Genomic DNA, 72,089 nt, shown 5'->3' on the forward strand with positions numbered 1-72,089 from the left:
CATGTCCGACTCTTGTGACCCCATGAATCGCAGCATGCCAGGCCTCCCCTGTCCATCACTGGCTCCCGGAATTTACTCAGACTCATGCCCATCGAGTCAGTGATGCCATCCAGCCATCTCATCCTCTGTCATCCCCTCCTTCTCCTGCCCCGAATCCCTCCCAGCATCAGGGTCTTTTCCAATGAGTCAACTTTTCTCATGAGGTGGCCAAAGTTTTGGAGTTTCAGCTTCAGCATCAGTCCTTCCAATGAATATTCAGGACTGATCTCCTTTAGGATGGACTGGTTGGATCTCCTTGCAGTCCAAGGCATTCTCAAGAGTCTTCTCCAACACCACAGTTCAAAAGCATCAATTCTTCAGTGCTAAGCTTTCTTCACAGTCCAACTCTCACATCCATACATGATCACTGGAAAAACCATAGCCTTGACCAAACAGACCTTTATTGGCAAAGTAATGTCTCTGCTTTTTAATATGCTAGTGAAAGTCAATTGTTTTTCACATCTGTGGCACTCATTTGTTTTTCTTAATACATATAAATTTCATATTGCAATGACAGTCTCTTTCTTATTTCTCTCATTAGTTGCTAAATTCTGGTAATCATTATTGCATTTATTTTTAACCAGGCCCATACTTCAGTTTAAATTTAGTTTTTGATGATTTTGATCCCCAGAAGTCCTTTTCAATGTATAAAATAATATTTTATTTTATGATTTATTCTTGTGTTTGTAGGATTAAATAGGCGCCAAAAACAGAAAGTCACCTATGTCACCATTATTTCTAATTTTTTTGTTACATTTTTCTATTAAAGTGGAATTCCAAATCATTTAATACCTTTAAGAAATAACTTTTCCAAATAATCCTTTTGAAAATTTTATTTTTCTAATAATTTGAATTATAAAATATGATTTAAAGTTATATTGTTTACTGTAAATCAATGTGTTTCTAAATTTTATACTATCTCATAGGACCTGAAACTGATTATGACACAAAAAGAGAAGGATTTGGCTTGAAGGAAGTTTGAAACAATTTCTACATTGATTGTAATATTTTTCCACTCACCTATATGATTATGACTCTCATTTGTATGTCTCTGCATTAGACTATTGCTGAACTCTAACTCCATAAATTTTATTACCTAACATGTATCTGAAACCCTGATGACACTAAAGAATGAGAAAAAGCATCTTATTTTGCAAAATTGCTTTTCTCTATTTTCTATGACAATAAAAGGTACTACCAAAAGATTATTGCACATGCTACTGCATTCCTTTTTTCCAAGGTACAATTGATTCTTAATTCATTTTAATTTAGATTTTGAATATATTTTATATTCATTCCTTCAATCATATCCATACATACAGCAGCTATTTTAAAACCTCCTTCCTCAACTAAGTGATGACCTTTGTATTTTCATGTCCTAGTCCCAGCTCCATCCTCTGAGCAACACATTGTTGCCAAAGTGATATTTTTAGATACTCTTGTCAGTGTCTATAAATACATAATAAAATTTAAAGATCTGTTTGTGACTGTCTGCATGTTCCTCTTCACCTACAAAATAAAATATATGTATGCAGGTATCATTTTCTAGAACCTTCATAATTTAGATCTTTTGTTATACTTCAACAATAAGAAACTGCTATTGATCTTAAGAACAGTATTCTTTTTTTTTTGCCTTGTTGCCTTTATCAGAAGTCCCCAGTTGATTGCCAGCTTAGCATATTCATAGTTGTTGCTTAAGTCTCTGAAAAATATAACTCCTCCAAACAAACTCATTTATTCTTTCTCTTATGCTGGCTCTACAATTTTTAGAAACATCTGTTAATTCTTTTATTGTAGTTTTAATTTTTAATTTTTTTCTTAGGAATACATACTTGACAAGAACAAGAATAATGAATTTTTATCTTTAAATCTCTAACTCCTATGATAGTCCTGACTCATAGAAAGTACTCTACATATACATTTTTAAATGAATAGCTTGTGGGTATTTAAATCAAATTACAATTTCCCCCCAAGTAATGAGTATCAGTGGAAAGAGCTAAAATTTCATAATGCTATATTGTTTCCTCACATTTCACTCTCAAACTCACCGACTCTAGAAGTCAAGTAATTTTGCTCAGTTACAAACCATGGTAACTATAACTCTCCCAAGATTGAAGCATAATGGGATTTAATGACTGCGTGATATATTATCAGCTAATTTGTTCCATCATGAGCTATTAAAAGAGACAAACATTCTGAAATAAAAATATGTGCCCACACAAGAATTTGTACATAAATGTTTATAGCAGCATGATTCATAGCAGTCAATTCTGGGAAAGTTTCTTAGTTTTTGCAGAACTGTTTTTCAAAACACAAAGATTTAATTTTTATCAATTCCAATTTGCCTTTTTTTTTTAAACAGTCTATGCTTTTTTTATGTTTTTCAAAGAACACTTTTAGTCAGCTTTGTGTGTTGTATGTGATAGAAATTTGTATGCTTTAGTTATTTTTCTATCTGAAAATTCAGTTTTCCAAAAGACAGTTTTTACTCTATTGAATTGTCTTAGTTACATACTCTGATAATAGGGACAGTTTTAGATTTTAGTTTCAAATCTTAACTTTTTGTCTTTACTTGTTGCATTGGCTAAAATTTAAGTATAATATAGAACAACAGTTATGAGAGTGGTCATCTTCATGAGGAAAGTTGCATATTTCACAATTATGCATGATTTAGCTGTATCAGACAGGATATTCCATTCACTTTCTACTTTGCTGGGGCGACAGGAGTGGGAGTGAGGAATTATTGATTAGTGCTACATTTTGTCAATACTTTTAATGACTCTGTTGAAATGATCTCTTTATTTTCTTTCTTCTATAAAATGAATTTTACTAGCCTTTGCTCCCAGTTTCTGGGAGTTAACTTCCAAATTCTTAGAATTTCCCAAAGTGATCTGGGACCTCCCCAGAGCTCAATGTATGCATTTCTCCATTTGGTTGCTTTTAGTTTGTATCCTTTTGCTAAACAAGCCATAATCTGGCACTCTCATGAGTTTTTCAAGTAATTCTTGTGAGTATCAGACCTGAGAGAGGCTGATGGGTACTACCAACTTTGTAACTAGTTAGAAGTGAAGGTAGCCTGGGACCTCAACTTGCAGCTGCTATTTGAAATGAGTGAAGTCTGGAGAACTATGTCCTTAGCTGTGAGGTTCTCCTAGCTCTGGGATTCCCCTTTAACATGATAATAGGGCAAGTTACCTTGTTTGATTTTCAACTGCCAATTCACTCTCTTGTTTATCTGTTTCTGAAATAAACCTACTCCATGAGGTATTACTACTTTGAATATATTTTTGTACTGCATTTACTAAAATTTTGTTTTCTAAAATGTTCTTCAAATTCTGTTCACTTTTTTCATTTCCCCTCCTTTCACTTGTTAATTTATACTAATAAATATTCAAGTTTCCTGAATATTTGCTTTGTCATATTCAACCTGTGATTAAACCCGACCACTGTTTGTTTTCAGTTTATTATATATCAGTCTTAAAATTTCAGTTTGATTTATATTTATACTTTTATGTCTTTTGGTGATATTTCTTGTTACTTAATTTAAATGTGTTGTCATTTACATCATGAAGCATAGTTTAATAGTTGTTTTAAAGTTTTTTTTCTTAAAATTTCAGCATGTAAGTTACTTTGGTGTTGGCATGGACTTGTTTCAATGAAAACAGTTCGTATTTCTTAGTTCTTTGAATGCTGAGTAAAGTTGGGATGTTTCCTGAATGTTGAACTATTATACTGTATAAACTCTAGGTTCTGTTTTATTTCTCACAAAAATGGTAATGTTTTCATTTTGAATAAGCAGTCTGATTAGATTCAGACTATAATCTCTCTAACCTTGTGTATATACAGGCTGAAATATTAGTATTATTCCTTAGGAACGACTAAGTAGCTTTAGGTTTGTCTCAGAAATTCATAGTTCACCAGCCTGCCAGAGATTTAAGAAAAGATCAAACACAGAATTAAGAAGACCTATACTCTCAGGACTCTTGCCTGGAAAATCCCATGGATGGAGGAGCCTGGTAGGCTGAAGTCCATGGGGTCGCGAGGAGTCAGAGTCAGACATGACTTAGTGACTTCTCTTTCACTTTCCACTTTTATGCATTGGAGGAGGAAATGGCAACCCACTCCAGTGTTCTTGCCTGGAGAATCCAGGGATGAGGTCGCACAGAGTCAGACACAACTGAAGTGACTTAGCAGTAGCAGAATACTCTCATCTCTCTCTTGTGTAACGACTTCTTCACTCTCTGTAATTGAACTTGCACAGATTCCTTCCCCCGATGCCTTTAGCCAGGGAGATGGCAAGTTTTCAGATCTTTAGTCACTTGTAACTTGCTGACTTGAGGCTCTGAATAATCATTAGAGAAAAACCATGAAAAGGTGAAAACTTCCAAGTTTCAACTCCTTCCAACAATCTGCCTATATTTGTTTACTATTCTGAATTCTTATATGACTGTTTTCTATATTTTATTTTTAGCATATAGTTGTTATCAGTGGATGTGTTTTACTGTAGTGGACTGTGACAGACCAGAGGAAGAAACACTAAGCCTTGAGTTGATTGATTAAGAATTCATTAACTGGACTGAAAATTTAGTAGATGTATAATGCAATAAGCAAAAACTTTTCAAAGGCAATGAATGTCTTAATTAATGAAATCTTAACAACCTAGACAGCATATTAAAAAGCAGAGACATTACTTTGCCAACAAAGGTCCGTCTAGTCAAAGTTATGTTTTCTCCAGTGATAGTGTATGGATGTGAGAGTTGGACTGTAAAGAAAGGTAAGTGCTGAAGAATTGATGCTTTTGAACTGCGGTGTTGGAGAAGACTCTTGAGAGTCCCTTGGACTGCAAGGAGATCCAACCAGTCCATCCTAAAGGAGATCAGTCCTGAATATTCATTGGAAGGACTGATGCTGAAGCTGAAACTCCAATAGTTTGGTCACCTGATGTGAAGAACTGACTCACTAGAAAAAACCCTGATGCTGGGAAAGATTGAAGGCAGGAGGAGAAGGGGATGGCAGAGGATGAGATGGTTGGATGGCATCACCGACTCAATGGACATGAGTTTGAGTAAGGTCTGGGAGTTGGTGATGGACAGGGAAGCCTGGTGTGCTGCAGTCCATGGGGTCGCAAAGAATCGGACATGACTGAGCGACTGAACTGAACTAAAATGATATAAACTCAGTGTCTCTAGATGGTACACTTATGGATGTTACACCCAAATTTTCTTGATTACTATTAATATAGTCACCTCATTTGAAAACCCAGTGCCTAATAAATATATACTTGTTATTTCAGTGAGAATATCAATCATATCTTGTAATGAATTAAGCTGACAGAATTTTGAATAGTAGCTCCTTTATGGCACATTCTATTTTACTTTAGTAATCATGCCTGTAAGCATATTTATGGACCAGTATATAAAGCCAAAATTAATTTTTGTATTTAGCAGATAGTTAAGTTGTATTTGAGGTTCATATATACGATTTGTTTGTTGCTTTATCTATTAACTGCTATAGTATAGTCTATAAATGTTGTTCATGTGACCTAGAAACATATGGGGACTTCTTAGAATTTATTCCCTTGAGAGTGAAAAATTATGAAAATCACTTTGCTTCTTACAAGTATTGTGGCCTATAAAACTGCTGTTCTCTTGTTTATGTTTAATTTATTCTCAATACAGTAAGAGAAAGTGACTGTATGTTGAAGTAGATGTGTTACCCAAGTCTATCCATGTGGTTATCAAAAAATAAAAATAGTAAAGAAAGAATTACACAGTAAGTGTAAATACTGGTAATATGACAGCATTGTTTTCTTTTTCTAATTGTAAGTAATCAATTTGGGACATTCATTTATTGCTCCCATAGCACTCTATATATGAGGCTTTATTCTAGATGCTACAGATGAAAAGATATAAAGCTCATGTCACATAAATGAGCTAAAAGTATTCAAATTTAGTAATTTCTAGATGTTATTAAAATTATCATTGCTTTAAAATATGACATATTTATGCTATATTAGTATTTATAAAAAGTCTCCTCTTTATTTTGCTCTTCTCTGATAATCTATTCTATGATAATCAGTATACAAGACAATTTTACATGTTCATTTTTCATAGCTGAGCTATAATTTAAAATACATTCATTTTACTTTTGTCCTCAAATTGTTTACAAAACATTTGCAAAAAGTGTTAAAAGTATTCTTTTATCCTGTGAGACAAAAAGACATTAGAAGATGAAAATTCAAAATTTAAGCTGTTTTTCTAAAAATTTTGGAACAATTATGAAAAATAAGCAGAATGAACTTGCTGTTTCTATTTTATATTAAATATATGTTTTTTAAAAAATACACAATTTTGTAAAGTAATTAGCCTCCAACTAATAATAAATGAAAAAAATAATACATGATGTTAGGTTACCTAATGTGGTTTGAGGTATTAGGATATACTTGTTTGTAAATGATAGAAAGCTAATTAAAATCAGCCTAAAAAATAAAGAATATTTTGGCTCTCATAACCAACATGTCCTCTGAGCTTGGGGTACAGAAAGATCTATGAGGTCGAGTGAAAATATCAGACCATCTAAATCCCCCCTCTCTGTCTTTTTCTCCACTTCCCCTCTGCTCCTCTCCCCTATTTCTCTATAATTAGCTTCAACGTCAGCTTCTACACAATTTAATTTTCCATGTGATGGTCTCTGATAACCAAAAGCCCACAAAATTTTATGTAAACATCAACAAGGAATAAATTCCCTTTCAGTCCCAAAGTTCATCTAGCAAATTTCACAGGTGGACTCTGAATGATCATGAATGATGCAACCACTGTGATTGAGGGAACATCCTAGTATAACTGAAGCAGTGTCACTAGCTTTTACCCTTATTATATTTGAAGCATGCTGTGAGACACCAAGGCATGAAAAACTCAAGGAAAGGGGAATCATTGGATCTCCTGAGGGGGAAAAAATCTCTTAATAGTCAGGCAAATAACCAGATAGGAATTGGCAATTTGTGTGGATAAATTGTGATTAATTATTTGCTGAGACCTTAATTCTTCTTGATTTCTTAAAGAGTATTTGTTGATTAGAGCATTTCCTCTGTATTTATCAATGTCAGTGTCACTGTATTAGAGGACATGTATAAATTCTAGAAATTTTTATCTCAATAATGTTGGCAATAATAAGCAAGAGATAATTTCTCTTTCTCTACTTTTACTTATCCCTACTTTTACTTCTACAGTTGATTAAAATTTAAGGGTTGGTACATGGCTTATGTCCTAGTGCTGGCATGATAGAAACACTGTTTCTCAGGAAACCAGCATTGATAATCACTGTATTATTTCCTTGATCAACTTTATTGAGAAATAATTTACATAAATGCACTATTTAAAGTGTACAGATGAGTTTTGACAGTTGAATACATCTGTGAAACCAATGGCATAATCAAAGTTAATCAAAGTAAATGTTACATTTACCAACCCCTGAAATTCCTTATATTTCCTTTCATTACTCCCTTCACTCACTGATTTTTCAACAGGTCAGTCAGTGTTCTCCAGAGAAATCAATAGAACCAACAGAATATGCACCTATAAAAAATAAGAAGAAGAATATACACCTATATGTGTGCATGTGTTTGTGGGTGTGTGCGTATGTATATGAATGTCTCTATATGTGTGTGGGGGCTTCCCCTATGACTCAGGGATAAAGAATCCACCTTCAGTGCAGGAGTTGCAGGAGATGTGTTGATTAGTTCAATCCCTGAGTCAGGAAGACCCTCTGGAGGGAGGGTATGGCAACCCACTTCAGTATTTTTGCCTGGAGAATCCCCATGGACAGGGAACCTGGAGGGCTCCATAAGGTTGCAAAGAATTAGACATGACTGAGCAACTTAGCACACACATATGTATGTGTATATACATACACACATACATATGCATACATATATATATATATGTATATGTACATATATGTGTTTGTGAAATGGAGTATTTCCTGCCATATCAGCAAAGATAGATGTAACAGCCCAGCAATTTGGGGCCTCAAAATGTAAACTGCTGAGTACAGAGGATACCCAAAAGAGAGAACAATGCCTGTGATCTAGCAGCTGTCAGAGTGGAGTGAGGGAAATTCGTTCAGTTGTGTATGAATCTTTGAGACCTCATGGACTATACAGTCCATGGAATTCTCCAGGCCGGAATACTGGAGTGGGTTGCCATGCCCTCCTCCAGGGGATTTTCCCAACCCAGTGATCGAACCCAGGTCTCCTGCATTGCAGGTGGATTCTTTACCCACTGAGCCACCAAGGAAACCCAGTTATGCCTATAAATGACCTAAATGTTTACTATTCACAGGAGAGGACTAAAGAGTGTCTTTCTCCTTTCCTGCTATCTCAAGTAGCAGGGTTTAAGTTTACCTTGCCTGATTCGTTCTTCCCACAAGTGCTTTAAATAAATATGTGTGCATTTTTTTTTCACTTGGAGCTCAATAAGTGTGCTCTTGGGTCTGATTAAATGGACACATTTAAACATTTTAGCTAACTGAGAGTATAATCTGACAGCTTAGTTTTCCCTTGATGTTTCAGCTCATTTTGTGGTGGGAAGATAAATTTCTACTATGAGGCCCAATATAACTTAATGGAATTTTGCATTAGTGTTGGAGTTAAATTTCCACCTTATTATGAAGTTTTATGTGATTTTTATTTGACTGCTTTCTGAAAATGTATCTTTCTGGAATCTTACTTTTGGTAATGATTTGTAGAGAATTTAGGTAAATCTCAATTTCTGGTCAGTGAAGAAAAGTAGTATATTCATATAAAATCTTAAGAAAGTGAACTACATTCTACCTTAATAATTACTTCTTATTACATGATCTTAAATTTTTGTGCACAAACATGCAGGAAGCTGCAAATGTGCATTATTTTATATTTCAATTTAAAAATGAGAATCGGTAAGGAAGAGTGTATAGTTTTAAAAATTTCAAGACTAAGATTATCCAGAGAAATATTTCAACCAATTACTGTAGAAATTACATTTTTGTTTACAAGAATACCTTGCATCATTTTATCAGTTCTAGATACAACCAGGAACAGCAAGGTATCAACAGATGAGTTATGCCCTGACATCTAATGGTAGTAAGTGATAGGACATTAAATAGTCTTTTTCATGTCAATTGTCTCACTGCAACTGAATTGTAATGTGATCAGAAAATTCAACACAGACACCAAAAGGAAACATTAAAGCCATACAGAGAAATAGGCACATAGTAGAAGATTTATACAAATCATTGAATTTAATATTGAAGACATTTCTTGGTACTTTTAGAGGTCATTCAGTAGAAAACAAAACCAGGACAGTTGACTTACAAGATTCAGTAATTCTGAATCCAGAGTAAATATGAACTATGTGCATGGGGAAGGAATAAGTTAGTGAATATGCTTGTTGAAAATTTAGGTTATTAATTTATTTCCTAAAAAATATAATTACACACCTGCGGTTGACTTTTTTCTGACTCCATATTTCTTCCTCCTTCAGAGGCCTCACTTTTCTTAGGATCATATAACATTTTACTATTCTGTTATTTGTTTTAAAGACAGATTCCACTTTCAAGTGTCTGCAAAGCATTAAAATTATGACATGTTTGCTCTTGGGGATGTGTGCTAACTGAAGGAAAAGATCAAATATCCTTTCACACAGGGATAAAAAATCAAGTGATTTGTTACTAAAATTTTTATAACATTGTAATAACTCTTTCAGATTTTTAGTTATTTGATGGTCTTTCTAAAATATGATACTCAGTTAAGATTTTCATAGCCTGCTTAATATCCTGCTCATTTAAGTCACCAGGTATGGATAGCAATCTGTTCAAATTATCTGTGGTTGTCTTAAAAATACATAATTTTTGAACCCATCAGCAACTGAATCATTTTAATTCACTCTGCATTGCCCCTCAATGGACATTAATTTGTGAAAACTCTGGGAGACAGTGAACAACAGGGAAGCCGGCCATGCTGCAGTCCATGGGTTGCAGAGTCAGACACAACATTGAGACTGAACAACAAAACTGCCTCTCAAATATTGTGCTGTAGTGGTTACTGGAGGTTGTCTACACAGCACTGATTCTCCTCTTTCCCACATTAGAAAATGACTTAGTTCAGATATCTCACATTCTACTCTTCAGCCTTGTGCCTCAGGGGAAGTTCTAACCCAGTTTGAGCAGGGTTTCATTTGCTCAATAATATTTTCATTTGCTTTGACAGTAATTGGTTCAGAAATGGGCAGATAGTCAAGTTCTGACCAATGAGCTGCAAGAGAGTCTCCAAGAAAGAGAAGTTTTCTATTCTTCCTCTGAATATGTTGCCATTTCTGAAACTACTGTACCCATCTTGATATGAAGCTAGGACTTAAGATAGCAAAATGGAAAGAAAGAATGAAACTGGGTCCTAGATAACATTGTTGATCAGTTAAACCAGATAATCTGGGATACATCACTGAGCTTCCCTGGTGTCTACAGGTGGCACCAGCGTAATGGTAAAGAATCTGCCTACAGGGCAAGGAGACCTGGGTTCAATCCCTGCGAGCCATCATTATATGTATAATTATAAGTATATGATGATGAAAAACCATTTGGAGTTCGATTTTCTTTTATTTGTAGATACAAGTATCAAAATATCTGACCATCTGTTATGCATTTGTGCATTTGTAAAATCAGAGAAATGATATTGAAGCCAGTATTGCCTTTATCATAGTAAACTGTCCTGGATTCCATGTTCATTTAACTTTAAGCAGACAAGTTGTTAATATGAGGAAATTCTCATGAAAGTTGACTAATACACAAACATAAAGTTGAAGCCTTATTTAAAAAGCTTACAAGGGGAAAAAAATCCCTCTTTGAGGAGATCTGGGTTTTCAATCTTACTAGTCATAAAATTTACAGAATTTTGCTTTCTGCAAGAAGATGAAAGTAAAAAAATTTTAAGCCTGCAGATAAGTAAGATTTTATGCCTATAATGTCTAACATACTGTGCAAGATATAAATAGTAAATTGAACACATATGCAAACATATATATGTATGCATATACAACTTATGTATATATGAGTATATGCATATATGTTGCATATATATAATATATATCTTACACATACATATACTATAAATTAAAATAAATTCATAAAATTATAATTGTTATTCTAGTCTCCCTACTACTAGATAGCTTAAACTGAAAAGTAAATTTATTTCTTAAATCAGCAAAAAAGATACTATTACTGCCATGGATTTCATAAATTATGGAATTTTCTTCACAGTCACTAATTTATGGCAGACATTTCCAAAATACAGAGAGTACAACATAATGGAATAAAATTATGTCCATCAGTCTCTTAGTAAGTACTGTTTGAAATAACTAACTGACCTAATATGCAAAATATTTTCAATCTTCTAAAGAATCTTAAATTAGCATTTAGATATTTTAGTAAACAAAGCCCCTTTATTAGCCAGGATAAAGCTGAACTCAGGATATCCTGAACACCCCCTTGCATTCTCAAAAATATTTGCATATTGGGTCAGGACAGTTTTTTTTTTTTTTAATGTATTGCTCTTTAAGAGATAAGTTCTTCAAACTTTCTTCTTTACAGTTTCTCCTTAGTTATTATTTTTGGGAAAACACTATTCTCTGACATGTAAATTTCTCCCTATGAATAGCTTCTATAATTAAAAAGGAATGTATGCAGGGAGAAGTATAACATGAAAATACTTATTTACCATAGGCATTTTATAAGAAAAGTCAAGAAATCATAAAGAGATATTCATATGTCTCAGTTAATTTTAAGATAACCAGGTCAATATTTAACATAATACAGGAAGAAAATAAATATAGGTTAAATGATGCAGGATATCAATTAGACTTACTGCATGATCTGAATTATATGCAAATTGTTATTAAAATGCATTTCAATTAAACTGCTTACACTAAGCAGAAAAGGACTAATCTTTTATAACTAAGATTAAAAATATTAACATATTTTATCATTCTCTATCAGTCATATTTTAACTAAACTATTAATTTCTTCTTTGTTGGGATATAGTCAGTTTAGATGCTGTGTTTCAGATGTACAGCAAAGTGAATCAGTTATACATATATCCACCTTTTTAAAAGATTTTTTTTACCATATGAGTCATTACAGAGTATTGGGTAGAGTTATTTGTGCTATATAGTAGGTTCTTATGTTACCTATTTTATATATAGTAGTGTGTATAATGTCAATGTCAAATTCCCAATTATTCCTCCTCCTTCCTTTCTCCCCTGGTAACGACAGGTTTGTTTTTACATCTGTGACTCTATTTTTCTTTCATAAGTAAATTCATTTGTACCATTTTTTTTAGATTTTATATGCAATTTAATATGGTATTTGCTTTTCCCTTTATGACTTATATATCACTCAGTATGACTATCTCTGTGTCCATCCATGTTGCTCCAAATGGCATTAATCTGTTTTTTTATGGCTGAGTAATATTTCATAGTATACATATACCATATCTTTATTCCTCTGTCGATGGACATTTAGGTTGCTTCCACGCTTTGGCTATTGTAAATAAGGCTGCAATGAGTGTTGGGGTGCATGTATAATTCCATATTATGATTTTCTCTGGGTATATCCCCAGGCATGAGATTGCTGAATCATACTGTAGTTCTATATTTAGTTTTTTAAGGAACTTTCATACTGTTCTCCATTTCTTCATAGTGACTGTACCAATTTACATTCCCACCAGCAGTGTAGAAGACTTCTTTTTTCTCCACACCCTATTCAGCATTTATCATTTGTAGATTTTTGGATGATGACCATTCTATCATGAGGTATGAAGTGATGTCTCATTGTAGTTTTGATTTGCATTTCTCTAATAATTAGTGATATTGAGCATCTTTTCATGTATTTTTGGCAATCTATATGTTTTCTTTGGAGAAATGTTTATTTAGATTTTCCATTCATTTTTTGATTGGTTTGTTTGTTTGTGTTCTTTTTTTGACACCGAGCTGCATGAACTGTGTGTGTTTTGATTAATTCTGATTAATTTTTTGAGTGATTTTGATTAATCACTATTGGTCGCTTCATTTGTGAATATTTTCTCCTGTTCTGTGAGCTGTCATTTCATTTTGCTTATGGTTTCCTTTGCTGTAAAAAAAAATAAAAGTTTTAAGTTTAATTAGGTTCAATCTGGGTTATTCTGTTTTTATTTTCATTACCCTAGAAGGTGGATCAAAAAAGATACTGCTGTGATTCATGGGAGAAATGTTCTGAGAGTGTTCTGCCTATGCTTTCCTCTATGAGTTTTATAGTATTTGGTCTTATATTTAGGTCTCTAATCCATTTTGAGTTTATTTTTGTGTATGGTATTAGAGAGTGTTCTAATTTTTTTCTTCTACATGTGGTTGTACAGTTTTCTTACCACTATTAAAGAGACTGCCTTTTCTCATTGCATATTCCTGCCTCCTTTGTCATAAGTTAGTAGACCGTAAGTGGGTGGGTTTATATCTGAACTTTCTATCCACTTCCATTGATCTATGTTTCTATTTTTGTGCCAGTATCATACTGTTTTGATTACTATAGCTTTGTAATATTAAACTATTGATTTTTCAGTGGACATTTACAACATAGTTCAAAGTTAACATTTTAGCCTAGTCCCTATTTGATAATCAAAAATTTATCAAAGAGGTGATATTCAATTGTTTCAAATTATATATTTAACATATAGGATACATTTTTATTAATATAGGTAGAAAATAATATTGTCACTACTTGGCTCTATTAATCAGTAAGTTTATATCTGTTGATCTGGTGTTTGACTTATGTTATACTTTTTTTCTTTCTTTAATACCCCACTGACCTTTCTGAATAATGTCTTTGCCAAGAGGATATTCCTACCACGTAGAAAAGAACCATATCTGATAAAAATCATGTATAAGCTAAGTTTTCCTGATCAGTGCCATCTGGTGAAAAATACACTGTGTAGCTATTTCATTTTCATGTTACAAGTTCTGAACTTACAGTATATTCTAGACTACATAAAGATTCAAATCATCAGTTAAGAAGATGGACATTACCTTCTGTAGATATATCATTTTTACTTTAAAAATGTACCCAAAAGAAGCCTGTTCTCCAAAATGCTAGTGAAAAAGGCAAATCTGAGTCTAAATCATTGACTATTGTTTTCCAATCAAATGATTTTTAACAAAATCACCAGAGTCTTGAAAAATATACCACACCCTTTTGCTAAGTTTTTAGTTAATACAGTGGACAGCTCTATATTTAAATTTTGCATCTCACTAGGTAAGTAGGTATGGAAGTAGGCAGAAAGAAAATTAAAATGCTAAATTATTTTTTTCTTGTAACGTTAACTACATGCACATCATTTCCTCCATGACGTCTTATGAGATCTTGTAAGGAAACAGCAATTTATTCATCCTCTGAATTATCTTATACTTAATTAACAATAATTTGCCATAATAATCCTTTCTAATGTATATTTTAGTTATTTATGTTAATAACTGAGCAATGTACATTTAGTTCTATTAAATATGAAAATTTTTAACCTTTATTGTTAATGTTCTCAGTATCTCACAAAGAGAGGAAGCATTGAGCTTGATATTTAATGAGTTTCAATCTGTTACAGTCTAACTTATCTGAATTGTATATAAAGTGTATAAAATGAATAAATCTGCTCTTGGAAAAAATACTCAATAGAGAGATTAACTGACATTGTTGAAAATCTTTCTCACTAAGGACTAATTACAAAGAAATCTTTAAAATTACATACCTGAATCACTTGCATCTCTTTCAGTATATTTTTGCTGCTTGGAACTGTGGGGAAACAAAACATCCTTGTATCATAGTGTTATATTGTTATCAATAAGTTAATTAATATTCCATTTGATCAAAAATGGTGACAGTTAATGCAGTTGAATAAAAGTTTAAAATTGACTGAATTTCTATTTGATTTCATTTTCATTGGCATTAAGAATTCTATTTTCAATATGAATCATTATGGTTTCAGTGCTGAATATTAAAGTACATTTCATAGATTAAGAAGCAGTTGTAAAAGGAGAAAAAATGTTAGGTCATATTTCTTAATGATAAAACAAAAGACCATGTAACTAAATTAAAAAAACACTACAGACATTTCAGGTCAATGTTAAAAGCCAAGGAAATCAGTTCTTAGGTTATGTTTTATAAAGTGTTCTAGTATACTGTTTGGAGTAGGAAATGGCAACACTCTCCAATATTCTTGCCCAGAAAATTCCACAGACAGAGGAGCATGGCCAGCTGTAGACTATAAGATCACAAAGAGTCAGACACAATTGAGTCTGCATGCCTTATTATACTATTATGATAACAAACGCTATGTTAGCTATTTGAATTAAAAAAAAATAAGTCCACAGGACTTTTATGAAATCACCTCAAGAATGAAAAAGATCAAGTAAACCTGAAATCAAAATTTCCAGTATTTCAGAGGCATGTTTTCCCTTAAAAGATGAGAACACATTTTATGTTAACTCAGTGTAAACACTTAAAATTCTGAAGCAGAATTCCCCAATTACAACTCCCGATTACTACTAACGTTCTCAAAATGATAATCTTACAACAGGTCAAGGGTAGAGAAAGAGTTAATGGCCAAATGAATTGAAGGAAATTCTCTATAAAATACCACATTCTGAAGATATACATTAAACACTAGCATATAAATTACTCATAGTGGACTAGCTTTTACAAAGCAAGCTATTTTTGTTCCAACCAACACTTTAGAAATACTTAAATCACAAGAATTTTTAAAAAATGATTTAAATTCTATTTTTGTTCCCCAGCTTCAGTGTTTCACAGCACATCAGTTTGGGTAACATGCTTAAAGGCAATTTAATTGAAGAAAAATAATCAGCTATTAAAATGTTACTATGTCTCCAGAGAAAGTTCTATTCATGTCAATACTTAAGCAACATCTATTATACTGTCCAAAAATACTAATAAAAATAACTGATAGTTAGGACTATGCATCAGCTGTTGTGCAAAATATATGTGACATCAATTATATTTCCCTGACCCTGCTCTGTTGCATGCTCCACACTGCTAACATCATTATCTCCAACACAGCTTTACATTTTAACAACATTATTTCAGTGATTTTGATCATTTATCATTGAACCTAAAGTAATATTTAAGATTCCTTAGATGAATATGCAAGGCACCTCATAATTTATTTGTATTACATTAATTTTATCCGCTTATTTTTTTCCTAGTTAATATGTCTGTGTGTTCGTTTGCTCAGTTGTGTCTGATTCCTTATGTTCCCATGGACTATAACCCACTAGTCTCCTTTTGTCTACAGAATTTTCCAGGTCAGAGTCCTGGAGTGGGTTGCTCTTTCCTACTCCAGGAATTCTTCCTGACCCAGGGATTGAACCCATGTCTCTTGCATTTCCTGCATTGCCAGGCAGATTCTTCATCACTAAGTCACCTGGGAAGTGCACTTTATAGACTAAACTGTGGTGATTTTTAAAATGATTAGAGGTCTAGAACTTAAGTTAGATGAGAGCCCTCCTCCCATATTATAATAAATGACTAAGTTAGTTTAAAATAGATGGAAGTGCTCTAAAAGTAATACATTAAGACAATGTGATGGAAATCAAAGTTTCTTTAGATAAGGTGATTAGGAAAGACCCCTCTCAAGAACTGATCATTGAGACTTGAATGATGATAAGAAATTGGCCCCAAATCCTAGTGGTCAAAACAGACAAAACAAAAAGTTCGGGGACCTCCCTGTTGGTCCAGTGGTTAAGACTCAGCAATGGAGGGGGCTTGGGTTCCATCCCTGGTCAGGGAACTAGATCCCACATGTGGTGTGGCAAAAAAAAAAAAAAAGAAAAAAGAAATAAGAAGTAAGGTGCAGAGGCTTTGAAATAAAAGGAAAAAGATGTTTATTTATTGAGAGAATGTAAATCAGGCCTAGGCCAAAGCACAGAGAATCAAATGCTATGAAGTTTATAACCAAAACCCCTTCCCACCAGCACTCTAAAATCATCAAGGACCAGCTTAACCCAATAATTTCAAGTTCTTGACTTTCTCTCAAGGCTCTGTACTTTGAATGTGCTAGTCACTTGTCAGGACATTTTATCTGCTGCCTCCTTAATCCGTTTTACCTTATATAGTCTTCTATATCAATTCTTTACAACTCCATGGGCTGCCAGGCTCCTCTGCCCATGGGGTTTCCTAGGCAAGAATGGAGTGGGCTGCCATTTCCTTCTCCAGGGGATCTTCCTGACCCAGGGATCGGACCCACATCTCATGTGTTTCCTGCATTGGCAGGCGAATTCTTACTACTAGCGGCACCTGGGAAGTCTAATATTGTCTTCAGTAGTCTTATATTAAAAAATGCAGCTGGAGTTCTGAATCAACTCTTTCTAAATAATTTATTTTAAATATAGCTTAGTTATTTTCCCAAAGATTCTGTAATTGTTATGTTTATCAGTTTCAAAGTATTTTTTTTGCATTTCATTAATCCAATGTAAGCCTTAGTTTCCATTTATATAAAAATAGAAATATCACTTTGTATATTTAATATGGAATAAATTGCCATATATCTTATAGAAGCTAGACTTTTGGGGCAAACAAATGTTGGATTAAGGGCTAATAAATTCCATTTTTAAAGAGATACTCCTCTAGGAGTAATAGCTAAAAGTTTATTAGAAACATAAGTGGGGGAAAATGAACAATTCTCTGGTGTTTTAAGTATTGCTCAAAAAAGTTTTTTATTCAAAGTAAGTGGAGGCAATATGTTTCAATTCTTTTTATGAAACTACTATCACTCTGATGCAAAAATTTGACCAAAAGAAATACTCTTTAATATCATATGCCTTTAGAACAGAAAAATCCTTAACCGTTATTAGCAAATATAATTCAGCAATATATAAAAATAATTCCCCAGTATTATAATAATTATATAATTGGGATTTATTCCAAGTCTGTGAGACTGGTCAAATATTTTAAAATCAACCAATGTAATCCACTGTATTAAAAATCAAAATAAGAAAAAGCACACAATCACGTCAACTGATGAAGAGGTATTTTCCAAAATTCAGCACTCACTCATGATAAAATCATAAGCAGGCTAGGTACAGAGAGAACTTTCTTAACTTGATAACATCCAGAAAAAAACTCCATAGCTAATATTATATTGATACTTAAGGATGAGAGACTGAAGGCTTCCCCACTAACAACAGAAACAAGATGTCCACTCTCAATCACTCTATTCCACATGGTACTAGAGTGAAAGAAAAGGAGAAAGTGATATAAGAAGTATACAGATTATAAGGGAAGAAATAAATGAGTGTATTTGTTGAAATTATATTTTATGTAGAAAATCTCATTATTTATCTTAAAATTCCTAAAATAATAAGTGTTTAATAAGATCTCAGGGGACAAGATCAACATACATTCATTCAAACATCACTATCATTCAAGGGGAAAAAATACTCCATTGTAAATCTAAGAGAATATATGTGGTACTTGCATGGCATCACTTACTTGATGGACACGAGTTTGAGCAAGTTCCGGGAGTTGGTGATGGCCAGGGAAGCCTGGTGTGCTGAGTCCATGGGGTCTCAAAGAATGGGACATGACTGGGCTACTGAACTGAACTGCATGCTGAACCAAAACGTTCTGATAAAAGAAATCAAAGGAAATGTAATAAATGAAGAAACAGACTATGTTCAAGGATTGGAAATTTCAACATAGTAAATTTATCACTTCTCTCCAAGTTCACACATAAGTTTCCTATAACTACCGTTAGAATCCCAGTCAGATACTTTGTAGATAAGGCAAGATCACTCTAACATTTATATTGAGAATAAAGGAAGTAGAATAACTAAAACAATTTTGAAACAGAAAAATAAAGTGAATGGAATCAGTCTCCTGCTTTTTGAGGAGGCAGAGAGATGACAAATAACATAAAGAGATGTTCAGCATCATTAGCCACTAGAAAAAATGCAAATCAAAGATGCATTCCTATAGTACTACAAACCAATCAGAATGGCTTACATGAAATTTTAAAAAGTAGTGACAAATCAAGCACTGGTGAGAATATTGAGAACCTGGATCACTTTTATATTATTCATAATGCAATCAAGTTATTCTGGAAAAGAGGTAGGCAGCTTATTACTCACCTAAACTTGCAACTACTATATGAACCCAGAATAGATCTCCTGAGCATTTCTCTCAGAGACATAATGATTTATGTTCACATATATAATTGTAGAGAAGTTTTCACAGCTACTTTATTCATAATATCCCCAAACTTGAAACAAACAAGATGTCGTTAAATGGGTAAGTTCATAAACAGAATGAGTTTTGTCTATACTATGAAATACTACTCAGCAGTAAAAAAAAAAAAGGAAAGTATTGATAGACACAAAAACTTGATGAATCTCCTGAATTATGATGAGTATAATGAATATTACAATAAGATTATAATAAGATAATATATAAAACAATCTGATTATAACAGAGTACATACTGTATGCTTCCATTCATATAGTATTCTTGAAATGATAAAATTATAAAACTATTGAACTGGAAACAGATTAATGAATGCAAGAGTATGTTAGGCTTCTCAGAAAAAAAACATATGTATGCATGGACATATACATATATGTATTAGTATACATATGAAATTTGTATAAATAAACTTTTGTGACCCCCATGGGCTATGAACTGCTAAGCTCCTCTGTCCATGGAATTCTGCAGGCAATACTGTTAGAGTCTGTAGCCATTCCCTTCTCCAGGGGATCTTCCCAGTTCAGGGAGGAAACCTGGGTCTCCTGCATTGCAGGTGTATTCTTTACTGTCTGAGCCATCAAGTATTCTTATAAATATATAATAGGCTATATAAAATGTATGTATGTTATAGATTATATGTTATGTCATAGTTGTAACATAATTTTAACTATAACTATACAAATAATCATAATGTATAATATATGTATATAGATATAATACTGCTACTGCTGCTGCTAAGTTGCTTCAGTCGTGTCCGACTCTGTGCGACCCCATAGATGGCAGCCCATCAGGTTCGCCAGTCCGTGGGATTCTCCAGGCAACAACACTGGGGTGGGTTGCCATTTCCTCCTCAATGCATGAAAGTGAAAAGTGAAAGTGAAGTCGCTCAGTCCTGTCCAACTTGTAGCCACCCCACGGACTGCAGCATACTAGGCTCCTCCGTCCATGGGATTTTCTGGGCAAGAGTACTGGAGTGGGGTGCCATTGCCTTATCCATATAGATATAATACGAGATCTATATCTATCTATACATCTATGTATATAGATATCTTGAGAGAGAGTGGGTAAGTGGATTAGAAGTGAGTTTTAGTTTAAGGAATTAGCTCATGCAGTTGTAGGGATAAGTTGAAAATCTGTGGGCCAGGTTGGCAAGCCTAAAATCCAGATGGGCTTGATGTTCCAGCATTGAATTTAAAATTATAAGGTCAGCTAGCCTGGAAGCTGAGACAGAATTTCTTCTCTTGGAAACCTCAGGTTTTGCTCTTAAGGTTTTCAACTGATTCCATGAGACTTACATTATCACATTATCAAAATACATTAAATAATAATACTATGAGCTACTCAAGCTGACACATAATGCTATCACACTATAATACTATACTGAATCCTGGTTACATTTTACGTTAGGGATAGTAACAGCAAGCGCCGTTAGTACTTGCATTGCAAACTTTTTAAAAGGGCAAACATATTGATCACCTGCAATTTGGCATGAAATAGTGTAAATTGTTATGGAAAAAATCCATATCTTCCAAAAGGGTCCTATGAAGAACTGTTTAAATAGTGAACTTTCTTAATACACTTAATATGTAGTTTAATTTGTAAAATTACATCAGGTTAAAAATATTAAAACTCAAAGCTTTATAAAGTAGTCCTAGAGAACAATCAAAGAGTTTCAGATCTTCACAAAATTGAACTTCAGAAGGCCTCCTGCTGTTAAGCAATAATAAACTAATTGTGACTTCCAAGTAGAAAACCACAGGGAAGACAGCACATCCAAGAGAAATTTAATCTGAAGTTAGAATCTAGCTCCTTATTATAGCTATTATCCTTCACTCAGTTAACATTTTTGTCACTTAATAAGGCCATCTGGAATCTATTATGACTCAAACATAGATTTCGCTTGTCCTAATTTGTGTCCAGGAATGCTCAAAAATTAAATTATATGGTTTAAAATTACTTTTACTAAACTATATATAATATTAATATGAAAATGGTTGCAGTAAGCATACAGGTTTTTGTTGTTTTTAATTTTGACTTTTGAATAAGTTTGTGACAAATATGCTGTCATATTACTTATGTGGGTTCTGACTTTTACATTTTGAAAGTGATAGGTGATTACATCAAAGTATTTTATTTTCACAACTTTATATACAATTTAAATTTTTTATCTCTCATTTTATTTATGACATCATATATTTGATGATAAGAAGTGTCTATATCAAGGTAATAATTTAAATATACGGCAAAAAATAAATGCAGTGTGCCCAAATGGGAATTTTTTCTGACTTCATTATTATTTATGGTATTTAAAGTATTTTCTTCAAATAAAATCTCATATATGATGACAATAAAGAATCTGCATGAGATGTGAGAGTCCCGACTTCGATCCCTGGCTCGGGAAGATCCTCTGGAGAAGGGAATGGCAACCCTGTCCAGTGTTCTTACCTGAAGAATTTCATGGACAGGGGAGCTGATGTCCATAGGGTCACAAAGAGTTGGATACAGCTGAGCAACTAACACTTTCACTTTTCAAATGTTAACTAAATATCTGTCGTGCTAACCATAGAAATATATTTTCAATGGACAATGAAACAAATTTGACTATCTGACTATGACTTGATATGAATTGTGGTAATACAATGGTAATTTCAGTAAAATTCATATTTCTTGAAGGATTACTACTTCTTTTATTTTTGTTTATACTTCCTAATACAGTCTCTGATATATATCTTTTTGATTTTTAAAGTTTCTAAACCTGTCAAAAATTTGCAAATATTTTCTCCCATTCCATAGGTTCTCTTTTCATTTTGTCAATGGTTTTTCTTGCTGGGCCAAAGTTTTTAAGTTTAATTAGATCCTATTTGTTTATTTTTGCTTTTATTTCCTTTGCATTAGGAGACAGATCCAAAAATTATTGGGGTGACTAATGTCAAAGGGTGTTCTGCATATATTTTCCTCTAGAAGTTTCTGGTTTCTGGTCTCACTTTTAGGTCTTTAATCCACCCATTTAAAGTTTATTTTTGTACATGGTATTAGAGAATGTTCTGATTTTATTGTTTTACATGTAGCTGTCCAGTTTTCCCAGAACAACTTATTGAAGAGGCCATCTTTTCTCCATTGTATATTCTTGCCTCATGTGTCATAGATTAAATGACCATAAGTGTTTATTTCTGGGCTCTTTATTCTGTTCTACTGATCTGTGGATCTATTTTTTTTGCCAGGATCATACGGCTTTAATTACCATAGCTTTGCAGTATAATCTGAAGTCAGAATTGTGATTACTCCAGTTCTGACCTTCTTTCTCATGAATCTCTTGGGGTCTTTACTATACAAATTTTAAAATTGTTTTTTCTAGTTCTTTGAAGAGTACTGCTGATATATTGATAGGGACTACACTGAATCTGTAGATTGCTTTGGGTAGTATGGCCATTTTAACAATATAATTCTTTCAGTTCAAGAATTTGATATCTCTTTTCATCTCTTTATATTGTCTTCAATTTCTCTCATCAATGTTTTATAGTTGCTGAATACCAGTCTTTTACCTCCTTAGGCTGGTTTATCCTAAGTATTTTATTCTTTTTGATGCAATGGTAATCGTCATTGTTTCATTCATTTTCCTTTCTGATGGTTTGTTTTTACTTTATAGAAATGCAACAGCTCTATCTGCATTAATTTTCTATCCCACTCCTTTACCAAATTCATTGACGAGCTCATACATTTTTATAAGTATCATGTTTTATAAGTGCCTTATAGTATCATGTAATCTTCTGACAGTAAGTTTCATGCCTTCCTTTGCAATTTGGATTCCTTTATCTCCTTTCCTTTTCTGATTGCTGGGGCTAGGACTTCCAAAATTATCTTGAATAAAAGTGGAAAAAGTGAACATCCTTGTCTGTTCCAGATCTTAGAGGAGATGCTTTTAGCTCTTCACCATTGAATAGTATATTAGATGTGGGTTTGTCATAAAAGGACCCTATTGTGCTGAAGTATGTTCCCTGTATCATCACTTTCTTGACAGTTTGTTTGTTTTTTTTAATCACAAATATATGCTGAATTTTGTAAAAAACTTTTTCTGCACCTGTTGAGATGATCATATGTATTTTACTCTTCAATTTGTTAATGTGGTATTATCATATTTATTGATTTACAGACATTGAAAAAAAATTGCCTCTGTGGGCTAAATCCCACTTGATCACAGTGTATATACTTTTCAATGTATTGTTGGATTTGGGGTGCCAAAATTTTGTTGAAGATTTTTGTATCTATGTCCATCAGTGATATTGTCCTATAATTTATTTTGTATTGCATCTTTATCTGGTTTTGGTATCATAGTAATGTTGGCCTCAAAGGGTAAGTTCAGAAATGTCCCTCCTCTGCAATTTTTTGGAATAGTTTGAGGAGAATAGGGGTTAACTCTCCCCTGAATGTTTGGTAGAATTCATCTGTGAAGGCTTCTGGTCCTGAACTTTTGTTTATTCAGAGTTTCTAAATTACTGATTCAATTTCATTACTGATAATTTGTCTATTCCTATTTTCTATTTCTTCCTGGTTCAGTCTTTGGTGGTAGTACTTTCCTAAGAATTGACCTATTTTTTTCTATGTTGTACATTTTGGCGGCATATAGTTTTCATAGTAGTCTTTTATGATCTTTTGTATTTCTTATGGTTGTAACTTCCCTTTTTCATTCATGACTTTACTGATTCTGGCCCTCTCCCTTTTTTTCTTGATGAGTTTAGGTAAAGGTTTATCAGTTTTGTTTACCATTTCAGACAACCAACTTTTAGTTTCATTGATCATTTCCATTTTTTTTTAGTCTTCATTTTATTTATTTCTGCTCTGATCTTTGTTTCTTTCCTTCTACTAACTTTGGGTTTTATTTGTTCTTCTTTCTTTAGTTCCTTTAAGAGTAAGGTTAGGTTGTTTGTTTTAATAAAATTTGATTAAGTTTTACAATTTTAATAAAATTATTGAAACATCTGAAAAAGATTTATTTCAATATTTCACTTTTTACTTATAAGCTATAAATTAGTAATTTTCTCTAATTTTGTTAATATATAACTACACAAATTGCAAGTCATAATATTATTTAGACATTTTTTGGCAAAATAATTGTATCTGAGATCTATAGAAAGTTCTGATTCTATATGAAATGCTTGCTACCTCTGTCAATCAATAGGATTATATTATTAAAACAAATGTAGAAACATATATTACTACATTAATAAGAAGCTTTTGATTTTTTTTTATCATTCCCTTCCATAGGAATCAGTTTTTGTCATTAAGATAATACTTCCCTCAGTAAAAGAATAAAACCAAATTCCAAGCTACTGATACAATATTATTTTATTTTGTGAAAATAAAACAAGTACAAATGGATATTTAAAATACTCCAAAACTCTTTCCAAGGTATTCAGATAATATTGTTACATGTAATGTATATCTAATTACCATCTGAGCTACAGAAATTAATATTTTAATTAACATATTAAAGTGTTGGTGTATTATGAAAGAGATGAATACTCTTAAACACAGGAAAATTGACAAGGGGAAACATGAGATAAAAATTAGCAGATAGAAGGTCAATGTGGTTAAAGTATAAAAAAGTAGTCAAACACTACAGGATAAGATGGTTTTCAGGAAGGGAGCAAGTAATCAAGATCTTATGAACTGGAAAACCATTGAAGATTTATAACTTGGTTTTTAGCAGATTCCTGTCATTTTTCTCTGTAGAAAATAGACTATAGGTTTGTTCATTGCAAGAGCAGGCAGAGGGGATAAGTTAACAAATCAGTTCAGTTCAGTCGCTCAGTCATGTCTGACTCTCCGTAACCCCGTGGACTACAGCCCACCAGGCTTCCCTGTCCGTCACCAACTCCCGGAGCTTGCTCAAACTCATGGCCATCAAGTTGGTGATGCCATCCAACCACCTCATCTTCTGTTATCCCCTTCTCCTCCCTCCTTCAATCTTTTCCAGCATCAGGGTCTTTTCCAATGAGTCAGTTCTTTACATCAGGTGGCCAAAGTATTGGAGTTTCAGCTTCAGCATCAGTTCTTCCAATGAATATTCAGGACTGATTTCTTTTAGGATTGACTGATTGGATCTCCTTGCAGTCGAAGGGACTGTCAGGAGTCTTCTCCAATACCACATTCAAAAGCATCAATTCTTTGGCACTCAGATTTCTTTATAGTCCAACTCTTACATCCATACATGGCTACTGGAAAAACCATAGCTTTGACTAGATGGACATTTGTTGTTAAAGTAATGTCTCTGTTTTTTAATATGCTATCTAGGTTGGTCATAACTTTTCTTCCAAGGAGCAAATGTCTTTTAATTTCATGGCTGCAGTCACCATCTGTGGTGATTTTGGAGCCCCCCAAAAAAATAGTCTCTCACTATTTACATTGTTTCCCCATCTATTTCCCATGAAGTGATGGGACCAGATGCCATGATCTTAGTTTTCTGAATGTTGAGTTTTAAGATTTACTGAGCATGGCCCCACCCATCAGAACAAGACCCAGTTCCCCCCTCAGTCAGTCTCTCCCATCAGGAAGCTTCCATAAGTCTCTTATCCTTACTAATCTGAATGCAGACAGAATGAAAACCACAATCACAGAAAACTAACAAAACTGATCACGGACCACAGCCTTGTCTTACTCAATGAAACTATGAGCCATGCCATGTAGAGCCACCCGAGACAGATAGATCATGGTGGAGAGTTCTGACAAAATGTGGTCCACTGGAGATGGGAATGGCAAACCACTTCAGTATTCTTGCCTTGAGAATCTCGATGAATAGATTGAAAAGTTAACAAATAATAGGTTCAATAACAAATAATGCCCATTGTTGTTTTAGAAGTTCTGCAAATCTTTCCTGCCTATATATGCTTTTCTAGGAAATCTACCCTTGTCTATCTGCCATAACTTTACTGTTTTATGGGCTTCCCAGGTGGTTCAGTGGTAAAGAATTGCCTACCATTCAGGAGACATGGGTTCAGTCTCTGGGTCAGGAAGATCCCTTGGAGAAGGAAATTGGCAACCCACTCCTCTGTTCTTGCCTGGGAGATCCCATGGACAGAGGAACCTGGTGGGCTACAGTCCATGGAGTTGCAAGAGTCACACATGACTTCACAAAACAAAATGTTTTTTATAGAATATTGAAATTAAACTTAAAATAGAAACAATGTTGATAAGTGTACTTTTCCGAGATTTGGATATATCTTTTTTACTAATGCAAATGAAAAGGCCATTATATATTAAAAAATGAATAGTTCATAAGTTATTTCATATGTTTCATATTAAATTTTCATATGTTTCAATTCATATGTAAACTCCAAGGGTTGGAGATGGATGGGAGGCCGGATGTGTTCCAGTCCCTGGGGTTGCAGAGTCAGACACGACTGAACGACTGAACTGAACTGATTGTTGTTCAGTCACTCAGCCGTGTCTGACTCTCTCAGACCCCATGGACTGTAGCGTACCAAGCTTCCCTGTACTTCACTATCCCTCAGAGTTTTCTCAAATTCATGTCTATTGAGTCAGTGATGGTATCTAGCCACCTCATTCTCTGCCACCCTCTTCTCCTTTTACATTCAATTTTTCCCAACATCAGGGTCTTTTTCAATGAGTTGTCACTTTGCATCATAAAAGGGAAAATTAATTGAAGACTATGACTCATTATGACAATAGAGGATGATATGGTTAGACAGCATCACTGACTCAACAGCCAGTGATGGACATGAATTTGAGCAAACTCCAGGAGATATTGAAGGACAGGGAAGCTTGGTGTGCTGTAAAGTCCATGATATCAGAAAGAGTTGGACATGACTTAGTGACTGAGCAGCAACAGCTTATTACTTAATATTGTTTTTGTATATTAATTGGCTCCTAGTCCTAAATTAAGGAAGATTGCTTCTTATAGTTGTTTTGTCTAAGTCATTTTAGAAATTACCACCTCACTATAACAAACAATCTTATGCTTTCCATAACACAGTAAGAAACAAATGCAAACAGCCACTGAAGATTTAATCTTAACAAGACATTCAGGGAACTCATGGGGATTCTTCCTTTTATTGGAAATTGAATGACAAACTCTAAACATCTTATTTCCCCCAAAGCTCTGCTATCCTAGTCTACTGGTGAGAGATGAAATTTTCTGTTAGAAATGCTAGTTTCAGTTTAAATATTTCAACATATTCTTTTTTTTTGGGGGGGGGCAATCTGATAGACAACTGACAATAAGCTGTTTAAGACAAAATTAATTTTGTCAGTTGAATTTTGACAAAATTCAACACTCATTTATGATTAAAACTCTCCAGAAAGCAGGAATAGAAGGAACATACCTCAACATAATAAAAGCTATATATGACAAACCCACAGCAAGCATCACCCTCAATGGTGAAAAATTGAAAGCATTTCCTCTGAAATCAGGAACAAGACAAGGGTGCCCACTCTCACCACTACTATTCAACATAGTGTTGGAAGTTTTGGCCACAGCAATCAGAGCAGAAAAAGACATAAAAGTAATCCAGATAGGAAAAGAAGAAGTGAAACTCTCGCTGTTTGCAGATGACATGATCCTCTACATAGAAAACCCTAAAGACTCTTCCAGAAAATTACTAGAGCTAATTAATGAATATAGTAAAGTTGCAGGATATAAAATTAACACACAGAAATCCCTTGCATTCCTATACACTAACAATGAAAAAACAGAAAGAGAAATTAAAGAAACAATACCATTCACCATTGCAACAAAAAGAATAAAATACTTAGGAGTATATCTACCTAAAGAAACAAAAGACCTATACATAGAAAACTATAAAACACTGATGAAAGAAATCAAAGAGGACAAAAACAGATGGAGAAACATACCGTGTTCATGGATTGGAAGAATCAATATTGTCAAAATGGCTATTCTACCCAAAGCAATCTATAGATTCAATGCAATCCCTATCAAGCTACCAACGGTAATTTTCACAGAACTAGAACAAATAATTTCACAATTTGTATGGAAATACAAAAAACCTCGACTAGCCAAAGTAATCTTGAGAAAGAAGAATGGAACTGGAGGAATCAACCTGCCTGACTTCAGACTCTACTACAAAGCCACAGTCATCAAGACAGTATGGTACTGGCACAAAGACAGAAATATAGATCAATGGAACAGAATAGAAAGCCCAGAGATAAATCCACGAACCTATGGACACCTCATCTTTGACAAAGGAGGCAAGGATATACAATGGAAAAAAGACAATCTCTTTAACAAGTGGTGCTGGGAAAACTGCTCAACCACTTGTAAAAGAATGAAACTAGAACACTTCCTAACACCATACACATAAATAAACTCAAAATGGATTAAAGATCTAAATGTAAGACCAGAAAGTATAAAACTCCTAGAGGAGAACATAGGCAAAACACTCTCCGACATAAATCACAGCAAGATCTTCTATGACCCACCTCCCAGAATATTGGAAATAAAAGCAAAAATAAACAAATGGGACCTAATGAAAATTAAAAGCTTTTGCACAACAAAGGAAACTATAAGTAAGGTGAAAAGACAGCCCTCAGATTGGGAGGAAATAATAACAAATGAGGAAACAGACAAAGGATTAATCTCAAAAGTATACAAGCAACTCCTGAAGCTCAATTCCAGAAAAATAAACGACCCAATCAAAAAATGGGCCAAAGAACTAAACAGACATTTCTCCAAAGAAGACATACAGATGGCTAACAAACACATGAAAAGATGCTCAACATCACTCATCATCAGAGAAATGCAAATCAAATCCACAATGAGGTACCATTACACGCCAGTCAGGATGGCTGCTATCCAAAAGTCTACAAGCAATAAATGCTGGAGAGGGTGTGGAGAAAAGGGAACCCTCTTACACTGTTGGTGGGAATGCAAACTAGTACAGCCACTATGGAAAACAGTGTGGAGATTTCTTAAAAAACTGGAAATAGAACTGCCATATGACCCAGCAATACCACTTCTGGGCATACACACTGAGGAATCCAGATCTGAAAGAGACACGTGCACCCCAATGTTCATCACAGCACTGTTTATAATAGCCAGGACATGGAAGCAACCCAGATGCCCATCAGCAGATGAATGGATAAGGAAGCTGTGGTGCATATACACCATGGAATATTATTCAGCCGTTAAAAAGAATTCATTTGAATCAGTTCTAATGAGATGGATGAAACTGGAGCCCATTATACAGAGTGAAGTAAGCCAGAAAGATAAAGAACATTACAGTATACTAACACATATATACGGAATTTAGATAGATGGTGGCGATAACCCTATATGCAAAACAGAAAAAGAGACACAGAAGTACAGAAGACTTTTGAACTCTGGGGGAGAACGTGAGGGTGGGATGTTTTGAAAGAACAGCATGTATATTATCTGTGGTGAAACAGACCACCAGCCCAGGTGGGATGCATGAGTCAAGTGCTCGGGCCTGGTGCACTGGGAGGACCCTGAGGAGTCGGGTGGAGAGGGAGGTGGGAGGGGGGATCGGGATGGGGAATACGTGTAACTATATGGCTGATTCATGTCAATGTATGACAAAACCCACTGAAATGTTGTGAAGTAATTGGCCTCCAACTAATAAAATAATATTTTTAAAAAAAAATAAATTAAAAAAAAAAAAGACAAAGTTAAAAAGTCTGTTTTATTGAAATTGCAACTTAAATTAACCAAACCAAAGAATAAGTCAGATTAGTGGGAATGAAACTCTGCTAAGTAATGCAACACCCTTTCTTTGTTTAGAATTAAACTTAATTTCTATTATTAGCATCCATTTGGCTAGGTAGCAGGAAACATAATATCAGAACATTGTTTTCCATAATTAGTATTCCCACTGCAAGTCAGGCCATGGGGGCTCGAAGATCTTGTCTTGTCTTCTCAACAGGTTCTACTTGGAATCATGGTACAGCTTGTCTTTGTCAAGTCAGTTATTAATAGTTCCTGTTAATGATATAATATTATTGTTGTTGTTCAGTTGTCCAGTCATGTCCAACTCTTTGTGACCCCATGGACTGTAGCATGCCAGGCCTCCCTGTCCCTCACCATCTCTCAAAGTTTGTCCAAATCTATGTCTATTACATTGGCAGAGCCATCCAGCCATCTCATCTTCTGATGTCCTCTTCTCCTGCTCTCAATGTTTCCCAGCATTAGTGACTTTTCCAACGAGTCAGCTGTTCACATCAGATGACCAAATACTGGAGTTTCAACATCAGCCTCAGTCCTTCCATTAAGTATTCAGGATTGATTTCCCTTAAGATTGACTGGTTTGATCTCTGATGTAATACTTAACAATAAATTTAGTGGCTTAAAACAATACACATTTCTTCTCTTACAGTTCTGGAGATCAGAAATCCAAAACCAACATGTTAGCAGGGCCGAGTTCTTTTTAGAAGTCTCAGAGGAGAACCCATATTGTTGCTTTTTCCAGCCTCTTAGTGATGACCATCATTCTTTGGCTTATAACTCATTCCTTAAATCATTCTAACCTCCTTATATTCATTGTCCTATCTATTGGTACTGACTCTGATCCTCATCCTTCCCTCCTAGGAGGACCATTGTGTTTACATTTGGCCCATCAAGATAATCCAAGATTATAACCCTTTGTCAAGATCCTTAATCACATCTGCAGTGCTCCTTTTCAGTGTAAAATAATGCATTCACAGGCTCTAGGGATTAGAATGTGGACATCTTTGGGGAGTAAATTAATCTGCCTACCTTACCAAACTATCTGGGATTTTCTCTCTTCAGAAATTTAGTCCAGTCCTCACAGGGTAGCTACCAATAGGGGGAATCTTTCTCAGAGATATACTTTCTTGCTGTATTTACATATGCTAATTCCTAACACCTGATTATGTCCCCCCTGCCCCTGCCCCGGGATTGAATTAATCTTGTTTTTTCTTTTCATTCAGAAATGAATGAATTCATAAATTTCATTTTAAATGTCCAAGAATTGATTTCTCTATATTCTTTAGTCTCCTATGTTATATACCCTCAGAGTCATTTGTACAGAAAATCCTATTAATGTCCTCAATAGCAGATATTATTATGAAATAAAAATTTGTACAGAAAAATGTTCCTGCTGATACCTTAAAATATTAACCTTATGTATCAGATTTTTCTGTAGCAGGAGAAAGAAAAAAAAAATCCTTGCTTAAAGAAGATACTTACTACATTTCCAAGGTAGCAGCTACTGTTTCATTCAATATAAAATGGTGTCTCCCTTTGTAGTTACATTCACTTTTTACAGAAACAGGTTAAACTTCCAGGGATCTTTGAATAAGAATAAAAGTCTTGAAAAGTATAAAACATACCTTGGGGAAAATTATGCATGGTATTACCTGAGAGAGAATTCTAACCACATAAAATTGTCACCATTTTCCAGAATACTATGTATTGCATGTAGTCTTAAAATTATGGGCAAATGGTGCTTTCTAGGCCAAGATTAAATTATGAGAAAGCAAAAGCTCTTTGGTGCAAAATATGAACTATAAAAAGGCCAATTCAGTTGAATTGTACTTAACTCTCTTTCTCCTGAAATATATGAAGCTAGACAATCAATAATTTAATGAGAATAAATTTGACTGTGCTGTCCAGGAGATTAATTCTAGAGTCTTCTGGACCTGAAAACAATCAAGCTTTACATAGGCAAATGTGATCATCAAGACTGTAATAAAGACTTAATTATAATAGGTCTATAAATATATGAGCAAAATTGGTTACATGATAATTAAAATATATATTTTTTAAATTATAGCCATCCTTGTATGTGTATTTCTGTGAGCAAAATGTTTCCTTGTGGTTTCAATATGCACTTCGCTAATAATTAATAATGTTGAAAAACTTGTTACATTTTTAGTTCTCATATATTTTTCATGTTAAATATTTACTTGTCCATTTAAATTTATCTTATTTCTGAGTTTTAAAGATTTTTACATATTCTGCATATACATTTAAGATATATGTGATTTGCAAATATTTTCCCCAATTCAATGGTTTGTCCTTTTTTAAAATGTTGAGGTAAAGAAATATCATTTTAATGATAAAAATGTATTTCACTTATCAGTTCAGTCCAGTTCAGTTACTCAGCTGTGTCCAACTCTTTGCGACCTCATGAACTGCAGCACGCCAGGCCTCCCTGTCCATCACCAACTGCAGGAGTCCACCCAAACCCATGTCCATTGAATCGGTGATGCCATCCAACCAACTCATCCTCTGTTGTCCCGTTCTCCTCCTGCCCTCAATCTATTGCAGCATCAGAGTCTTTTCAAATGAGTCAGCTCTTCGCATCCGGTGGTCAAAGTTTTGGAGTTTCAGCTTCAACATTAGTCCTACCAATGAACACTCAGGACTGATCTCCTTTAGGATGGACTACTTGGATCTCCTTGCAGTCCAAGGAACTCTCAAGAGTCTTCTCCAATACCACAGTTCAAAAGCATCAATTTTTCAGTGCTCAGCTTTCTTTATAGTCCAACTCTTTCACTTATAGGCTAAAACAATTGTGAACTTATATACCTAACAACACCTGTAATGAAATATATAAGGCAAAGTGAAAAAAATAAAAGCACACTGATATAAATTATGTCAGGAAGATGTCAGTCTCTTTTAAGGAGATCAAAAATATGCATATGCATATAAACATGAACTTCCCTAGTGGTCCAGTGGTTGAGACTGTGCTTCCATTGAACTTGACATGGGTTTGATTCAAGGTTGGGGAACTAAGGTCCAGTGTGTCAATAGAGTAGCCAAAAAAGGTATATACACAATTTAAAAAATATAAATAATCATATGTATGTATATACACAAGAAACATTACATTCTTTATAAGATGGGATCACTTATAAGAGTCCGAGTGAGTGATGGTAATCAGTCATGTCTGACTCTGTGACCCTATAGACTGCAGCCTTCCAGGCTCATCTGTCCATGGAATTCTCCAGGCAAGAAAACTGTAGGTGTTGCCATTTCCATCTCTCTATATGTATATGGATTTAGCATCAGTTCTGTTCAGTTCAATCTCTCAGGAGTGTCCAACTCTTTGCAATCCCATGGACTCCAGCAGGCTGAGCTTCAATGTCCATCACCAACTCCTGAAGTTTACTCAAACTCAAGTCCATCGAGTCGGTGATGCCATCCAACCATCTCATCCTCTGTCGTCCCCTTCTCCTCTTGCCTTCAATTTTTCCCAGCAACATGGTCTTTTCCAATAAGTCAGTTCTTCTCATCAGGGGACCAAAGTATTGGAGTTTCAGCTTCAGCATCAGTTCTCCAATGAATATTCAGGACTGATTTCCTTTAGGATGGATTAGATCTCCTTACAGTCCAAGGGACTCTCAAGAGTCTTCTCCAGCACCACAGTTCAAAAGCATCAATTCTTCGGTGCTCAGCTTTCCTTATGGTCCAACTCTCACATCCATACATGACTACTGGAGAAGCAGTAGCCTTGACTAGATGAACCTTTGTCAGCAAAGAATGTCACTGCTTTTTAATAGGCTGTCTAGGTTGATCATATATTTTCTTCCAAGGAGTAAGTGTCTTTTAATTTCATGGCTGCAGTGACCATCTGCTGTGATTTTGAAACCCCCCAAAATAAAGTCTCTCACTGTTTCCATTGTCTCCCCATCTATTTGCCATGATTGATGGGACCAGATGCCATGATCTTAGTTTTTTGAATGTTGAGTTTTAAGCCAACTCTTTCACTCTGCTCTTTCACTTTCATCAAGAGGCTCTTTAGTTCTTCTTTGCTTTCTGCCATAAGGGTGGTGTCATCTGCATTTCTGAGATTATTAATATTTCTCCTGGCAATCTTGATTCCAGCTTGTGTCTCATCCAGCCTGGCATTTTGCATGATGCATTCTGCATGTAAGTTATGGACTGGCAAACCACTTCAGTATTCTTGCCTTGAGAACCCCATGAACAGTATGAAAATGGTCTAGCATAATTATAAAAATTGAGAAAGAGACTTTGCTTAAACCAGGTGAATATTTGTATTCTTATGAAAATATTATATATTCTTTTCTGTTTGTGAATAAGTGTATTATGTCACAAATAATATTTTTGTCTTAATCCTTTGGGCTTGTGTAACAAAATGCCATAGATTGATTGGCTCATTTAATCACACAGACATTTATTTCTCACAATTCTGGTTGGGGAACTCTATGATCAAGCCACCTGAAATTACTTTTCTGGAGTGGGCACGTCCAATGGCTTAATGTAGGCAGCCCATCAAGTGCCTTTGTCTAAGAGCTGGATAACTCTAGGGGGCAGCCTAGGCCCAGCCTACTCCTCCTGCAGTAGCACAAACTTCCCTCTGCCCATTCTTGTTGATCCTAAGAGTACTTTATTGTAAACATCAGTCATGCTAATCTGTCTCAGAAAGAGAAACCAATCTGCAAAAACTACACATTGTATGATCCCAACTCTGTGACATTCTAGAAAAGGCAAACCTGGGAAGACAGTAAACGGATCAGTGGTTGCCAAGAATGAGGATGGTGGGAGGGATGAATAGGCAGAGCATAGCGGATTTTTAGGGCAGTGAAACTACTCTGTATGATTCCTTAGTGATGGACACATGCCATTATACATTTGCCCAAATCCATTGAAAGCACATCACCCAAAATGAACAGTAAGGTAAACTGTGGACTTTGAGAATTGATAATGTGTCAATAAAAGGTTGCTAACTATCACAAATGTGTCATTTTCACGGGTGACCTTATCAGGAAGGCCATGCATACAATGTGGCAGGGAGTACATAGAATATTTCTGTAACTTAGTCTCAACTTTTCTGTAAACTTAAAACTGCTCTAAAAAATAAGCTTTAAAAGTTGGCTCATTTTAAGCTTATAGTTTAATAAGTTTTGTACATCTATATAGTCATGTATACACTAGACAGTCATGTTACATGATATTTCCATCATAACAAAAATTTCCCTAAGCTGCTTTGCATTCAGCCCTCAGTTCTAGAACCTGGCAACTGCTGATCTACTTTATGTATTTACAGTTTTTCTTTTCATTTTTTGGAACTTGGTAAATGAAATCATAATGTATGTAATATGAGTCTGACTTATTTCCCTTAGTTTATCTTTTAGAGATTCATTATAGTGTTTATATATATATATATATATATATATATATATATATATATATATATATAGCTTATGTATTTTACTGCTGAAAATTATTCCATTGAAAATATTTACCATATATAAATATAAATATATTTTAATTTTTGTCAAATCCTTCTGTTAGGTAGTTAGAATAAGAAACAGGAGTCCAGAATGGCAGTGGCTAAAAGACAAGGAAGGGAAAAGCCCGTGAAAATAGAACAAAGGAAGACCCGAGGGCTGGAGTGAGGACCTCAGGTAGAAGAAAAAGCACTTCTGGCTAGACCAATTTACATAGGGTAGGCCAAGGGGGAGGAAAAAACATACAAAAAGAGGAGCCAAAGGGCTGGGGCTCTTTTCTCTTCTCTTAGTGTCTTTGGGTTGGCATGCCCTCATACCTTGAGGATGTATTTTCCTGCTATTTTCTAAATAAAATTGAGTTGTAATGCAGAGCTGTAACACTGATCTGTCTAAGAGCTATACACAGTCTGTTCAAGACCCGAGAGCTATAACATGGTCTGTCTGAGAGCTATGACACGCCAAAGGCTCTAATGTCAGTTGCTTCAAAAAAATTTGTTGAGACGAGACAGAACCGAGGAGAATACACTCTCTTGACACTTCCAATCAGAAGTTGGCAGACACTTGGGAATGATTCTAGCTTGGAGCTATTTTGAACATTCATATACAGCACCTTGTGTGGATATGCTTCCATTTTTATGGGATAATCACCTAGAAGTAGAATTGCTGGGTCTTCAATAAATTTATGTTTATCTTTATAAGAAACTACTAAATTACTTTCCAAAGTTAATGTATTGTTTTGCTTTCCCACAAGCAAAGTATGAGTTCTTTAGTACTCCAGATCCTCTCAAATACTTGGCATTTTCAAAATTTTTAAACTTGGCCTTTTTAGAAGTGCTTATTGGTGTGTCCTTGCAGTTTTAAAATTTTTTATTGAAGTATAGTTGATTTACACTAGTATATTAGTCTTAGTTGTAGAGCATAGTGATTCAGTATTTTAAAGTATATTTTTCTTTGTAGTAAATTATGTGAATTGTATCTTATGCTTATTTGGCAGTCATATTTCTTCTTCAGTAAAGTGCTTGTTCATTTCTCTATTGGATTTTTGTGTTTTTTTATTTTTGAATTGTATAATATTAATTTTTTATATACTCTGGATTATATATTAGGGTTCTCCAGAGACACAGAACCAGTAAAACGTGTGTATAGATGTCTTACTGGTTATATATATATATATGAAAGTGAAAGTGTTAGTTGCTCAGTCACATCTGACTCTTTGCAATCCCATGGACTGTGGCTAACCAGCTTCCTCTATAGTATTCTCCAGGCAAGAATTCTGGAATAGGTAACCATTCTCTTCAGGTGATCTTCCCATCACCAGAGATCTAACCTGGTTTCCTGCATTGCAGGTGGATTCTTTACCATCTGAGCCATAAGGGAAGTCCCATGTGTGCGCGTGCATGCACGCACACACACACACACACACACACACACACACACACGATAGACTTAGTATAGGAATTGGCTCCATGTTAATGGAGACAAAAAAAAGTCCCACGGTCTGCTATTCAAAACTGGAGAATCAGGGATGAGTGGTACAAATCAGTCCAACTCAGGGACTTCCCTGGTGATCCAGTGGTTAAGAATCTGCATTTCCTCTGCAGGGAGGGATGGGTTTGATTCCCGGTTGGGGAACTGAGATCCTGCATGCTGTGAGATACAGCTGAAAAATAAAGAAACAGGAAACAATCCTACTCAGAAGGTCTGAGGGATAGAAATCAGGTGAACTGCTGGTCTAACTTCCAGATCAAGGCTGGAATTCCTAAGAACTGGGGAGTTGCTTCTCTAAATCTGGAGTTGAAGATCCATAAAGTAAGTGCTCTGGTGTCTGAGGGCAGGGAAAGATGCACATCTCAGTTCCATAAGAAAAAGAGAAATCCTCCTTTCTCCACCTTTTTGTTCTATTCAGGCCCTCAAGGGTGCTTGCTCCCATTGTTTAAGGGGAAATCATCTTTACTCAGTCTATGGATTCATATGCTAATCTCTCCTGGAAACAGCTTCATAGACACACCCTTAGCCCAGTCAAATTGACCCAAACAATTAGTCATCACATGGATGCAAATCTATTATCATATATGTGGTTTGCAAGTATATTCTCCCAGTGACTGGTTTGTCATTTCCTAAGAATATCTTTGAAGCAACAGATGTGAATTTTGATGAAGGGTATGTTATTATTTTTATATGTCTTTGATTTTTGGACTTATATGAGAAATCTTTCAACAAAAATCTATGTAAGTTCAAGTAGATAGTCTATATTTTCTCCTTAATGTTGTATATTTTCATCACTTATGATTAGGTCTACAATCCATTTTGAGTTATTTTGAACATCAATTAATAATTAAGAGTTATTTTTTAATATGGATATTACTTGTAATCAGCACCATTTGATAAAAGAACTAGAATTTCCACACTAAATACACTAAATCCCCTTGGTATCTTTGTCAAAAATCATCTGGCCATGAGTGGGTGTGTGCTAAGTCACTTCAGTCATGTTTGACTCTTTGCGACCCTATGGACTGTAACCTGCTAAGCTCCTCTGTCCATGGACTTGCCTGGATTCTCCAGGCAAGGATACTGCAGTCGGTTGCCGAGTCGTCCTTCAGGGGATCTTCTGGTCCCAGGGATCAACCCGCATCTCCTGTGGCTCTTGCACTTCAAGCAGATTCTTTACTGCTGAGTCACTGGGAAAGCCACATTGGCCATATATAGAGTCAAGACTGTATTCAGACTTGCTATTCTGCTCCATTTGGGGTTTTTATTTGTTTTTAATTTTTTTAAATTTGTAAGCCAATACCCCATTGTCTTGATTTCTGCAGCTTTTTAGTGGTTCCTGAAATCTAGGAGTGTAAGTATAGTCCTTTTTGCTTTTCTTTTCCAAACTCTTTTGGAAAAACAATTAACTTTAACAGAAAACTTTAACTTCCGTGTATGTTTTATAGTAATGTCATTTTTTTGTCAAAATGTTGTCAGTTTTTACCCCCCACAATTTAAAACCTATGAGACTTTCTTTTTGCATTGAGTACATGGATCTCTGTAAAGAGAACTGATCACTTAATATCAATTTTGGCAGTTTCTATTGTTAGACTTAAATCCCCATTATGGATCATATTTTTCAACCTCTTTGCATCCCTGGTAATTTTGTTGATTTTACTGCAGTTATTGTGGATTTAATATTCTTGGGTGCTAAATAATTTTGTATTCTATTAAACAATGCTATGGTTTGTTCCAGAATGCAATTAAGTTATTTGCAGATTTGCTAAATAATTTTGTATTCTATTAAACAATGCTAAGGTTTGTTCCAGAATGTGATTAAGTTATTTGCAGATTTGATAAATAATTTTGTATTCTATTAAACAATGCTAAGGTTTGTTCCAGAATGCAATTAAGTTATTTGCAGATTTGCTTGATCTTTTCGAGATCTGTTTAAGCTTTGTTTTGGCTCCATTCAAAAACTTTTTTTTTTTTTTTTTTTACTTTTTATTTTATATTGGAGTATAGCCAATGAATAATGTTATGACAGTTTCAAGTGGACAGCAAAGGGACTCAGCCAAACATATATATGTATCTATTCTCCCCCCAAGTCCTTCCCATTCATGCTTCCACATAACATTGGGCAGAGTTCCCTGTGCTACAAGTAGGTCCTTTTTGATTATCCATTTTAAATATAGTAGTGTGTACATGTCTATCCCAGATTCCCTAACTATCCCTTGCCTTCATTCTTCCCCCTTGGCAACCATAAAGTTCATTCTCTAAGTCTATGAATCTGTTTCTATTTTGTAATTATGTTCATTTGTAGCTTTTCTTTTTAGATTTCACATATAAGGGATATCAAGCTATATTTCTCCTTCTCTTGTCCAACTAACTTCTCTCAGTATGACAATCTCTAGGTCCATCAGTGTTGCTGCAAATGACCCTATTTCATGAGTAATATATGTACCACATCTTCTTATCCATTCCTCTGTTGACGCACATTTAGGTAGCTTCCATGTCTTGGCTATTGTAAACAGATTTGCAATGAAAACAGGTGTACGTATCCTTCAGACCATATTTTTGTTTTTTGAAATCTCTAGGTGGAGTGAGCATGAAACATATCCCATGCTTTGTGACATCTTGGAAGCCCAATTTTATTTTGACCAGACTCAGGATATTTCCTCCTATCTATTAATATCCACAGATCAGGACACAAACAAACTGAATGTTCTCTCTCTTTCCCTTTTCTCTCCCTTTCCTTCCCTTCCCTTTTTCTTCTCCCTTCCCTTTTTCTTCTTCTCTCCTCATTCTTCTTCCTCCTCCTCTCGTATTCTTCCTACTTCTACTTTTTTTTTTTCCTTCCTCTGTCTGTGTCTCTGTGTGTGTCTCTCTCTCTTTCTCCCTTCTTTCCTCCCTTCTGCCCCCTCTGTGCAACTCCTCCTACTCAGTATTATCACTTATAAATTCTATCTGACTTGACTTTCCCAAGATCTGATCTTGATCTCCTTAATCCCATACTCTGTGGCCTGAAAACTGACTCCAGTGATTAAGCAGTGGCTATCCTAGGATTTGAAGTCAAGTGGGCCTTAGAAAGCATCACTACGAACAAAGCTAGTGGAGGTGATGGAATTCCGGTTGAGCTATTTCAAATCCTGAAAGCTGATGCTCTGAAAGTGCTGCACTCAATATGCCAGCAAATTTGGAAAACTCAGCAGCGGCCACAGGACTGGAAAAGGTCCATTTTCATTCCAATCCCTAAGAAAGGCAATGCCAAAGAATGCTCAAACTACCGCACAATTGCACTCATCACACGCTAGTAAGGTAATGCTCAAAATTCTCCAAGTCAGGCTTCAGTAATACATGAACCTAGAACTTCCAGATGTTCAAGATGGTTTTAGAAAAGGTGGAGGAACCAGAGATCAAATTGCCAATATCCACTGGATCATCGAAAAAGCAAGAGAGTTCCAGAAAAACATCTATGTCTGCTTTATTGACTATGCCAAAGCCTTTGACTGTGTGGATCACAATAAACTGTGGAAAATTCTGAAGGATATGGGAATACCAGACCACCTGACCTGCTTCTTGAGAAACCTGTATGCAGGTCAAGAAGTAACAGTTAGAACAGGACATGGACCAAAAGACTGGTTCCAAATAGGAAAAGGAGTACATCAAGACTGTATATTGTCACCCAGCTGTTTAACTATATGCAGAGTACATCATGAGAAACGCCAGGCTGGAAGAAGCACAAGCTGGAATCAAGATTGCTGGGGAAAATATCAATAACCTCAGATATGCATATGACACCACCCTTATGGCAGAAAGTGAGGATGAACTAAAGAGCCTCTTGATGAAAGTGAAAGAGGAGAGTGAAAAAGTTGGCTTAAAGCTTAACATTCAGAAAACTAAGATCATGGCATCTGGTCCCATCACCTCATGGGAAATAGATGGGGAGACAGTGGAAACAGTATCAGACTTTATTTTTTGGGGCTCCAAAATCACTGCAGATGGTGACTGCAGCCATGAAATTAAAAGGCACTTACTCCTTGGAAGGAAAGTGATGACCAACCTAGATAGCATATTAAAAAGCAGAGACATTAGTGTGTCAACAAAGGTCTGTCTGGTCAAGGCTATGGTTTTTCCAGTGGTCATGTATGGATGTGAGAGTTGGACTGTGAAGAAAGTTGAGCATCAGAGAATTGCTGCTATTGAACTGTGGTGTTGGAGGAGACTCTTGAGAGTCCCTTGAACTGCAAGGAGATCCAACCAGTCCATCCTAAAGGAGATCAGTCCTGGGTGTTCATTGCAAGGACTGATGCTGAAGCTGAAACTCCAATACTTTGGCCACCTCATGCGAAGAGTTGACTCGTTGGAAAAGACCCTGATGCTGGGAGGAATTGGGGGCAGGAGGAGAAGGGGACGGCAGAGGATGAGATGGCTGGATGGCTTCACTGACTCCACAGGCATGAATTTGAGTAAACTCTGGTAGTTGGTGATGAACAGGGAGGCCTGGCGTGCTGCGATTCATGGGGTCGCAAAGAGTCGGTCACAACTGAGCGACTGAACTGAACTGAACTTAATCCTAGGATTTACTTCATTTTTTTTTTAATCCTTTAAAGAGGCAAAAGGATCCTTTGATGCTTGTAGTCCAATGTCTGAAAATTCTTGTTTCCTGTAAATCCTGTTTCTTACTGTGAACAGCAGGAGAGTAAGTCTAATAGCAATTAATCCTTTATTTGAGGGAATTACAAATCATACATTTGACTAGCCTTGTAGTTGACCTGTTTTACTCAACTTTAATAACAGCTATGAATTGATATAATATAAAGTTGATATAAATGTCTATCATTTTTATGAAACATATTCATATACCAGTGAGGTGACATAGATTTATCAAAAGTACAAAATTAGAATATCCTGCCAGCCTCTCTCTTGTCCTTTCCCCCTCAACTGGAAGAGATAGTATTAATTTGAAGCTGATAATTATATGTGAAAAGTCTTATGACCATTCTGAAAAGAATACACTTTAAAGAATTTTACTCACTGACATCCCATAAGTGAAAATTTACTGATTTTAAACAGAGAAACAAATATTTTCCCATTTGAGGTAAAAATAACCTATCACTTACTACATTTCATCTTGGATATGTGACTCCATTCAGTTCAGTCCACACCAACAACCTTTTCTATTGCCTGTTTTGTACTAATGTATCATAACTTTTCAAGGACATTCTCAATTTCTGACTTGAATCCTGATTTCAGACATTTTGTTAATACTTTTGTTTGAGTCTCTCTAATCATAAGGACTTACAGGAATTTTTTTTTCCATTAACACACTTTAATATAAAGTCCTTTACATCTTTTTTGTTATATATCACTGGGTGAATTTCTGGTTGAATTTTTATAGATCTTTAGTAATTTTTGATTCACAAAATAAAAATTTTAATTAATGTTTCAGCATCCTTGATTTTTAACTATTGTATTTCTAAATGAAAGTATTTGTTATATATTACCCTGCATCCAAATGATCAATAGAAATCATGATATATGCCTTATACTATGAATATGGTGAGAAGAGACCCTGAAAAAAAGAATTGTTTAATTCAAAGATTTCTAAACTTACTTAAGCATGAAACAATTTTGTTCATAGCACATGTAGTCACATCCTGCAGAAACATGTTCTGTGGAACCTCACATTGGGAATGCTGATTAATATAAATATCATAAAGCTACTAGATTTGGATTAGATAAAAAAGAATAAAAATCTACCAATTTTAAATAGACTAGAAACAAAACATTTGCAATAATCATCTATCTTCTTTTAAAAGTATTTCTTGTATTTGAATTATGGATAATTATATTTTTTCAGAGATTTCAGAGTAAGGAGTTGACTAGAAAAGTCTGCAAGAGGGAATTATTTGGGACAATAGAATAATTCTACATCTAGTCTGTGGTGGTGGTGTAACATAACTCTATAGGTATTTATTAGAATTTATAGAACTATAAACCAATAGGAATAAATTTTATGGTTTATAAATTATGGATAGATACATAGATGAACGTAATTCTGTTTTAGGGAGAAAACACTGCCTTTGAATTGCATTTACTTGTGGAAGTAAGTCCATAGCTATTTTCATGTCTCATTCATATAACCCCCTAGCTATATTTTCCATGAACAGGAAAGGCAGTGTTTAAAGTGTTTAGAGATTTCTTGCATACAAAATAGCCTGAAGATATTGGGGAAGAGTAGCAATTATTCCCAATATGCATAATATTACTTAGATAAAGAAAACATGTAAATTTCTGTTTTTTTCACCTCAAATATATAATCTCATATTTGGAAAACAAGTGGGGGGCAAACAAAGGCTAAATTATTAGCATTTTATTTGTGTAATAGCATTAGAAGAAATGTTGTTAGTTTAAATTAAAGCACAGCAAGGCACTTCTGCATAATTCAAGCAAACAAATTAACGGATAAACTCCAGCCTTCTTATTACTGCTTCCTAAATTGCCGGGCAGCTTAAAGATGATGAGAAAACTATTTTATAATGAAGGGTGATCATAAGAGGACAGAGGTGAAGATGCAGGAAAACTCACTTTCTAGATGATAGATAGAAGATGCAGCCAAATGTCTAATTCTTTGGAAGAATTTTAAGCACTGTTAATTATAGAATGAAATGCAAAAATATATTTCTTAAGAGAAATTTGTTTGAAAGAAAGGTCTTTCTGAACTCTTTTATTTCCATTGTGTTCTTTGTTAATGCTTCAGGTAAGCAAAATAATCAACCACAGAAATGTGATGTTAACAGAATACATGGGCCAATTATAAAAACCTGCTGTTAGGGCTGTACTTGCAATGAGCATGCAGAAAACAATTGTCTATGCAGCAGAAGACAGACTGTTTATTTAAATATCCTTATACCTGCATGAGGAAATTTTTTCTATGAGCTTTTACAATAAATTGAATTGGCAGAAGACTGTATATGGATCTCTCCTCTTTCCTGAATTCCTAAAGGTACTACAAAGCACTTAAATAGTAATGAGAACTAACATTTATGTTAGGTGTTTGCATCTTTCTCCAATTCTCACTAAATTGAATGTGCATAGGACAAAATTGAGGATATTGAAAATGATTTAATTATCTAAGATATGAATTTTGTGAAACATATAATAGGTTTTTATACCTAGATTATATGATATAAAAGCCTGTTCTTTTATTTATTGATGGAATTATTAAACAAATATTTATTGATTGCCATTCTTACTCCAAGCATTTTACAGGTATCAAAACATTGTCCCTGTGTCCATTTAGAACACACTGGGAAAGGAAAGAAAAACACTGAAAAAATATAAAAATCATTTTGCTGTTATATTTATGATTGCTGATATGAAGAAGACATAAACAGTGTTTTGAGAATGTATTACAAAAAGTTGGAATCTAGTGGGTGATGGTGAAGGAGGGCTATCTAGACAGACTAATGTGAAAATATATATGATCCTAGTGTTCCAGAGAGTAACATTTTAAATTTTGAGCTGGTTTAGGGAGCCACTACATTATTTGAAGTGACTTTAAAAATTGATGTTGTTATTTTTTTAAAAACACATAATAAGCATTTTGTATCAGCCATTATCCTATTGATAATTATTTTAGAAGTTCTTTCACCCAAGCTTTTCTCCAAACTTGCTGCCAGTGTAATTTAAGGTACCAATGAATAAATTTTCATACTCCCATTACACTGATTGAATAATAAATATAAGGAGATAGGCAATTCAGTCCAAAGTCAACTCTTCTTTTGGGGTCCAAGTGAAATGCTATCCCCTTTGTCATGTTTTGCTTAAGTAATCTTTCCATCTGATTTTTCTAATAGGTCTCAGTTATTCTTGCAATGATGTTGTGAAACAAATCACCCCATATTCTGTGACTTTTAACCATTGATGCTTATTTCTTATTCCTAAATCTCTAGGGCTTGTCTGATCCAGACTGTGGATCTAGTTTAGTTGTGCTTTGTCAATCCACATTCTCCTTGAATTAGCGGAAATCTGAGACACATCCTTTTTGTGGCAGGTATAGTACCAAAAAGTAGTTTTGCAGAAAGATATAATACTTCTCGGGGGACTTTGGCGGTGGCTCAGAAGATGAGCAGGAGACCCGAGCTTAATCCCTGGTTTGGAAAGATCCCCTGGAGAAGGGAAAGACAACCCACTCCAGTATTATTTACTGGAAAATTCCATGGACAAAGGAGCCTGGTGAGCTACAGTCCATGGGTTCTCAAAGAGTCAGACATGAATGTACAACTAACACATATAAAACCTCATTTTTAAAAATTTTGCTATATCATTTTTAAATATTTATTTTTAATTGATGATTGTTTTACAATATTGGTTTGATTTCTGTCATACATGAACATGAATGAGCCATAAGTATACATATATCCCCTCTTGAGTCTCCCTCCCACCTCCTGCCCATTCATTACAGAGCCCAAGTTTGAGTTTCGTGAGTCAAACAGCAAATTCCCATTGGCTATCTATTTATATATGCTAGTGTCTATGCTTTCACGCCTCTTATGACTTTGACTCAGAACTAATATACTTTCACTTCTTTTCACATCCTTATGGCCAAAGCAAATCATGACCAAGGTCAGAATCAATAGTTCAAGGAAATGGGCCCATCCTCTGTCATAGGTAGAAAAGATTGAATAATAAAAATCAATAACATAAGCTAACATGCAATAGCATTTAATATGTGCATATGTTTAGAATTTGTTATATTTAAATACATCTTAGGTAATCGTTCATATGTACCCCTCTTGCTGTACCAAGAAAATGCTAAAATTCACTTATTCTGACTTCATGGAATCTATCGTGGAGTATTTATTTACATAGAAAAATGATTGCATAAATAAAGGAACAAATATTATTTTAATTCATCTCATTTTTAAAGAACAATAAGTTCATTAATAATATAAATAAAATATAAACATATAAAAGGAACAGTTACAGGAAAATATAAATTCAACAATTCCATTGAGAATTTAGAAGACTCCACTCAGAAAATTTTCTTCTTTCTCTGAGTTAGTCAATATCCTTAATTTTGTGGTGATTATACTGTTGCTTTACTTTAGAGTTTGAGGACCCATGTATTTACTCTTAAATAATAGAGCTTATTAATAAACTTATTACTGTTAGAGTTGTCACAGTTATTAACTGTGACCTTTTCTAATGTTAGACAATTAACAACATAGTACATTAATTCTCTTGTGACCTGCTTTTTTCATTAAGTATTATGTCTGAAATTTATCCATATTGACATATGTAGTTCTACTTCATCCACTTTTATTGGTGTATACTATTTTTAAAAGTAATATTAATATTTTCATTATGCTTCATAGGAGCTCTTATATAGGTTATATAACAGTCTTTTACTAAGTTTTATTTTTTCACTGTTTTTCAAAACAGATATCTTCTTTAATTTGTAATGTTTTACAGTTGTAACAGTGTCATTTAATGAACAGAAGTTCTTAGTGCTTCCCAATTTGTCAAAAATTTTCCCTTATTGTTAGTGCACATGTGTCTTTTAAGATAGATCTATAACTTGAGTAAATAAAGATATTTTCCATTATCATCTTTCAAAGATTTATCTTTATTTCATCTGAAATTGATCTTATTTTGGTCATGAAGTAGGTCATGTCCAGTAGCATTTTTTTCTTACAGATGCCTACTTGTTTTTGAATCATTCATTGAGAGATTAATCTTTTACTCATTGATCTGTATAATGGTATGCTCATCTTATGATTGGGCTGTTTTGCTTTTCTATTCTGTTCTAGTATTCTATTTAATATCTCTATGAATTAATTATGGCTTTTAAATGACTTCATATTTGCTCGGGTTAGTGCTACCAACTTATTTTCATTCAAGAATGAAATGACACTTGTCCATGTCCACAAAAATCACCTGAGGTGGTTATGACTGGAATTTTATTAATACAACACATCATTATGGTGAAAATTGTTGCTGTTCAGTCATTAACTTGTGTATGATTCTTTGCAGCCCCATGAACTGCAGCATGCCAGGCTTCCCTGCCCTTCACGGTTTCCTTGAGTTTGCTCAAACTCATGTCCCTTGAATCTGTGATGCCATCCAACCATCTCATCCTCTGTCAGCCCCTCCTCTTGTCCTCAATCTTTCCCAGCATCAGGGACTTTTTCAGTGAATTGGCTCTTCGCAACAGGTAGCCAAAGTATTAGAGTTTCAGCTTTAGAATCAGTCCTTCCAATGAACTTTCAGGGTTGATTTCCTTTAGGAGTGACTGGTTTTATCTCCTTGCTGTCCTAGGATCTCTCAAGTCTTTTCCAGCACCACAATTTGAAAACATCTTCTTAAGCCCTCAGCCTTCTTTACGGTCCAACTCTCACATCCATACTTGACTACTGGATAAAAAAACAGCTTTGACTAGATGGACCTTTGTTGGCAAAGTGATGTCTCTGATTTTTAATATGCTGTCTAAATTTGTCATAGCTTTCCTGCCAAGAAGCAAGCATCTTTTAATTTTGTGGCTATAGTCACCATCCGCTGTGATTTGGGAGCCCAAGAATATGAAATCTGTCACCATTTCCACTTTTTCCCTGTCTATTTGCCATGAAGTGATGGGACCAGATGCCATATTTGTTTTTTGAATGTTGCATTTTAAACCAACTTTTTCACTCTCCTCTGTCAACTTCATCTAGAGGCTCTTTAGTTCCTCTTCACTTTATGACATTAGTGTGGTATCATCTAAATATCTGAGGTTATTGATATTTTTGCAAACAATCTTGATTCCAGTTTGTGATCCATCCAGCCCAGCATTTCTCATGATGCACTCTGCATATAACTTAAATAAGCAGGGTAACGATATACAGCCTTGATGTACTCCTTTCCCAATTTGAACCAATTTGTTGAGCCTCTCTATTATTCTTCCAATCATTTAAAAAATATTTTTATTAATCTTTATTGGAATATAGTTGCTTTACATTATGTTAGTTTCTACTATACAGCAAAGTGAATCAACTATACATATACATATATCCCCTCTTTATTGAATTTCCTTCTCATTTAGTTCACCACAGAGCATCAGGTGAGTTCTTTGTGCTATACAGTAGATTCTTCCATTATACCATTCTTGAACATGGCATATCTCTTCAGTTACTTATTCCTTCTTAATTTTTTGCTTACTCATAATTTATATTTTATAATTATTTAATTATTGAATTTATTCACATATCACATTTGTATGCTACTATAAATAGAATGTAGTGTACTTTCATTTTATAGTAGATTTTTTTTAATATAAAGATTGTTATTTTCATTATTTTCCTTGTGGAGCAGAGAACTTGATTAATCATAATCTTTGTTGCATATTTGTTTTCAGTTTAATCTATTTTTCAGTCTTGATTCTTTTCTGTTTCTTTTAATTTTTAACTTTTGAAATAGTGTAGTTTATACCCATGATCAATGAAACAATCGTCAGTTTTCTTGTATATAACTAATAAGCATTCAGATATACCAAAGTATTCTTGCTGGAGAATCCCATGGACAGAGGAGCCTGGCGGGCTACAGTCCGTGGGGTCACAAAGAGTTGGACATGGCTAAGCGAATAACACACACACACACCAGAATATTTACCTCGTTTTAAGCTAGTTCTTCCTATTTGTATGTCAGATCTTCCTGCTTTGGTCATTTTCCTTCTGCCTAAAGTACACCTGTAGAACTTCTCTATTAATGTCAGCTGGTTGTAGTCTTTTGTATTTTGTTTCCCCTAAAATTGTCTTTATTTTACACTTGTTCTTGAAATACATATTCATTGGATTCAGGATTCCAGATTGACACCTAACCTCGTTAGTGCTTTGAAGATACTACCTACAGGATAGGGATGCAGAGCGCCTTTACTCCTGGGTTGACCTCACACTGAGGATGAATCACTATATTATGGAAGTCCCAACTTCCTGTAAGTCTCCCTAACTAGAGTATTGTCTAAATATTGTGTTCTGCAAACCAAAGCTGAAAACTCAATGTTGGCAAGTTTGCCATTACTATCAGAGCAATAGTAACTTTAGTGGTCTTCTGACCTCCATGCTCAGTACTGTCCTTTCTTCCTTGTGTTTCAATTTTCACTTACTCTCAAGCCACCTCTTTTATATGTAAGCCAAAATTGCATAAAATATTTCATATTATTTTTTTCAATGGCCAATATCTTAAATATCTAACCAGGCATATTACTAGAAACAAAATTGTCTGATACTTTGCAGATTGCAAACAGTGAAAAATTCTTTAATTATTTAATATTTTAACTATTTTTGTTGCCAATTTAAATATTTGTTTACATATTTGTGAGTGTGTGTTCTTAAACATTATCTCTGAGTTTCCTTGAAATATAAGATGGAAGAATCTATCTGGAATTCTTTCCTTGCCTCATAACTGAAACAGTTTAATTTTTGCCTGCAAGTCATAAACTGGACCCTGGGCCTAAGCTTACACCAAAAGACTGATTAGGCACATCTTATACATCTTACACTTTTGCACTTAATTTCTGCTCATTTCTATTTGCACCTGATTTTTTTCATAATTATTATATCTGGGTTTTATTCTAGATTCTAAGATGCTTTTCCAATGCTGTTGTTGTGGGAAGTGAATTCCTGTCTATTCCGTCTTAGTTTTGCTAGTTTAACCAGTACTCTATTGATAATTCCCTGCGGACTGTAGCTGGTATCCTTCCACCTGTATCCTAGCCATGATTTCTAGATTTCTAGGACTCTTCTACTAGTGGCCTGCTATCTGTCCCTCACCTACCTGACTCTCAGCCTGGAAGCGGGTATTTCCCCAGTCTCCTTGCCCTGTGAGCAATGAATTCTGCATCAAAAAGATTATTCAGAACATATTTCCAGCATTGCACATCCAAATTATTTAGGAGAACCTGTGACATTCTCATACTAATAAAGAATCAGAGCAGTCTAATGAACTAATGAGGAAAAGATAGTTTTAAATTAAAGGAGTATATGAGAACTAGGGAGAAAAGGAAATTCATGTGAAACTCACAGGGAATATTGCATTTATTATTGGTTAGATTTTTGAATGTATTAACTTAGTTGTATCTCATTATGGAGATAAGTTTCAAAATAGATTATTTACTTAATTAGTTCTGAACTTTTCAAAACTTAAAATTCTCAAAATTTTTAAAGCACACTTTAAATCAAGAAGAAATAAATTATTTACTCATACACTATCTAATTCACACTTTAGAACATTACACTGTAAAATTTTATCCTTTTTTTTTTCAAAGAAAGACACAGATTTCCTCAACAGATGCAACTAGCACCAATGGAATCTTATCTTGGAGGACTGTGGAAAGCTGTTCCTGATGATTAATTGTACATGATTGCTGCATAATTTATGTTTCCTACTTTCATTCTATACATTTGAATACATTTTGCGTGGCTGTATTGAGCAGCAGTTAGCCACTCAAATGGAGAGGCTTACCTATTTTTATGTTAGTGTATTTAGCGATAGCAATTTTGAAGTCAACAGTAAATAAATGCAACATTAGATTATCTGTACAGTTCAGTGACACAAGTATAAATATATTTTCCAATGTAATTTCTATCAATAATTAGAAGTTTTAGTAAATTGTATTTTAAAATGCAATTTTGTGATATTCAAGTATAATTTTTGAGTAAAGCAAACATTACTCTTGATTTCCAACTTTATCTCTATTCCTCACATTCAATTCCACAATCAAGGTGGGCTCTAACTCCAAAATATACAATGAACAATCTCTGTTTTTCCATCTTCAATCTCTTCAGCCTATTCTAAACCAGGATAAAATCTCACAAGACTATTGTATTTTCCTAGCGGTCCTCCTTCCTCCATTCTTGTCCATGCTAATGACATACCATCGCCTTGCTAACAGCATACCATCCCCCAACATGCCATCCCCTTTTCCACACAACAGCAGCGAGGGTATTTTTTTTTTTTACATAAACCCTGGTTTATGTAAAACATAAAAAAACATAGGTTTTTTTTTTTTACATAAATCATAAAAATACACCTATCCATAAGTCCACTGTGGGTTCCATTGTGCTTTACATAAAAATCCAAACTTCACATGGTCTCTAATAACTTAGATCTTGTTTAGCCTTTCCTTTTTAAAATTGTTCTACCACTTTCTTCCTAGTTTATTATTTTGTAGTCACGATGACTATTTTATTTTCCTTTTTAGAAAAGGTTTTCTCAAAACCTTGGTAATTGCTGATTGCTGTTCTCCCTCCCAAGGACACACTGCCTTGAATATGTCTTTGATAGATAACAAGCTTCAGTGAGGCTTTCCTTTCTAATGTTATTCTCCTCTCCACTTTCATCTGTCACTTTACACAAAATTATTATATTTAAAGTATGAAATGATTATATTTATGCATTTAAACTTATTTATGCCCTGTATCTTTTACTGATTTTTTTTTTTTTTTGCTGTTATGAAATCAGGGCTTTTATCTGGCTTCTCTATCCATCACAACAAAAAGAAGCCTGACACAGTAGGTAGCATTATTATATAAATTAACAAACAGTATAATATAAATTACCAACACATTCATTCAAAACAAAACTGTGAGTATGGATATTTAGTAATCCAGAAGAATGAGAGTTAAGAACTTACCTCAGATCAAAGGATCACTAAGAAGGAAATGAGGATGATTTCTTTTGACTCCTAGTCAGTGCTCTTCTGAAAGTAGCACAATAGTGCCGCAGTTATCAGACCAGAAATTAATTAGTTAAAACAGGACTGAGATATACCTTGTTACTTTCAATTTAGTTCCTATCAAAAAAATGCCATCTACTTCCAAAATTAATATATTTTTCATAAATGTTACTATTTCTGTTGTATTTTTCTAGTAAATGAAACATACATAGCCTACCTTACCGAAAGTAATATCAGCCATAACAAAGTAGATTATATTGGATCAATTTCTTAAAGAAAGGACGAAATACATGTAAGAAATATTTGAAGGCAATAGAGAGCAACCACCACAGGCAGAATGGGGCAGGCTACAATGTCTGATAGAAGAGAAGGTGAGCTCCACATTAATTTGTTTTTCTCCCTGAGGCAAGATATGGATAGTCAGTGCAGGGAAACAGTTATTTAGAAAAAGAAATACAGTAGTCTTACTAAACTAAGGATAAAGATATTGGAGTTTAGGTTTGCCAGACAATCTGAGATTTGAGCAGTAACATCAGAGGGAAGAGGGGAGTTCACAAACATATAGCCTTAAACTGGGTTTGTATATTCCACTCTAGAGTTTTACTGATTCATAAAGTACAAATGTGCAGGACTAAACTGGTAGAAACCTAGTGAAAAGGTTTGAGAGGGTAAAGTGCTGAGTAGAAATCTTAGCAGCTGCATGATGGCAGAGGTTGAGTTCAAACAGTGCCAAGGTGGAAGATTGTAAATATTCCCATTTTGTCAGTTAAAACCCAGGAATGGCCACATCTTAGAAACAGTTGCCAAGACCTTGAAGGAAGGGTTAAGATGAGTACTATATCCTTTGAAATGCATGAAGTCATTGGCTGAAAGACACGAACTACTTATGTTCTTACTGTGTGGCATAAGAAAAATTAATCCTCCATGGAAGAAGATAGTGTCTTCTGGAACAAAAACCAAATTTCAGATGCAAATTGCTGTATTCAGTTTAAAATTATGTGGCAAACTAAAAGAAGATCCAAATGACTAACAAGAAAAAAAAAAAAAGAAAATAGTGATAAATCCAAAGAGGATCTAGATATGGAATTTTTACCAGAGATAATAGAATAGCTTGTTTGCATACTCAGGAAAACAGAGGCAAATATGGAAAATTACAGGAGAATCTAAAATTGATAGAATTCAAGTCAATGGGATATTCTAGAAACAAAAATAACAATTCAGTAAACTAACCTGATAGTATATTTGTCAAACAGAGTCACAAGGAAAGGGGGGAAATTAGTGAAGTAGAAAACAGATCAGTTGGGAGTAGCCAGACTTGTGTAAATTATTGAAATATAAAAACGATACAGAGGTATATTGTGTTTTAGTGATTTTTCCACTTATTCCAGGAGTTTTGAACTTTCAGCAGGATGGAGGAATGACGGAAGAAAGGCAGAGGTTTTAGACTCCTTGGGTCTCTAGGGTCCACAGGAGAGCTTCTGGGCAGGAATTAGAAAAGCTACTGGTTTAAGTGACTGAAGACTTCTCTGAAATGAATTCTGACACCTGGTTTCTTTAACTTTCAAACCCTACTACTTGTCAAGCAGCTTTACCTTTTCTAATATGTAAAATGGGAAAATAATCCTATTTCCCAAAGTGGCAGTGAGACCTAAAAGAAATATTTTGCATTTCATTTATTGTATTGTACTGTATCACAACTCCCTAGGTCAATTCCTGGCACATAGTAAGAGTTGAACAAATTCATGTTTATCTTGTTTTGGTTTCCTGTCTTCTCTCCAAGGTAACAATTCTAGTCTGGGGACAACTGGTTTCCCAGTGGTGAAATAAATGGCCTCATAAACTCATTTTTTTTTAAAACAAAGTTAATTTTATTTCCCAGTAAAAAGCTTTCCTCTGCTTTATGTAAAGTACTTTCCAGTGGCCACCCACTTTTCTATCTTTTGTACTTCCTACATAAGCTAATTAAGTTAATAAATAAGCCATTCATCTGAGGCCAGCTAACTGATTTTTTTAGAAATAATATCATGAAAAATCCTGTAGTATTAGCTAAATACATTCACAATTCACATTCAAAACTGATTAGTGTATTTGTTCTGCCTATCTGAGCAAGCAAACACAAAACCAATTCTGAAATTGCTCAGATGCAAGGGAAAATTAAACATTATTGGAAAAATGTGTCAATATTCCTAGCAAGTGTTTTGGTTGGAGAAAGAGCCAGCCAAATGCATGTGCATAAAATCGCTTGTGTAAAACTCACAAATATTTATGTTTAATGAAAAAACAATGCTCAAGATGTACACAAAGAAAAAGACAAAATGAAACAAAATATAAAATGCATATTAATGTTCCATATTTTAAGGCATTGAAGGAAATAAATGAATACTTCCAGTAACTTATGTGCAGTAGTGCTAAATTTCTCATTATAAATATCTCAAGGGTTTTTTAATTTATAACTTGGTTTTTAGCAGATTCCTGTCATTTTTCTCTGTAGAAAATAGACTATAGGTTTGTTCATTGCAAGAGCAGGCAGAGGGGATAAGTTAACAAATCAGTTCAGTTCAGTCGCTCAGTCATGTCTGACTCTCCGTAACCCCGTGGACTACAGCCCACCAGGCTTCCCTGTCCGTCACCAACTCCCGGAGCTTGCTCAAACTCATGGCCATCAAGTTGGTGATGCCATCCAACCACCTCATCTTCTGTTATCCCCTTCTCCTCCCTCCTTCAATCTTTTCCAGCATCAGGGTCTTTTCCAATGAGTCAGTTCTTTACATCAGGTGGCCAAAGTATTGGAGTTTCAGCTTCAGCATCAGTTCTTCCAATGAATATTCAGGACTGATTTCTTTTAGGATTGACTGATTGGATCTCCTTGCAGTCGAAGGGACTGTCAGGAGTCTTCTCCAATACCACATTCAAAAGCATCAATTCTTTGGCACTCAGATTTCTTTATAGTCCAACTCTTACATCCATACATGGCTACTGGAAAAACCATAGCTTTGACTAGATGGACATTTGTTGTTAAAGTAATGTCTCTGTTTTTTAATATGCTATCTAGGTTGGTCATAACTTTTCTTCCAAGGAGCAAATGTCTTTTAATTTCATGGCTGCAGTCACCATCTGTGGTGATTTTGGAGCCCCCCAAAAAAATAGTCTCTCACTATTTACATTGTTTCCCCATCTATTTCCCATGAAGTGATGGGACCAGATGCCATGATCTTAGTTTTCTGAATGTTGAGTTTTAAGATTTACTGAGCATGGCCCCACCCATCAGAACAAGACCCAGTTCCCCCCTCAGTCAGTCTCTCCCATCAGGAAGCTTCCATAAGTCTCTTATCCTTACTAATCTGAATGCAGACAGAATGAAAACCACAATCACAGAAAACTAACAAAACTGATCACGGACCACAGCCTTGTCTTACTCAATGAAACTATGAGCCATGCCATGTAGAGCCACCCGAGACAGATAGATCATGGTGGAGAGTTCTGACAAAATGTGGTCCACTGGAGATGGGAATGGCAAACCACTTCAGTATTCTTGCCTTGAGAATCTCGATGAATAGATTGAAAAGTTAACAAATAATAGGTTCAATAACAAATAATGCCCATTGTTGTTTTAGAAGTTCTGCAAATCTTTCCTGCCTATATATGCTTTTCTAGGAAATCTACCCTTGTCTATCTGCCATAACTTTACTGTTTTATGGGCTTCCCAGGTGGTTCAGTGGTAAAGAATTGCCTACCATTCAGGAGACATGGGTTCAGTCTCTGGGTCAGGAAGATCCCTTGGAGAAGGAAATTGGCAACCCACTCCTCTGTTCTTGCCTGGGAGATCCCATGGACAGAGGAACCTGGTGGGCTACAGTCCATGGAGTTGCAAGAGTCACACATGACTTCACAAAACAAAATGTTTTTTATAGAATATTGAAATTAAACTTAAAATAGAAACAATGTTGATAAGTGTACTTTTCCGAGATTTGGATATATCTTTTTTACTAATGCAAATGAAAAGGCCATTATATATTAAAAAATGAATAGTTCATAAGTTATTTCATATGTTTCATATTAAATTTTCATATGTTTCAATTCATATGTAAACTCCAAGGGTTGGAGATGGATGGGAGGCCGGATGTGTTCCAGTCCCTGGGGTTGCAGAGTCAGACACGACTGAACGACTGAACTGAACTGATTGTTGTTCAGTCACTCAGCCGTGTCTGACTCTCTCAGACCCCATGGACTGTAGCGTACCAAGCTTCCCTGTACTTCACTATCCCTCAGAGTTTTCTCAAATTCATGTCTATTGAGTCAGTGATGGTATCTAGCCACCTCATTCTCTGCCACCCTCTTCTCCTTTTACATTCAATTTTTCCCAACATCAGGGTCTTTTTCAATGAGTTGTCACTTTGCATCATAAAAGGGAAAATTAATTGAAGACTATGACTCATTATGACAATAGAGGATGATATGGTTAGACAGCATCACTGACTCAACAGCCAGTGATGGACATGAATTTGAGCAAACTCCAGGAGATATTGAAGGACAGGGAAGCTTGGTGTGCTGTAAAGTCCATGATATCAGAAAGAGTTGGACATGACTTAGTGACTGAGCAGCAACAGCTTATTACTTAATATTGTTTTTGTATATTAATTGGCTCCTAGTCCTAAATTAAGGAAGATTGCTTCTTATAGTTGTTTTGTCTAAGTCATTTTAGAAATTACCACCTCACTATAACAAACAATCTTATGCTTTCCATAACACAGTAAGAAACAAATGCAAACAGCCACTGAAGATTTAATCTTAACAAGACATTCAGGGAACTCATGGGGATTCTTCCTTTTATTGGAAATTGAATGACAAACTCTAAACATCTTATTTCCCCCAAAGCTCTGCTATCCTAGTCTACTGGTGAGAGATGAAATTTTCTGTTAGAAATGCTAGTTTCAGTTTAAATATTTCAACATATTCTTTTTTTTTGGGGGGGGGCAATCTGATAGACAACTGACAATAAGCTGTTTAAGACAAAATTAATTTTGTCAGTTGAATTTTGACAAAATTCAACACTCATTTATGATTAAAACTCTCCAGAAAGCAGGAATAGAAGGAACATACCTCAACATAATAAAAGCTATATATGACAAACCCACAGCAAGCATCACCCTCAATGGTGAAAAATTGAAAGCATTTCCTCTGAAATCAGGAACAAGACAAGGGTGCCCACTCTCACCACTACTATTCAACATAGTGTTGGAAGTTTTGGCCACAGCAATCAGAGCAGAAAAAGACATAAAAGTAATCCAGATAGGAAAAGAAGAAGTGAAACTCTCGCTGTTTGCAGATGACATGATCCTCTACATAGAAAACCCTAAAGACTCTTCCAGAAAATTACTAGAGCTAATTAATGAATATAGTAAAGTTGCAGGATATAAAATTAACACACAGAAATCCCTTGCATTCCTATACACTAACAATGAAAAAACAGAAAGAGAAATTAAAGAAACAATACCATTCACCATTGCAACAAAAAGAATAAAATACTTAGGAGTATATCTACCTAAAGAAACAAAAGACCTATACATAGAAAACTATAAAACACTGATGAAAGAAATCAAAGAGGACAAAAACAGATGGAGAAACATACCGTGTTCATGGATTGGAAGAATCAATATTGTCAAAATGGCTATTCTACCCAAAGCAATCTATAGATTCAATGCAATCCCTATCAAGCTACCAACGGTAATTTTCACAGAACTAGAACAAATAATTTCACAATTTGTATGGAAATACAAAAAACCTCGACTAGCCAAAGTAATCTTGAGAAAGAAGAATGGAACTGGAGGAATCAACCTGCCTGACTTCAGACTCTACTACAAAGCCACAGTCATCAAGACAGTATGGTACTGGCACAAAGACAGAAATATAGATCAATGGAACAGAATAGAAAGCCCAGAGATAAATCCACGAACCTATGGACACCTCATCTTTGACAAAGGAGGCAAGGATATACAATGGAAAAAAGACAATCTCTTTAACAAGTGGTGCTGGGAAAACTGCTCAACCACTTGTAAAAGAATGAAACTAGAACACTTCCTAACACCATACACATAAATAAACTCAAAATGGATTAAAGATCTAAATGTAAGACCAGAAAGTATAAAACTCCTAGAGGAGAACATAGGCAAAACACTCTCCGACATAAATCACAGCAAGATCTTCTATGACCCACCTCCCAGAATATTGGAAATAAAAGCAAAAATAAACAAATGGGACCTAATGAAAATTAAAAGCTTTTGCACAACAAAGGAAACTATAAGTAAGGTGAAAAGACAGCCCTCAGATTGGGAGGAAATAATAACAAATGAGGAAACAGACAAAGGATTAATCTCAAAAGTATACAAGCAACTCCTGAAGCTCAATTCCAGAAAAATAAACGACCCAATCAAAAAATGGGCCAAAGAACTAAACAGACATTTCTCCAAAGAAGACATACAGATGGCTAACAAACACATGAAAAGATGCTCAACATCACTCATCATCAGAGAAATGCAAATCAAATCCACAATGAGGTACCATTACACGCCAGTCAGGATGGCTGCTATCCAAAAGTCTACAAGCAATAAATGCTGGAGAGGGTGTGGAGAAAAGGGAACCCTCTTACACTGTTGGTGGGAATGCAAACTAGTACAGCCACTATGGAAAACAGTGTGGAGATTTCTTAAAAAACTGGAAATAGAACTGCCATATGACCCAGCAATACCACTTCTGGGCATACACACTGAGGAATCCAGATCTGAAAGAGACACGTGCACCCCAATGTTCATCACAGCACTGTTTATAATAGCCAGGACATGGAAGCAACCCAGATGCCCATCAGCAGATGAATGGATAAGGAAGCTGTGGTGCATATACACCATGGAATATTATTCAGCCGTTAAAAAGAATTCATTTGAATCAGTTCTAATGAGATGGATGAAACTGGAGCCCATTATACAGAGTGAAGTAAGCCAGAAAGATAAAGAACATTACAGTATACTAACACATATATACGGAATTTAGATAGATGGTGGCGATAACCCTATATGCAAAACAGAAAAAGAGACACAGAAGTACAGAAGACTTTTGAACTCTGGGGGAGAACGTGAGGGTGGGATGTTTTGAAAGAACAGCATGTATATTATCTGTGGTGAAACAGACCACCAGCCCAGGTGGGATGCATGAGTCAAGTGCTCGGGCCTGGTGCACTGGGAGGACCCTGAGGAGTCGGGTGGAGAGGGAGGTGGGAGGGGGGATCGGGATGGGGAATACGTGTAACTATATGGCTGATTCATGTCAATGTATGACAAAACCCACTGAAATGTTGTGAAGTAATTGGCCTCCAACTAATAAAATAATATTTTTAAAAAAAAATAAATTAAAAAAAAAAAAAGACAAAGTTAAAAAGTCTGTTTTATTGAAATTGCAACTTAAATTAACCAAACCAAAGAATAAGTCAGATTAGTGGGAATGAAACTCTGCTAAGTAATGCAACACCCTTTCTTTGTTTAGAATTAAACTTAATTTCTATTATTAGCATCCATTTGGCTAGGTAGCAGGAAACATAATATCAGAACATTGTTTTCCATAATTAGTATTCCCACTGCAAGTCAGGCCATGGGGGCTCGAAGATCTTGTCTTGTCTTCTCAACAGGTTCTACTTGGAATCATGGTACAGCTTGTCTTTGTCAAGTCAGTTATTAATAGTTCCTGTTAATGATATAATATTATTGTTGTTGTTCAGTTGTCCAGTCATGTCCAACTCTTTGTGACCCCATGGACTGTAGCATGCCAGGCCTCCCTGTCCCTCACCATCTCTCAAAGTTTGTCCAAATCTATGTCTATTACATTGGCAGAGCCATCCAGCCATCTCATCTTCTGATGTCCTCTTCTCCTGCTCTCAATGTTTCCCAGCATTAGTGACTTTTCCAACGAGTCAGCTGTTCACATCAGATGACCAAATACTGGAGTTTCAACATCAGCCTCAGTCCTTCCATTAAGTATTCAGGATTGATTTCCCTTAAGATTGACTGGTTTGATCTCTGATGTAATACTTAACAATAAATTTAGTGGCTTAAAACAATACACATTTCTTCTCTTACAGTTCTGGAGATCAGAAATCCAAAACCAACATGTTAGCAGGGCCGAGTTCTTTTTAGAAGTCTCAGAGGAGAACCCATATTGTTGCTTTTTCCAGCCTCTTAGTGATGACCATCATTCTTTGGCTTATAACTCATTCCTTAAATCATTCTAACCTCCTTATATTCATTGTCCTATCTATTGGTACTGACTCTGATCCTCATCCTTCCCTCCTAGGAGGACCATTGTGTTTACATTTGGCCCATCAAGATAATCCAAGATTATAACCCTTTGTCAAGATCCTTAATCACATCTGCAGTGCTCCTTTTCAGTGTAAAATAATGCATTCACAGGCTCTAGGGATTAGAATGTGGACATCTTTGGGGAGTAAATTAATCTGCCTACCTTACCAAACTATCTGGGATTTTCTCTCTTCAGAAATTTAGTCCAGTCCTCACAGGGTAGCTACCAATAGGGGGAATCTTTCTCAGAGATATACTTTCTTGCTGTATTTACATATGCTAATTCCTAACACCTGATTATGTCCCCCCTGCCCCTGCCCCGGGATTGAATTAATCTTGTTTTTTCTTTTCATTCAGAAATGAATGAATTCATAAATTTCATTTTAAATGTCCAAGAATTGATTTCTCTATATTCTTTAGTCTCCTATGTTATATACCCTCAGAGTCATTTGTACAGAAAATCCTATTAATGTCCTCAATAGCAGATATTATTATGAAATAAAAATTTGTACAGAAAAATGTTCCTGCTGATACCTTAAAATATTAACCTTATGTATCAGATTTTTCTGTAGCAGGAGAAAGAAAAAAAAAATCCTTGCTTAAAGAAGATACTTACTACATTTCCAAGGTAGCAGCTACTGTTTCATTCAATATAAAATGGTGTCTCCCTTTGTAGTTACATTCACTTTTTACAGAAACAGGTTAAACTTCCAGGGATCTTTGAATAAGAATAAAAGTCTTGAAAAGTATAAAACATACCTTGGGGAAAATTATGCATGGTATTACCTGAGAGAGAATTCTAACCACATAAAATTGTCACCATTTTCCAGAATACTATGTATTGCATGTAGTCTTAAAATTATGGGCAAATGGTGCTTTCTAGGCCAAGATTAAATTATGAGAAAGCAAAAGCTCTTTGGTGCAAAATATGAACTATAAAAAGGCCAATTCAGTTGAATTGTACTTAACTCTCTTTCTCCTGAAATATATGAAGCTAGACAATCAATAATTTAATGAGAATAAATTTGACTGTGCTGTCCAGGAGATTAATTCTAGAGTCTTCTGGACCTGAAAACAATCAAGCTTTACATAGGCAAATGTGATCATCAAGACTGTAATAAAGACTTAATTATAATAGGTCTATAAATATATGAGCAAAATTGGTTACATGATAATTAAAATATATATTTTTTAAATTATAGCCATCCTTGTATGTGTATTTCTGTGAGCAAAATGTTTCCTTGTGGTTTCAATATGCACTTCGCTAATAATTAATAATGTTGAAAAACTTGTTACATTTTTAGTTCTCATATATTTTTCATGTTAAATATTTACTTGTCCATTTAAATTTATCTTATTTCTGAGTTTTAAAGATTTTTACATATTCTGCATATACATTTAAGATATATGTGATTTGCAAATATTTTCCCCAATTCAATGGTTTGTCCTTTTTTAAAATGTTGAGGTAAAGAAATATCATTTTAATGATAAAAATGTATTTCACTTATCAGTTCAGTCCAGTTCAGTTACTCAGCTGTGTCCAACTCTTTGCGACCTCATGAACTGCAGCACGCCAGGCCTCCCTGTCCATCACCAACTGCAGGAGTCCACCCAAACCCATGTCCATTGAATCGGTGATGCCATCCAACCAACTCATCCTCTGTTGTCCCGTTCTCCTCCTGCCCTCAATCTATTGCAGCATCAGAGTCTTTTCAAATGAGTCAGCTCTTCGCATCCAGTGGTCAAAGTTTTGGAGTTTCAGCTTCAACATTAGTCCTACCAATGAACACTCAGGACTGATCTCCTTTAGGATGGACTACTTGGATCTCCTTGCAGTCCAAGGAACTCTCAAGAGTCTTCTCCAATACCACAGTTCAAAAGCATCAATTTTTCAGTGCTCAGCTTTCTTTATAGTCCAACTCTTTCACTTATAGGCTAAAACAATTGTGAACTTATATACCTAACAACACCTGTAATGAAATATATAAGGCAAAGTGAAAAAAATAAAAGCACACTGATATAAATTATGTCAGGAAGATGTCAGTCTCTTTTAAGGAGATCAAAAATATGCATATGCATATAAACATGAACTTCCCTAGTGGTCCAGTGGTTGAGACTGTGCTTCCATTGAACTTGACATGGGTTTGATTCAAGGTTGGGGAACTAAGGTCCAGTGTGTCAATAGAGTAGCCAAAAAAGGTATATACACAATTTAAAAAATATAAATAATCATATGTATGTATATACACAAGAAACATTACATTCTTTATAAGATGGGATCACTTATAAGAGTCCGAGTGAGTGATGGTAATCAGTCATGTCTGACTCTGTGACCCTATAGACTGCAGCCTTCCAGGCTCATCTGTCCATGGAATTCTCCAGGCAAGAAAACTGTAGGTGTTGCCATTTCCATCTCTCTATATGTATATGGATTTAGCATCAGTTCTGTTCAGTTCAATCTCTCAGGAGTGTCCAACTCTTTGCAATCCCATGGACTCCAGCAGGCTGAGCTTCAATGTCCATCACCAACTCCTGAAGTTTACTCAAACTCAAGTCCATCGAGTCGGTGATGCCATCCAACCATCTCATCCTCTGTCGTCCCCTTCTCCTCTTGCCTTCAATTTTTCCCAGCAACATGGTCTTTTCCAATAAGTCAGTTCTTCTCATCAGGGGACCAAAGTATTGGAGTTTCAGCTTCAGCATCAGTTCTCCAATGAATATTCAGGACTGATTTCCTTTAGGATGGATTAGATCTCCTTACAGTCCAAGGGACTCTCAAGAGTCTTCTCCAGCACCACAGTTCAAAAGCATCAATTCTTCGGTGCTCAGCTTTCCTTATGGTCCAACTCTCACATCCATACATGACTACTGGAGAAGCAGTAGCCTTGACTAGATGAACCTTTGTCAGCAAAGAATGTCACTGCTTTTTAATAGGCTGTCTAGGTTGATCATATATTTTCTTCCAAGGAGTAAGTGTCTTTTAATTTCATGGCTGCAGTGACCATCTGCTGTGATTTTGAAACCCCCCAAAATAAAGTCTCTCACTGTTTCCATTGTCTCCCCATCTATTTGCCATGATTGATGGGACCAGATGCCATGATCTTAGTTTTTTGAATGTTGAGTTTTAAGCCAACTCTTTCACTCTGCTCTTTCACTTTCATCAAGAGGCTCTTTAGTTCTTCTTTGCTTTCTGCCATAAGGGTGGTGTCATCTGCATTTCTGAGATTATTAATATTTCTCCTGGCAATCTTGATTCCAGCTTGTGTCTCATCCAGCCTGGCATTTTGCATGATGCATTCTGCATGTAAGTTATGGACTGGCAAACCACTTCAGTATTCTTGCCTTGAGAACCCCATGAACAGTATGAAAATGGTCTAGCATAATTATAAAAATTGAGAAAGAGACTTTGCTTAAACCAGGTGAATATTTGTATTCTTATGAAAATATTATATATTCTTTTCTGTTTGTGAATAAGTGTATTATGTCACAAATAATATTTTTGTCTTAATCCTTTGGGCTTGTGTAACAAAATGCCATAGATTGATTGGCTCATTTAATCACACAGACATTTATTTCTCACAATTCTGGTTGGGGAACTCTATGATCAAGCCACCTGAAATTACTTTTCTGGAGTGGGCACGTCCAATGGCTTAATGTAGGCAGCCCATCAAGTGCCTTTGTCTAAGAGCTGGATAACTCTAGGGGGCAGCCTAGGCCCAGCCTACTCCTCCTGCAGTAGCACAAACTTCCCTCTGCCCATTCTTGTTGATCCTAAGAGTACTTTATTGTAAACATCAGTCATGCTAATCTGTCTCAGAAAGAGAAACCAATCTGCAAAAACTACACATTGTATGATCCCAACTCTGTGACATTCTAGAAAAGGCAAACCTGGGAAGACAGTAAACGGATCAGTGGTTGCCAAGAATGAGGATGGTGGGAGGGATGAATAGGCAGAGCATAGCGGATTTTTAGGGCAGTGAAACTACTCTGTATGATTCCTTAGTGATGGACACATGCCATTATACATTTGCCCAAATCCATTGAAAGCACATCACCCAAAATGAACAGTAAGGTAAACTGTGGACTTTGAGAATTGATAATGTGTCAATAAAAGGTTGCTAACTATCACAAATGTGTCATTTTCACGGGTGACCTTATCAGGAAGGCCATGCATACAATGTGGCAGGGAGTACATAGAATATTTCTGTAACTTAGTCTCAACTTTTCTGTAAACTTAAAACTGCTCTAAAAAATAAGCTTTAAAAGTTGGCTCATTTTAAGCTTATAGTTTAATAAGTTTTGTACATCTATATAGTCATGTATACACTAGACAGTCATGTTACATGATATTTCCATCATAACAAAAATTTCCCTAAGCTGCTTTGCATTCAGCCCTCAGTTCTAGAACCTGGCAACTGCTGATCTACTTTATGTATTTACAGTTTTTCTTTTCATTTTTTGGAACTTGGTAAATGAAATCATAATGTATGTAATATGAGTCTGACTTATTTCCCTTAGTTTATCTTTTAGAGATTCATTATAGTGTTTATATATATATATATATATATATATATATATATATATATAGCTTATGTATTTTACTGCTGAAAATTATTCCATTGAAAATATTTACCATATATAAATATAAATATATTTTAATTTTTGTCAAATCCTTCTGTTAGGTAGTTAGAATAAGAAACAGGAGTCCAGAATGGCAGTGGCTAAAAGACAAGGAAGGGAAAAGCCCGTGAAAATAGAACAAAGGAAGACCCGAGGGCTGGAGTGAGGACCTCAGGTAGAAGAAAAAGCACTTCTGGCTAGACCAATTTACATAGGGTAGGCCAAGGGGGAGGAAAAAACATACAAAAAGAGGAGCCAAAGGGCTGGGGCTCTTTTCTCTTCTCTTAGTGTCTTTGGGTTGGCATGCCCTCATACCTTGAGGATGTATTTTCCTGCTATTTTCTAAATAAAATTGAGTTGTAATGCAGAGCTGTAACACTGATCTGTCTAAGAGCTATACACAGTCTGTTCAAGACCCGAGAGCTATAACATGGTCTGTCTGAGAGCTATGACACGCCAAAGGCTCTAATGTCAGTTGCTTCAAAAAAATTTGTTGAGACGAGACAGAACCGAGGAGAATACACTCTCTTGACACTTCCAATCAGAAGTTGGCAGACACTTGGGAATGATTCTAGCTTGGAGCTATTTTGAACATTCATATACAGCACCTTGTGTGGATATGCTTCCATTTTTATGGGATAATCACCTAGAAGTAGAATTGCTGGGTCTTCAATAAATTTATGTTTATCTTTATAAGAAACTACTAAATTACTTTCCAAAGTTAATGTATTGTTTTGCTTTCCCACAAGCAAAGTATGAGTTCTTTAGTACTCCAGATCCTCTCAAATACTTGGCATTTTCAAAATTTTTAAACTTGGCCTTTTTAGAAGTGCTTATTGGTGTGTCCTTGCAGTTTTAAAATTTTTTATTGAAGTATAGTTGATTTACACTAGTATATTAGTCTTAGTTGTAGAGCATAGTGATTCAGTATTTTAAAGTATATTTTTCTTTGTAGTAAATTATGTGAATTGTATCTTATGCTTATTTGGCAGTCATATTTCTTCTTCAGTAAAGTGCTTGTTCATTTCTCTATTGGATTTTTGTGTTTTTTTATTTTTGAATTGTATAATATTAATTTTTTATATACTCTGGATTATATATTAGGGTTCTCCAGAGACACAGAACCAGTAAAACGTGTGTATAGATGTCTTACTGGTTATATATATATATATGAAAGTGAAAGTGTTAGTTGCTCAGTCACATCTGACTCTTTGCAATCCCATGGACTGTGGCTAACCAGCTTCCTCTATAGTATTCTCCAGGCAAGAATTCTGGAATAGGTAACCATTCTCTTCAGGTGATCTTCCCATCACCAGAGATCTAACCTGGTTTCCTGCATTGCAGGTGGATTCTTTACCATCTGAGCCATAAGGGAAGTCCCATGTGTGCGCGTGCATGCACGCACACACACACACACACACACACACACACACACACGATAGACTTAGTATAGGAATTGGCTCCATGTTAATGGAGACAAAAAAAAGTCCCACGGTCTGCTATTCAAAACTGGAGAATCAGGGATGAGTGGTACAAATCAGTCCAACTCAGGGACTTCCCTGGTGATCCAGTGGTTAAGAATCTGCATTTCCTCTGCAGGGAGGGATGGGTTTGATTCCCGGTTGGGGAACTGAGATCCTGCATGCTGTGAGATACAGCTGAAAAATAAAGAAACAGGAAACAATCCTACTCAGAAGGTCTGAGGGATAGAAATCAGGTGAACTGCTGGTCTAACTTCCAGATCAAGGCTGGAATTCCTAAGAACTGGGGAGTTGCTTCTCTAAATCTGGAGTTGAAGATCCATAAAGTAAGTGCTCTGGTGTCTGAGGGCAGGGAAAGATGCACATCTCAGTTCCATAAGAAAAAGAGAAATCCTCCTTTCTCCACCTTTTTGTTCTATTCAGGCCCTCAAGGGTGCTTGCTCCCATTGTTTAAGGGGAAATCATCTTTACTCAGTCTATGGATTCATATGCTAATCTCTCCTGGAAACAGCTTCATAGACACACCCTTAGCCCAGTCAAATTGACCCAAACAATTAGTCATCACATGGATGCAAATCTATTATCATATATGTGGTTTGCAAGTATATTCTCCCAGTGACTGGTTTGTCATTTCCTAAGAATATCTTTGAAGCAACAGATGTGAATTTTGATGAAGGGTATGTTATTATTTTTATATGTCTTTGATTTTTGGACTTATATGAGAAATCTTTCAACAAAAATCTATGTAAGTTCAAGTAGATAGTCTATATTTTCTCCTTAATGTTGTATATTTTCATCACTTATGATTAGGTCTACAATCCATTTTGAGTTATTTTGAACATCAATTAATAATTAAGAGTTATTTTTTAATATGGATATTACTTGTAATCAGCACCATTTGATAAAAGAACTAGAATTTCCACACTAAATACACTAAATCCCCTTGGTATCTTTGTCAAAAATCATCTGGCCATGAGTGGGTGTGTGCTAAGTCACTTCAGTCATGTTTGACTCTTTGCGACCCTATGGACTGTAACCTGCTAAGCTCCTCTGTCCATGGACTTGCCTGGATTCTCCAGGCAAGGATACTGCAGTCGGTTGCCGAGTCGTCCTTCAGGGGATCTTCTGGTCCCAGGGATCAACCCGCATCTCCTGTGGCTCTTGCACTTCAAGCAGATTCTTTACTGCTGAGTCACTGGGAAAGCCACATTGGCCATATATAGAGTCAAGACTGTATTCAGACTTGCTATTCTGCTCCATTTGGGGTTTTTATTTGTTTTTAATTTTTTTAAATTTGTAAGCCAATACCCCATTGTCTTGATTTCTGCAGCTTTTTAGTGGTTCCTGAAATCTAGGAGTGTAAGTATAGTCCTTTTTGCTTTTCTTTTCCAAACTCTTTTGGAAAAACAATTAACTTTAACAGAAAACTTTAACTTCCGTGTATGTTTTATAGTAATGTCATTTTTTTGTCAAAATGTTGTCAGTTTTTACCCCCCACAATTTAAAACCTATGAGACTTTCTTTTTGCATTGAGTACATGGATCTCTGTAAAGAGAACTGATCACTTAATATCAATTTTGGCAGTTTCTATTGTTAGACTTAAATCCCCATTATGGATCATATTTTTCAACCTCTTTGCATCCCTGGTAATTTTGTTGATTTTACTGCAGTTATTGTGGATTTAATATTCTTGGGTGCTAAATAATTTTGTATTCTATTAAACAATGCTATGGTTTGTTCCAGAATGCAATTAAGTTATTTGCAGATTTGCTAAATAATTTTGTATTCTATTAAACAATGCTAAGGTTTGTTCCAGAATGTGATTAAGTTATTTGCAGATTTGATAAATAATTTTGTATTCTATTAAACAATGCTAAGGTTTGTTCCAGAATGCAATTAAGTTATTTGCAGATTTGCTTGATCTTTTCGAGATCTGTTTAAGCTTTGTTTTGGCTCCATTCAAAAACTTTTTTTTTTTTTTTTTTTACTTTTTATTTTATATTGGAGTATAGCCAATGAATAATGTTATGACAGTTTCAAGTGGACAGCAAAGGGACTCAGCCAAACATATATATGTATCTATTCTCCCCCCAAGTCCTTCCCATTCATGCTTCCACATAACATTGGGCAGAGTTCCCTGTGCTACAAGTAGGTCCTTTTTGATTATCCATTTTAAATATAGTAGTGTGTACATGTCTATCCCAGATTCCCTAACTATCCCTTGCCTTCATTCTTCCCCCTTGGCAACCATAAAGTTCATTCTCTAAGTCTATGAATCTGTTTCTATTTTGTAATTATGTTCATTTGTAGCTTTTCTTTTTAGATTTCACATATAAGGGATATCAAGCTATATTTCTCCTTCTCTTGTCCAACTAACTTCTCTCAGTATGACAATCTCTAGGTCCATCAGTGTTGCTGCAAATGACCCTATTTCATGAGTAATATATGTACCACATCTTCTTATCCATTCCTCTGTTGACGCACATTTAGGTAGCTTCCATGTCTTGGCTATTGTAAACAGATTTGCAATGAAAACAGGTGTACGTATCCTTCAGACCATATTTTTGTTTTTTGAAATCTCTAGGTGGAGTGAGCATGAAACATATCCCATGCTTTGTGACATCTTGGAAGCCCAATTTTATTTTGACCAGACTCAGGATATTTCCTCCTATCTATTAATATCCACAGATCAGGACACAAACAAACTGAATGTTCTCTCTCTTTCCCTTTTCTCTCCCTTTCCTTCCCTTCCCTTTTTCTTCTCCCTTCCCTTTTTCTTCTTCTCTCCTCATTCTTCTTCCTCCTCCTCTCGTATTCTTCCTACTTCTACTTTTTTTTTTTCCTTCCTCTGTCTGTGTCTCTGTGTGTGTCTCTCTCTCTTTCTCCCTTCTTTCCTCCCTTCTGCCCCCTCTGTGCAACTCCTCCTACTCAGTATTATCACTTATAAATTCTATCTGACTTGACTTTCCCAAGATCTGATCTTGATCTCCTTAATCCCATACTCTGTGGCCTGAAAACTGACTCCAGTGATTAAGCAGTGGCTATCCTAGGATTTGAAGTCAAGTGGGCCTTAGAAAGCATCACTACGAACAAAGCTAGTGGAGGTGATGGAATTCCGGTTGAGCTATTTCAAATCCTGAAAGCTGATGCTCTGAAAGTGCTGCACTCAATATGCCAGCAAATTTGGAAAACTCAGCAGCGGCCACAGGACTGGAAAAGGTCCATTTTCATTCCAATCCCTAAGAAAGGCAATGCCAAAGAATGCTCAAACTACCGCACAATTGCACTCATCACACGCTAGTAAGGTAATGCTCAAAATTCTCCAAGTCAGGCTTCAGTAATACATGAACCTAGAACTTCCAGATGTTCAAGATGGTTTTAGAAAAGGTGGAGGAACCAGAGATCAAATTGCCAATATCCACTGGATCATCGAAAAAGCAAGAGAGTTCCAGAAAAACATCTATGTCTGCTTTATTGACTATGCCAAAGCCTTTGACTGTGTGGATCACAATAAACTGTGGAAAATTCTGAAGGATATGGGAATACCAGACCACCTGACCTGCTTCTTGAGAAACCTGTATGCAGGTCAAGAAGTAACAGTTAGAACAGGACATGGACCAAAAGACTGGTTCCAAATAGGAAAAGGAGTACATCAAGACTGTATATTGTCACCCAGCTGTTTAACTATATGCAGAGTACATCATGAGAAACGCCAGGCTGGAAGAAGCACAAGCTGGAATCAAGATTGCTGGGGAAAATATCAATAACCTCAGATATGCATATGACACCACCCTTATGGCAGAAAGTGAGGATGAACTAAAGAGCCTCTTGATGAAAGTGAAAGAGGAGAGTGAAAAAGTTGGCTTAAAGCTTAACATTCAGAAAACTAAGATCATGGCATCTGGTCCCATCACCTCATGGGAAATAGATGGGGAGACAGTGGAAACAGTATCAGACTTTATTTTTTGGGGCTCCAAAATCACTGCAGATGGTGACTGCAGCCATGAAATTAAAAGGCACTTACTCCTTGGAAGGAAAGTGATGACCAACCTAGATAGCATATTAAAAAGCAGAGACATTAGTGTGTCAACAAAGGTCTGTCTGGTCAAGGCTATGGTTTTTCCAGTGGTCATGTATGGATGTGAGAGTTGGACTGTGAAGAAAGTTGAGCATCAGAGAATTGCTGCTATTGAACTGTGGTGTTGGAGGAGACTCTTGAGAGTCCCTTGAACTGCAAGGAGATCCAACCAGTCCATCCTAAAGGAGATCAGTCCTGGGTGTTCATTGCAAGGACTGATGCTGAAGCTGAAACTCCAATACTTTGGCCACCTCATGCGAAGAGTTGACTCGTTGGAAAAGACCCTGATGCTGGGAGGAATTGGGGGCAGGAGGAGAAGGGGACGGCAGAGGATGAGATGGCTGGATGGCTTCACTGACTCCACAGGCATGAATTTGAGTAAACTCTGGTAGTTGGTGATGAACAGGGAGGCCTGGCGTGCTGCGATTCATGGGGTCGCAAAGAGTCGGTCACAACTGAGCGACTGAACTGAACTGAACTTAATCCTAGGATTTACTTCATTTTTTTTTTAATCCTTTAAAGAGGCAAAAGGATCCTTTGATGCTTGTAGTCCAATGTCTGAAAATTCTTGTTTCCTGTAAATCCTGTTTCTTACTGTGAACAGCAGGAGAGTAAGTCTAATAGCAATTAATCCTTTATTTGAGGGAATTACAAATCATACATTTGACTAGCCTTGTAGTTGACCTGTTTTACTCAACTTTAATAACAGCTATGAATTGATATAATATAAAGTTGATATAAATGTCTATCATTTTTATGAAACATATTCATATACCAGTGAGGTGACATAGATTTATCAAAAGTACAAAATTAGAATATCCTGCCAGCCTCTCTCTTGTCCTTTCCCCCTCAACTGGAAGAGATAGTATTAATTTGAAGCTGATAATTATATGTGAAAAGTCTTATGACCATTCTGAAAAGAATACACTTTAAAGAATTTTACTCACTGACATCCCATAAGTGAAAATTTACTGATTTTAAACAGAGAAACAAATATTTTCCCATTTGAGGTAAAAATAACCTATCACTTACTACATTTCATCTTGGATATGTGACTCCATTCAGTTCAGTCCACACCAACAACCTTTTCTATTGCCTGTTTTGTACTAATGTATCATAACTTTTCAAGGACATTCTCAATTTCTGACTTGAATCCTGATTTCAGACATTTTGTTAATACTTTTGTTTGAGTCTCTCTAATCATAAGGACTTACAGGAATTTTTTTTTCCATTAACACACTTTAATATAAAGTCCTTTACATCTTTTTTGTTATATATCACTGGGTGAATTTCTGGTTGAATTTTTATAGATCTTTAGTAATTTTTGATTCACAAAATAAAAATTTTAATTAATGTTTCAGCATCCTTGATTTTTAACTATTGTATTTCTAAATGAAAGTATTTGTTATATATTACCCTGCATCCAAATGATCAATAGAAATCATGATATATGCCTTATACTATGAATATGGTGAGAAGAGACCCTGAAAAAAAGAATTGTTTAATTCAAAGATTTCTAAACTTACTTAAGCATGAAACAATTTTGTTCATAGCACATGTAGTCACATCCTGCAGAAACATGTTCTGTGGAACCTCACATTGGGAATGCTGATTAATATAAATATCATAAAGCTACTAGATTTGGATTAGATAAAAAAGAATAAAAATCTACCAATTTTAAATAGACTAGAAACAAAACATTTGCAATAATCATCTATCTTCTTTTAAAAGTATTTCTTGTATTTGAATTATGGATAATTATATTTTTTCAGAGATTTCAGAGTAAGGAGTTGACTAGAAAAGTCTGCAAGAGGGAATTATTTGGGACAATA

This window comes from Muntiacus reevesi, chromosome 12 (genome assembly GCF_963930625.1).
Source record: "Muntiacus reevesi chromosome 12, mMunRee1.1, whole genome shotgun sequence".
NCBI classification, from domain to species: Eukaryota; Metazoa; Chordata; class Mammalia; order Artiodactyla; family Cervidae; genus Muntiacus; species Muntiacus reevesi.